Source organism: Ambystoma mexicanum, chromosome 4q (assembly GCF_040938575.1).
Source record: "Ambystoma mexicanum isolate Mex_15411 chromosome 4q, UKY_AmexF1_1, whole genome shotgun sequence".
NCBI lineage: Eukaryota > Metazoa > Chordata > Amphibia > Caudata > Ambystomatidae > Ambystoma > Ambystoma mexicanum.
Genome location: NC_090928.1, coordinates 185,828,868 through 185,900,956, shown reverse-complemented (window position 1 = coordinate 185,900,956; position 72,089 = coordinate 185,828,868). Strand labels below are relative to the sequence as shown.

Sequence of the window (72,089 nt, the reverse complement as noted above, 5' to 3'; positions counted from 1 at the left end):
GATGCAGCAGTTCTTGGACCTGTGCAATTACTTCCCGACTTCGATTTTTCATTATTCTACTTGCACCAAGCCCCTACTACAAAGCAAAGGTTGAGGGAAGCGCAGAAAGTGAAGGGGCCCCATAATTTGGACACCTATAATGATTGACTAATTCAAGTAATTAAATAATGCATTCAGGAATGCACCCGTTTTAGCAACCCGATATACAAAAAACGTTTTCCTTTTTTCACATGCCAATGGTGAGGTGATAACGGCTTTCCTCATACAGAAAACATCACATGTACACAAGCCTTTGGCTTAATACAGTGGGCATTTAAACCCAGTCATGCAGAGAAGATTTCCATGTAAACAAGCTCCTGCAGCAGCATTGGCCATTCATATATCGTCCAGTGACACCAAGTAGAACATGCAGCGTTTGCTGTCCTGACAAATAGAAGGTTACCCTTACCACCCAACAAGCTTTCGGGTATGAGGGCATATTGTCAAATCCCTCAATTAAAATTGTGAGGTGTTGTTAATCCAGCAACACTTCTCACAGACCCAGTTCAGTTATTGTGCATTTGTATAGCGCCTTATATACCACTGGTATGATCTCAAAGCGCTGTGGGTTGAACACCCTTGTCAGGTCAGTGGAGTAGTGCTTGGGTGTACTCAATATGTGTGCAGCCAGTGCAGTTTGCATGGAGAGAAGCTGCATTTTAATGCTAGGTGCAGTGCAGCGATTGTGAGAGATCAATGGAATGTGTGCAGCAAAATAGTAGGCCTCAGTCTGCATTTTGGTGGCGTTGGAGGCTGTGTATGGGATTATGCGTGCAGCTAGTCTGATTTTTTGTGGGGTATAACTGCATTCTAAAGACGGTTGGTGTTCATGGAGTAGTGTAGGTATGTGTGCAGCTAGGCCGAACTGATGAAGGGGTATAGATGTATTTGATTGTTGGTGTAAACGGGAGAATTAGCATATTGGTACGAGTGAGTGTCTATGTGTACACAATTGTACTACATATCAGGACACATTATATGGCCCAACACATGTTAAGGAAGACCCCTTAGAAGGAGAGCTATTTTGGGTCATCACAATCGATCAGACCACTGGCTGTAGAGACACAGGAGCAGCAATAGTACGCTATGAGTTTGGGGAGTTTGAGGTTATATGAAACGTGAGACTGTTCCAACATTATTCTGCACAAGCAGCAGAACCTGTGGCATGAATAACATTGATAGAAATAGCTAAAGCAAGTGCCACTATTATTTAGATTCGGCATATGTCACATCAACAGTGCACTAAGGGCAGTTCAGATGGAAGAGGAGAGGGCTTAAACATTTGGTTTAAAAAAAACAGATAGAACACAGGTGCAACATGCACACTTACTTTCCAGATTAATAGAAGTGCTGCCCCTTCCTCCAGCATTCGCAGTTGTGAAGTTTGCATTTCATACCAAAAGGTACAGTCTTAATAGCTCATGTCAGTGATGCAGCAGCAAAAGAAGCACCACTACATGCTGCAGAATTAGCTCCCACGTTGAAAACATTCCACAACGGCAAGTACAAATTACTTGCAAGTACAAATTACTTAACCCTATAATGCCCTAGCTGCGGCTCAAATAAGTTACAGGGACATGCCTCGCATGAACTACAGATAGAGAGGATGTTCTTTATCCCCCACAGATTTAATATGGAGACCGAATATTTCAGGGAAGCCTGTTATGCCCCACGACCTGCTTAAGATTGCCCTTGAACAATTGCATTACCCAGCACACACATCCAAGAGTTCATTGCAGCGGACGTACAGGAAGATTGGTTTGTTCCAAAATGTGCAGAGTTAATTACCAATTGTGTTACATGTCAACGTTATACCGCAGGCCACACGTTGAAAATGCTCAAGGCAACATTGCCCCGCACTTCAGGGCCTTTGACATCTCCATATAGATTATAGGTATGGTTAAAAGATGCAATACTTTTAGCAATTCGATTGTTGTTGGACAATTTTTCTGCTGGCTTGAAGTTGGTCCCTGTGCCTACCCAGACGCCAAATCCACATCTAAATTCCTTGCGCATGCGAGGTGTTCCTACAATAGGGTATTTGCGAGGTGTTCAAGTCAGATAATGGCCCACACTTTTACAAACAACCTCTTCAAATAAATCCCTTCCTTATTGGGCATAAAGAATAAATTGTGTTCAGCCTACCACCCCCAAGCCAGTAGGATTGCAGACGCCGCAACAGCTTACTAAAGGAATGCCCTGTGAAGATGTGCAAAACGCTTCACAAAAGCTGGTGGCATTTCTTGCCTTTAGCTTCATTTGCTTCACAGAACCAGCCTGGCTCCGATAATTTAACCACTCACAAGATTGCTAAGGGCAGAAGGCTGCAAGCACTGCTTACTCCTGTTCACACAGCTTCTGATGCTCACAGATCAACAAAGATTTTGGGAGATGAGTTTCAGAGATATTTTAGGGAGCTTACCAATTCTCTCAAGTTCATATCCTGACAGGTTGGGCCGCCAAAGTCGGCCAGCCACGCCAACAACAGACGCACCAATGCCACAAGAAGAAATATCACTGCTTCAGCAACCACAATTTTATCCAGACTAGGCTTTCGTCAAGAACTTTAGGCAAACCTAGGTTTCTTGGCCCATTGGAAGTGACATACGCCACGGCTGCTGTGAAAGGTTGTTGGTCGCAAGGCATAGCTCCATTTGTCAGACATCGGAAAGACTAAGGCAACACCCCACTTTTCCAGGAGAAGAAAAGGGAGGAGAAATAAGTATTGTATCTGCCAGTCAAGTCCTCCATTAGTCTTTTTGCACGATCAGACAGAGGAGACCAAAAGGAAATGAAATATGTTTGATTGTTTTCTCTACCTTTCCTTTTGTTTAAAGAAGAAAGGAAGAAAGGGTTTTTGCACAACATAGCACTAATGACATATGTATTGGAAAATATGAATAGGTCTGTGACCAGAAGCAAAACAGAAGTTTTAATTCAGAATTGGTCTTGAGCAGCGCTAGGTATGAGCATCACACCAACAATATGTGGTATAACAATATAAATGCAGTGGGAAGGGAGAGGGAAAATGACACTGGCTATGCCTGCTCCCCAATTCCACATGCGACAGGCACACCAAAACTCTACATCCCACAGTTAGTACCAGCACAGACAACAGTTTGGTTTACCGGGCCTTATGCAGGGTTAGGGGGCTGTTCGAGGGACACAAGGTCTAGGGAGAGCGGGTGGAAGAGAGCGATGTTTATGAAGATAATTACATCAAGCTAAAGATGTTTGCAGAAAAGGAAGAAATGAAAGATCTTGTATTGCATTATGTAACAGGAACCAACACACGCTTTCTGGTGAAAATTAAACAGGACGTGCGTTGCTTTGGTGTATGACGAGACCACAATTACATATAGAGGGTACCTTTTTTTAATTTTTTTTTTTAAATAAGGACAAGTTGGTGGATGGGCTCATTGGAGGTAGGGCAGAAGGACTGATGGTATTTTCAGAAGTGGTCATACACGTCAACAATACTTGTTTCAGTGTTTGGGAAAGGAATGTACAGACACTAACGTGGATAGATGAAAATAAGCAACACATTAAAATACTGGCATGTACACAATCTTCCTTGTGTTTCAGATCCAAAGGTAGTGTTAAAGTGGCAGTAAACAAAGGTGCGCCAGAACAATGGAGCTCTTAAACCTACGGGGATGAACATCAGCACTAATGGACCATTACTGGGTATGTGGCACCCTGGCATATACCAAACTCCCAACAAGTGGGGCTGATGTTGGTTCCCTTGTTAAGCTGCACTCACCAGCAGGGTAGAACCACAGTCTGATCTTTCGTCGTTTGCCGACGACCCTGTTAATTGGGATGTGTACCATAAGCAGACTAGGCAGTCACAGAACTTGCCAGGAATCCTCTGATAGAAATACCAATGGAATATCTAATTTCAGTAAATTGGCAACCTTTTACACATCACTTCTTGCGCCAAGTATCCAGACAACAGCCAATGCCAAATTGATTCGGATCACTCGCTGGGAGCTACTGCAGCTGGCAAACTGTACAGACAGGAACAATAGAGTCCACACTGCTGTAAAATTAATTCGAGAGTAATTTTGGTAATAGTTTAATTAATACGTGTATCAACCTGATATCACTAAACTAACAAATTCGTGGCTGTAGCAAATTCTGAAAGCAATCAAGATAATCTCATGGTAAAAAAGAAGAGGAAATGTACTGCCGTGAAGATTGTATTTCAAAAGGCATAATGATAAATGAATCAAACAGTTTTGTAAATAATTAAACAAGTCTGAAGTTACATAATAAAGCAAAAAAATGAAAAAGTCAGAATAATAAGTTTGAACAGTCATTTTTGTTCATCACAATGAAATAAACAGAAAAATGAGCAATAAATGAATAAATAAATATCAACTCCAGGTATTGGCTTGTAATCAGTCAATACTCTAATTATTGGGTTGATGAATTTTCAAATTTTTCAGTTAAAGTTTTTTCTTGTTCGTTTAATTGACAGGTCTGCCTACGTGTAAGTGTCATATCATAACTCAATTGAAAAACAAAAAACAAACTAAATAGACATCTATAACACGTTTTGGCAAAAAGAGCCACCTGTCTGGCAAATAATTCCAGAAAAATAGTTGCCTTCCTCAGGGCGAAAAGAACACACAACAACTGGACCCTGTGGGGAAGCAGACATGAACATAATGAATAATGCAAAGAAATAAAATGAAATAAAAACATATATAAGATAATCTTATTATTAAATTCTACCAGGATTGCTTGCAGAGTAGGTTTGAAGCCAAAAGTGAGCTTAAAATAGCCAATGAAATAATGACTAACTAATTAGGAGTGACCAGACTCGGTGCTTACCGGCGGCCAGGGCAGGCCATCTGGGCACTACGGCCAGGGATGGCCTCACCAGTGCGGCATCATCACAGGGGAGTGCGACGGAGAAACAGCCTGTGAAAAGAGTAGTTGAAGGCCATTTCATCCCATGTCTAGGGAACCGATTGTGCTGAAAGTACTTAGCACATTAAAGGTGCTACTTAATTATTCTTGCGTACCGGCCAAATGAAGGAAACTAAAATAAGAACCTAGAGCTACCTGGCAGTTTGTGTTGCTTTCAATGAGAAAATGGTCCTCTCAATGCAGCTGTAACTGGCTTTGCTCAAGAGTGCTGCAAAGTAGATCCAGAACTTATGATTACATCTTCTAAATCAAAGTAGGGCAAACCTATGGAAAAAATAAATACATGTGTGACTACCCACTAGCCGATAGATTGACTTTGCTAACAAATAAGTTGGAGTGTTGAAGCCTGAATTCATGTATGTTTGAGAAGATTATTCATGTGGGTTTGGAGAAGCGGCTGACAAATCAGAATGCCTAATTTAATGAACAGAAAAGGCAAGGTTGACTATGAAGTCAAAACATTTTAGTCCGCCTGCCTTGAATGTTGGATCATTTCTTTGAATATTAACTGTGCCTGGGATAATGGGCAGCAGGCCTCATGTCTCCGCAAAACAATGGTAGGCATGTCTGTAAGAAATGACAAACGACCGCCTGAAAAAAAACGCCTCGAATTGGAGACAATGTCAGGTAGCGTGATTAAAAAAAAAAAAAGGGGTGCAGGTGTTTAAAGAAAGAAAAAGGGAAAGAATCGTTCTTACCAGAAAGTTGCAAAAAATGTAGAAAAAGCAGCCGAGTCAAACCGGCTGCAGAAGAGCTCGGACACGTATGCGGCGTACTGAAGGAATGGAGCCTTAAAGACAGATGCAGAGTGCCGGTTGCAGGAACGCCTGTCATTGGACAGCATGAAGCGCTTACTGTGATTGGCCGGCAAACAGCTTGCCTCTCTGCACTAGTGTTGTAATTGGCTAGAAGTGCCAAGCCTCTCTTCCGACATGCGTACATGTTCGTCTGATGAGATGGTTTATTTCAATGAGAGAGGCTGTGGAAGGGGCTGGAAAACAGGGCGCCGATGTGCAGACCTTGCTACAGGTTTGGCGTCCTGAAGGCGGGGTAAGCTAATAGCGTGAAAAAAATTCCCGCACAGTACAGACAGATCAAATGCAGACTTGAAGAGGTTGATGAGTAACACTAATTTCCAAAGTGAGGAGAACGGACAAGTCGTTATAAAGAGCCTGCCGTGGGCCCATCGTGATAATTTTGGAAAAAAGAGCGAGAGGGGGCCAGAGAAAAATATGACGGGGATGGCAAAAATTGACAAGGTTTGTTAAAAAATGGCACAAAATTGCAACAACTGGCGAGAGACAAAAATGAATGCATGTGTCGACAAATGGAAAGCAGAGTGGTTCGTGGGCAGTAAGGTGAACGGTCAACCACAATAGGGTTGTTCAATTGAAAAGGTTGTGAGAGCAGTGCATGCATCAGTGCTGCAAAAACCAGCGACACAAAAGGCTGCAGGGAGCATAGTATCATCTGAATACAGGTTTAATAAATCAAAGGTCTGCATATGGAAGTAGTCACAACTGCCCAGGGATCTAAATTCAGAGAGCAAAAAGGAGGGGAATTGTGGATAAAGGAAGCTTCTAGAATATGGGGAAGAATTACTCATTCAACCCATTAGTATGGGTGGATAAACTTTAAATCCATCTTGCTTTCTTTTGTAAAAGACAATGAGACATTTGTAGAGTTTTTTTTACCACATTCAAGATCCACCAAAAAATATCATTGGCGGAATGATGTAGTTTAATGTAGTGGTTTACAAGCGGTGCAGATTCCATTCTGCACCTAATTCTCAAACGGTGTTCAGAGATCCTAATATGGACAGGGCGAGAAGTTTGTCCAACGTATCGAAGTCCACAAGGGCACTCGATACAGTAAACCACCTGTTTAGTTTTGCAATTTGTCAGGGAGGAAAGAGCCCAGTTTTTTGCCCCAATCTTGAACTCTGTTTTTTGGAAAATTGGCAAACTGAGCAGGATCCACGGTTGTTCTTGGGTCCCAGAGACCCATTCTAGGTGGGTCTTTCTTGCAGTTGGAATGTACTAGTTTGTCACAAATGTTCTTGGCCCTTTTTAAAGCAAACCTGGGCAATGGTGCATTAGGTAAACTAAGTTTCACAATTGGCCAGTATTTTGAGATCACTTTCTTAATCTGGAAGGTTTGTGGTCCATGGGTTATGACACACGTCATTTTGGCTCAGTCAGTGCCAGATGACGAATCAGCTACTGTCTCTGGGGAAAGTAAAGTGTCCCCATCAGTAAAGCGTGCCCCTTTTTTGGCTTTATGGATCAATCGCTTTGGGTATCCTCTTTCAATAAGTCGTGTGCTCAAATTATCCAATTGTTCATAAAAATAATTCAAGTTGGAACAGTTGCTCTGAATGCGGAGAAACTGTCCATATGGTAAGTTGTCACAAAGGTGACGAGGATGATTGCTGGAGTAATGCAACAGGGTGTTACGGGCACTCGTTTTTCAGTACAAGGAGCATTTCAATTTGCCTAATCCGTCTTTAATGACAAAATCTAGAAAGGCAATTTGTTTTGTGCTAGATTCCATTGTGAACTTGATATTGGTGTCAATGTTATTCACACAGTTTAGAAAAAGTGCCAGATCTGACTCTGACCCATTCCAGATGAAGATCACATCGTCTATATACCTCTTCCAGTTGGCTATGCAATCTCGATATGGGTTGGTAATAGATGAAGTTTTGTGATTCGAATTTAGACATGAAGAGTATGGCAAAACTGGGGCAAATGTTGCCCCCATCGCTGTGCCCTTTGTCTGCAGGTAGAATTGGCCATAAAATTCAAAATAGTTTTTATTCAATGCTATGGTCATGAAATTGTGTGGGACACGTTCCTGTGTGTCAAGCTCCATGAGTAATTCTCGCATACAGTCGATTGCCTGGTCTTGGGGTATATTAGTATAAGGGACTGAATGTCCATTGTTACTAGTCTGAGTCATTTGGTCAAAGTCATGGTTCTCAAAAATCGTGATTGTGCGAGTCATATCCCCAAGATATGTTTCTGTGCGAATGCTAATGGGTTTCAAAAACATGTCAATAAATTTGCACAAAGGCTAGAGTATGGACCCGCAGCCTAGGACTATTGGTCTCCCGGGCGGTTTTTCCATATTTTTGTGCATCTTCGGGAATGCATCCATTGTAGGTATGCGGCCTTGACTTTTAGTGAGAAATTTGGATTCTTTGTCTGTGATCCATTCATGATCATGGGCGTACTGTACTGCGCTCAATTTCCGATCTGATGTCACTTGTAGGATCTTTCCTGAGTTTTTTATAGCCAACTTGATCTTCTAATAGTTCATTCATCATATTCAACTATTGTGCTTTTGACATCACGACTATTCCCCGCCCTTATCAGCAGGTTTTATTATGATGGAGGAATTTTTTGATAATTCCATCAATACTTGATGTTCTGACAAGGAGAGGTTATGAGGTTATGTCTGAGAGGTTTCTCTTTGGTTTTCAGTTTTTCAAGATCTCGAAGAATGCATTTTTCGAAAGTCAAAACTTCTTTAGGCATTTAATTGTCTTTTGGTTTAAAAGTAGAAGGAGCACATAGGCCGGTATCAGTATCAGATTCCGTGTCTGGGAAATCATTCAAGAACACTCTTAAGACAGACAGTTCTAAGAAAATGACATTTCTAATTCAGTTTCGAACCAGTCCGTAGGTTGAGTGGGTACAAATGAAAGCCCTTTAGACAAAACGGTACAGAGCAGGGATTGCTAGCAGGGAAGTACTCAGGGCAGTTATGTTGACCACCCTGCAGAAAAGTTATAATTATAATTGGGTATGTATAACGTGCTTAATACCCAGGTGTTTCTAAGCACAGACCCAGGGATCGAACCCTAATGCTCTGCATTATCTTGCTTTGAAGGCAAGCACATTTCCCCCAAGCTCTCTGTTAGGGAGAATTCTCTGTTTAGGCTGAATTTCCTAACCTAGTGAGTCCCCCAGCAGCTTTGCTGGATTTGTGGAGTTTGTTTTTTTTCCATCCTGCCAAGAGTGAGACTTTTTTCTCCCACTCTTGGACATGAATGTGGTTAATGCCTTTGAGTGTCAATGTGTTCTATGGGCCATGGGGTCTTTTACTCCATAGGGTCTCATATGTTTTGCTATGTGTGTTACACCGCACCCTCCGTGCCGTAACACCGGGGCGTCCTAGAGGACCCCCCACCATAGACTCCATACCCGGGGACTGACTACTGTCCCCCGGGCATGTAAAGTCACCATTGGCTTTACTAGACCTAAATTTACTAACAGAACTAGTACAAACCATCCTATTGTGGATGTACTGGTAGGGGTAATTCGATTACCCCTGGGTCTGTTATTCGAGGGGGCACTGTCCCGTTCCCCCCTAGTTGAGTTTTGGCTGGTGGCAGTGGAAACTACTTGTTATATTTGACCCCGAATATAACCCTATGGGATTCTTCCCATTGTTGGAGGTTGATACTTTTTCTCGTTAATCTCCAACATACCACCGGTTTATTTGTCTTAAACAAATCTATCGGTTGATATTTTCTGCCAGAACTCGGTTTTTAAAATGGCGTCTGTGTTCGTCTGTGACTCCTAAACCAAAGGTTGAGCCCTTTGTTCCACTTTTGGCGGGCTTCTGCACAGAGGCCCTCCAAAGTGGTGCCATTCTGTCTGGGGGTGTGGGAGGGGGGTTTAGGCACCCTGGACTGAGTTGCCTTGCCAACTCAAGTCGCACTCTGGTGTGATTGGCCCAAGTGGTGAGCCACCCTGCTCACCACTTAGCATGTTTTGATTGACAGCTAGGCTGAATGAATGGGGGTTTTCTGCATAAAAGCAGGGCTTTTGGGACTGGATCTTGAGAAGTCGCCACAGGACCTAAGAATCCGACAAGGGTAAAGCTGAGCCGACCTGCAACGACGACACCTCCGGTGGAGCCCTGCTGAACCGACTCACCACTTCCCGACGACAGAGGAGATCTCCCCGCCGGAGAGTCTTCTTCCCCCGACTGGTGGGCACAACCAGTCCCCTTTGCTTTTCTTTGCTTCCAGGGCATAGTGGTCGAATTGCCTGTGCTGAGCACCCCGGCAACCGGATAGCCACTAGCCCATACCGCGACCAAAAGGTGGTGCCTTGTGACTGAGCACTCCGCGGCTGGTCTCTTCCCTGGTGGTGCAATGATCTTCAACTTTCCTTCGACGACGAGAGCATCTCTTCTCTTGGCAAAGCCCCGACTTGCATCCACCACCAGGAACAACTGCCGCCGCCGGAGCGGTCTCTCCACATACAAGGTACCGTGTCCGCCTGGCTTCCCTCGTGACGGGTAGCGTGAGGTGTCTTAATCCTCACCTCTCCACTGGGTCGCCTCCAAGCTTTAACTTTCTGCTCTAAACTGGTCCAATCTTTCTATAACAATTTGCGACAAAGACTCGAAGTGCATTTCCACTGTGATACCTTTTGGGACATATCGCCTTGCCTCTCTGCGAGTGGGCCTGGCCTCGGAGCTTTGCGATCGACAGTAGACCCTGCCTTACTTGCCTTGCATTTGTTGATAAAAGTGTTGGTACCGAGTTGATTTCATACCCTGCCTTTTCTCTCCCATCCTAACGAATATTAGAGTGCCATCTAGGTTAAAGCATTCACCTCTGTCTGCAAATAAGTGGTGCGTTGTCGAACTATTGTTAGGGGGATTGATTTACTCATAGTAATTGTAATTGAAGTTGTTTGCCGTATTAGTGCCAGTGTTTTCCATAGATGTGTTATAAATAAATACCTATATATCTTTACACCCAAGCTCTGTTCCGTGTTTGCTTGTTCTACTGTGTAAATTGCCCTATTTTGTATACTCCACATACTGCCTAACTTTTCTTGAGAGAGGTCTGACTGCTCAGCCACAGCTATCAGGTGAATCTGTGTGGTACAGACAGCTACCAAGTGGGTTTACTGCCAGCACCTGTAAGCCTAAATCTTTTGCAGTGGTCCCAGAGGGAACTGCACAGGTTTTCCGCTTAACACTCTCCTCCCCTCCTGGTATGTCCTCGACCTGATAACAGCTATGGAAGGAGTGTGAGAGAAGATCGGAAAGTTCCTGCTGCACATACATACCTTCAAATGATACTGATAAATGAAGCTTGACTGAAGCCATCAATGCTCTGCGCACACACCACACTACTATGTAGAGGGAAAGCAGCAGGGTGGTCAAAGAGGACTGGTATGCTACAATATATTCTTGGGTGACCACATGGTTGAGCAACATTGTAAAAGTGCTAGTTACTATCCTCTGTCTGCCAAATAATGTTGGGTTGCTGCATAGGTGTCGGGCCAAGGAGAACTCCATGATGTCACTCATAATGAAGAATTCCAATGACGCTGCCACACCCCTCTTGAGACATGTTCACCGTATGGCTCCGATAGGACATCTCATTGGTCCTCCAGGGATGCTCTAGTTCACCTTCAGATCCTGAAAATTATTCTGAACATTGGATAGATTGCAATGGGGACTGCTGTTTTATGATATGTACACCTTAGGGGTACGCAGCCAGGGAGAAAGCTTACGGGGTGTCTATAAGGCATGGGTTCCTAAAGATGATTGGGACAGGAAGGAGTTATTTGTAAAAACACTAACTAAAAGGGGGAGGGAGTGAAAGAGTATAAATACCCAAGTCCAACATCTTAAACGTGCGCACAAGTACAAGATAAGTTAAGGTATTAGGCCTGTGGCAGTGATACAGTTGTCACATGCTTACCATGGTGTGACATACTGAGCGTAGACAAAGTTTTGCCACACTTCCTGGAATTTGTAGGCTGTCTGCTGCATAGTAAATCAGCCATGGAGCAAAGTATTCCTCCCATTATATTGCATGCTTTTCACCACACCAATATTTCTAGATGAGGTATAGTTTGGATTAATTTGGATGCTGAAGATTACGTTTTATAAGCGCAATATTGTTGTAATGAGCAAGAAGGTCTGCCATGTTAGAATTCGCCATTGTGTTTAAGGTTGCAGAATTTGCCATTCCAGTGTTAGGCTGTATTGCTGAGCAATGGTTATTTAATAGAATGTTATTACTGCTGTTGGGTAGAGAGCTCCAAGTAGCCAAGGTCCAGATGGAAAGGTATGCTGAACAATGTTCAATTAACTGTTCCATGGGAGGAGTTCAAAGTGGCCTGAAATTAGACTTGTGGCAGCTGGTGCCTTCCCAGACAATAGGCCAATGAATACACAATGATTGGGAAGGACACAGTGAAATACACGGAGGCCCAGACAGCAGCATTCCCAGAATGAAGAACTAGGCTGTGAGCACAGCACCCCCACTGAAAGCAGAGCACTCGGTTCAGTGGAAAAGCTGCCTTGGTAAAACAAATAAATAGAAGAAATTAATTTCCTGAAGCAGGGCTACAGCTATTCATTGGGAGAAGATAACCAAGGTTGGATCCAGAGTTGGCAGCATGCATCGAGATGAGTCGCAGAGTGAGCAGGTGCATCGGGCGAGAGGCCAAGAAACCCAATTAAAGGGGGGGGGGGGGATTGTGGTGTTCCATGGTTTAAAATAAAGTTTTGACCTTGCAGATTTCCACTAACTACATTATTGTTCCATCTCGGGGGATGCTACAGCCCAAGCTGTCTCAGATCTCGCAGTCCAATGAGGGTTGTTTATTTTTTCATTTTTTTTTTTCCATCAATTGCACCTTGAAGCGAGCCAACCGATTAAAATGCCTTTTGTGAGGACTATGATATTAGGTCATGTTCGAGGAGTATTATTTTGATGCTCGTGCAAAAGGAAATCTCCAATTATATTGTTTAGAATGTTCTTTAGGAGCTCAATGACAAATAGTCAATGGAAATGTTAGAATGAATGTTGCATTTGTAGAGCATGTTAATTTTGTGGTTTCCTGCTTTAAATATTGTAGCCCAAAATTCATTTCTATGGAGCTGTCTCGTTCTCCCTGCCATATTTGCAAATAAAAACTGTTTTTCCTTGCAATTTTTGCACTTCATTGTTGATTAGTTGGGTACTTTACCTTTACACTCCAACCCTCCCAAACCCCCAAGAAATCGGTCAAGCACGTTGCCTGGTGAACCACCTGGTGGCAAGTAAACAGCACAAGCATTACTTTGTGCTACTGCCGACCAAGGAATTCTGGGGAATCAGTTAGTCAACCTTAGCAGGGGGAAATCAGCAGACAGATAATTCTGTGGTGGACTGACATAAATCTTATATGACAAGAGGTAGAGTTAAATCATTTTTGGGGCAGACTTTTTAAAGGATCTACCACATAAGACCACCTGAAATCGAAGTAATGAAAAATGTCTGACAGTTTTTCCTTTTTCTATCTTCCCTCCAAGTACCCTAAAGTCTACCCAAAAATACCTGCACGTCGATGTGAATTTACTAGACACATTGGAAATTATGGAACAGTTGCCGCTACATCCACACAATTATACAACTAGAAGACTACATCAGATACAAAGAGGTGAAAAAAAAAATGAAAAGAAAAAGCATCATCAAGCAAAACGTGGCCCGAGAAAAACTCAGTAGCAACCGATTCTTAAAATGTGCAGTTCTGGTGAGGATGACATTTGATCCTATGGGAGATATTTACAATGTGCCTCATATTAAGTTACAAGACGACATGTGGGATGCAATTGGCCATTGGTCTACTTATTTATTTGACGCGGGCCTAACAACCGAGTGGTAGAATACCGTCAAACAGTCCGGATGACAAAGGCATTGCTACAAGTAGCAGGATTGACGACTTTATCCTTCCAAATCAGTCATATGAAGACAGACTTGCATACCAAGGTTGACCACAATCCTCTAGTACATGTATTTAACTCAGAAGAAATTGTGTATGTGATCACACGTGTTGCTCATGAACAACTCTGAAGGCTAGCACATGCATTTCATTTAGAAGACATTGGGCCGCATTACGACCCCGGCGCTAATGGGTTAACGGCGCAAAGGCTGCTGCGCCGTTAATCCATTAGCACCTGATTACGAGGTCCCTTTGTGGGACCCGACGTTAACGGCTGGTCTACGCCAGCCGTTAAAGTAGGGACCCGCAAAGGGACCTTGGTGCTAAGTACGGTACCGCAATTTGCAGTACCGTACTGAGCGCCTTCCCCATTCCCATAGAGCCCTATGGGGCGAAAATGGTAATGGGGAAGGGCCATGGTTCAATGGGGAATTACCGCCCTGCCAACCTTGGAATGGTGCGGTAATTCACCCTTGAACGATGGCGGACCCGTTACACCGGCACCAACCATGGTGCTAATAGCGCCATGGTTTAGCGCCGGTGTTGTAATGAGGGCCATTGTGTACTACAGCGTTGAAATTCTACAGGTTAGCAGATGCATTGCACGTGGAACTGTGTAGGTTAGCACATGTATTGCACTTAGAACTGAGAAGGTTAAAACAGATTTGAGGGTGGGCAGTGAATTGGACTGAAATGGATCAGGGAATGGGCATTTTATGTTGCACCTTATAATGTTAGCCTGTCCATTATGCTAAAATGCATATGATGGTAGCCTATCTATTGCACTTAGAAGAGCTATAAACACAGAGGATGTATGCAGGTATCCCTGATGGTGCATTTAGAAGATGCCGGCTGTTAATCCATTATAAAACCTTGTAGATATACAGTAAGAATATAAGGGTAGCTGTCCTACTTCACTTAGAGAATCCCATGATCCCAAGATACTATAGTAGCCTGTCTGTCACGCCTAGAAGATGTACTGAGAGAGCCGGTCTATTGCTCTTAGAAGACTTTGCAGGTAACCTATAGTGCCTAGAAGAGTCTACAAGGGAAGCTATTTTTTCACTCAATCTGATCACATAGGGACATCAAAGATGAAGCTCCATCTGAGCTCAAGGTACATATAAATGCACCACTTCAGTGGACATCTGCCGCAAGCATGGCTATCCATCCAAACACATTAGAATGCAGCAAACAAATTCAGTCTAGCTTGACACAAGTCTATTGCATTTGTGCACTCTTGTGACCTCCCTCAGCACCCATCCACATGACTGACTCTTGGGTTGATTACTGGCGCCTAGCCGGTCTACATAATTCCTCATCTTGGCCAAATGCAGACATGCATTCTAAGCCTTCTGAGACTGTTCCCATACCTGGACTGCGTCCCCAAGGGCGTTCACACCGCAAGCGAGTTGAGACCAAGGCGCTATATAAATAACTGCTAGTACTCAAACATGAACCGTGCCCAATCACAGAAGGATCCTTCAATGGTCGGCCAACATTTTGGGGGAGAACTAGCTAGGGTTGAAACGTTCTCTGGCTGAGCCGTCCTCAAAACTATTGCAATAGTCCATAATAATGGGGTTATTTGAAAAACGTGGGTAATGTGGCCAAGTAAATCACCATCAACAAAAGGTCAGCTAAGAAAACTGCCAAGCAGGCCAAGTGATTTGATGCAAATTGTAATAAATAAGAGAAATGTTCTATCCGTACTGAAATCGCCCACGCTTACAGAAGTCTCAAGAACAAGAAGACTAAAGTAAGAGATCAAGAGACCCAACAATCTGACAAAAAGAAAAGGCTTGAGATAGCTAAACAGGGCAGCCCAACGGGACTAGCACACATTTTAGGGTTTATTTATTACATTTGATTATATGCCCAAACCCTGGGGTATCACGGTATAGGTTACAAGATTACAGTAATGCTTTCTTGTTACAGGGCAAAAGATGTCAAGTGATAACAGACAGAGGCATGATAGTTAGAAAAATGTCAGTTGACAACAGTGTAAACTTACAGTAAATCGGTAATGCATATGATTGTAGAAAAGCTCATGAGAACAAACAGGTTAGAATTTGTTGAATAACCAGGTTTAGAATTTTCTTAAAGAGTGGAGGGCGGGGGAGGCTTGTTGCTTATGTTCGAGGGTAGCGAGTTCCAGACTCTGGGAGCTGCTACCAGGAATGGGGGATGAGTAAGCGAGTGCTAGAATTGGATCTGGTTGACATTTTTCAAGTGAGACACTGATTCAGATAGGTAGGGGCATTTTGGGTGATGCATTAGTGTGTGGTGGTAAGCGTTTTGTGTAGTATTCTAGCTTGTATAGGTTACCAGTGTACCTCTCTCCTGGTCTGCGATATGTGATCCCTTTTCTCTTGCTAATGTGATTCAGTTCTGTGGAGTGAGAAATTGTCGACTGAGGGAAATGAGTTTAGCCGTGTAGGCTGTGGATGAGGCGAGTGGATATGTATGCTCATGGTGAGGCTTGAGTCCAAGTAAACCCCTAGGGTTTTGACTTGGTAGGAGATGGGAATGGGGTTTTTCAATCGGGCTGGGGAACCTTTGATGAGGATCTGTCTTTTTGCCATCCAGTTCTGGATTAGCGAGTAGATTGTTTATGAGAATAGAGTCCAGTTCTTTATTGCCAGTGGTTGGTATGAGTATCTGGGTATCATCTGCAAAATGTGTATAGATTACTCCCATGGCATCTAATGCTATGAAAGGAAGTTTCGTGGAGGCATTGTAGAGAGTGGGTGAAAGGCACAATCATTGCGCTAGGCCTATAGGGACTGTTATAGGATCTGCCAATCACTACTCTGGACATACGTTCTGATAAGAATGATTTGATCCATGTGGTTGCATCGTTTGAGAATTCAACGTTTTTTGATAATGCTAGGCATAATTTGTCTTGCTCCACTAGATCGAACGCAGCAGACAAGTCGAGTAATAGTAGGATACATAAGTTCCGAGTCTCAAATAGCATCCATCTAGTTTTTTAGGTCAAGTAGTGCCATCTCTGTACTGGGGCGAAAGCCATATTGTCTATCGCCTTATAGGTGGATGTTTTCTAGGCAAGTTTGTACTTGAGTGTATACAATTTTGTCTATTTTAAAGAGGAAGGGGACTGTGGTAACGGGTTGTAGTATTGCAAGCTACATCTAGTGATGATGTAGTAAAGAATCCAGAAGGAGAATGCAGGGAATAGAATGGAGAGGGCAGAGGAGCTGGCGGTTGGAGTAGCTGAAGGACTCGCCATATGCCGCTCCGTTCATATCCCCTTTATATATAAAACTATGTAATTACAATAATTAATAAATATGTACATATTCATTTATGAGTTGCCCCTGATGCGTCACATGTCGACGAGGCTACACGATTTGTGAACATGATCAGATCAAGAATCCAGAGACACTAAATGAAGAAAAGCATCAGTGCTAGGTATGGAAGTGTCGACTAAGGATGTAGAAACTAAGATCAGCCAGAGGCAGAGCAATAACAAGGCATGTCATGATAACAGGAGATTTAGAGTTAATAAGAAGCCTTATATAGGATGTTATGTGAGAATTAAGCTACCAGAGGCTTTGAGGATGAAAGTGAGTAAATGGTCTAACCCCATTAAAGTGAGTGAGGTTTTCAAACATGCTGTGAGAACAAGTGATGGGAGAGTATGGAACAATAGTCGAGTAATGGTGATGTTAAATGGTGGTCATGGTGAACAACATTTAGAAAGAGTTGACGAGGATAAGAATATTACGAGTCAGAATTTCTCCTTACCATCAAATTCAATACACATACCGATTGGGGCACAATCGTCAAGATCAAGGTTTGGAAGAAACTATCGGAGACCGAGTCATTTATTGGACTTTATGGAATGAGGAAGATCTTGTGGAAGAAGAGGTATGTGTAGTATTGCAAGCTACATCTAGTGATGATGTAGTAAAGAATCCAGGAGGAGAATGCGTGGAATAGAATGGAAATGGCAGAGGAGCTGGCGGTTGGAGTAGCTGAAGGACTCGCCTTATGCCACTCCGTTCATATCCCCTTTATATATAACCTATGTAATTACAATAAAGTTATATTATGTACATATTCATTTATAAGTTGCCCCTGATGCTTCATGGGTCTGTAGTTGGTGGGAATGGTGGGGTCCAGAGTGGGGTTTTTCAGTAGGGGAGTGACCCAGGCTTCTTTGATGTCCGATGGGATGGTGTTGGTGCTGAAGGATGAGTTTATGAATTTGCCAATGATGGGTGCTAGAGTAGGAGCACAGATCTTACTAATTTGGCAGGAAAGCCATCTCCTTTGTAATTTGATGGTTTGAGGGAGGTGATAGTCTCAAGTACTTGGTCTTGGGTGACTGGGTTGAAGCTTAACTAGGTTGCTGATGTTTTGTTTTCAGTCAAAGCAATCGGGGCAGTGTCGGCACTGTGGACCAGTACGTTTCTTTTCATGACGATTTTGTCTTGGAGGGACTTGATTTTAGTGGCTAGAGCATTCTGAATGGTGGTACACCATGCTTTGCTAGCAATGGTTGGGCTAGGATGAGGGGTGGGTGTTTCCAATTCTCTAATAACTGGAAACAGTTCTTTCTGTTGGAGGCCGCATTAGTGATGCATAAATTCAGGGCACTGGCTCTGTGGGTGATGAGAGTTAATATTATTGTGAGATTAACTGGAGCTCTTTTGTTTGACTCATTGAAGGGTTTTTTTCTGGTTAGATTTCTAGTGCTCTTTTGTTTCTTCCGAGTTGAACCAGTTGAACCATTGAACCAGGAGTTAACTTCGTTTAGGTCTGGGTGGTTTAGACTTGCGTGGAGCTACTTCGTCAATGGCGATTTTCAAGCAGGCGTGGTAGAAGAGGGATTTGCAGTCAAGATTCAAATTCATATTGGGCTGTGCATCAAGTAGTTTGAGGACTGGGGTCAGGGTTTCTCTTGTGAGCTTGTGTGAATTTCTCACCTATATTGGAATGGGTTGTGGTGAGGGAGATTCTTGGGCTTTTGTGGTTGATATGTTGAAGCAAACTAGAAAATGGTCTGACCAAGAGATGTTTAGGCTGTGCTCCGGGGATACTTCGTATTCAGGGTTAAAATCCAATCTAGGATTCTGCCTTTTGTATGGGTAGGTGCGTTGACAATTTGGGAGAAATGCATTTCTTGTAGTGCAGTGTAGAAGGCTGTGGCTTTGTCATCAAGAGCGTCATTGAAGCCCAAGTTAATGACTCCTAACATTATGAATTTAGTCTTCGGTTTAAGGAGAGGGGCAACCAGTAAGGGGATATCTAAATCCAGGTGATTAGGAGTTATAGGCTATGAGGAAGTTGAGTTTTTTTAGGGTCAGTGTGTTACAAGCTCTAAACTGTAAGGCGGTTTAGGCTACTCCTGCTCCCTTGGTATCTTGGCGGTCAGTTCTGAGAATGGTGTAGTCCAGTGGGATGGGTAGAGTCAGTAATGGATTGGAGGCTGGGTGGAGCCAGGTTTCAGTCATGAAGTCTAGCTGGTGTTCCAAGATGAGGTTGTGAATGTTAGCATGTGCACCTAGGGAACGCACATTCAGTAATGCCCCTTTCCGGTGTGTGTTGGGGGAAGAATTGCGTGGACAATCTTAAGAAAATAAGGCTCTCTTGCCGCCATCCTGCTTTATTTTTTCTTCAGCTGTTGAACAAGACTTGGACATGATTTGCTGTTGAAATGGGTCTATTGCACAAACGTACTTTTCAGTGATGGTCTTAATGAACTAGCTTTTATATTTCATCTTTCAAATGTGTTTTAGTACGACAAATTCATATTTCTATCATAACTTTACTTTTATGGAATTCTGGAAATTCGGAAATAAATATTGATTGTAATGAGTTCTAATTGGTCATTTACAATTAGAAACTGTACAGAAATTATTACCATCTGTACCTACTAACAATGCTTATAAGTAAGAAATTCTACATAGATTTGTTAAAAACGCATTTAAATGTTGCAACTGTGAAATTCGGAAATAAGCCTCAAGATGATATTGATGTAAGTAATTTAGATCTAAAAGTACACAGCTGAAGTGGGACAGAAAAGTGGGAGCACAGGAGCCAGAGATATAGAATTAAGACTCGTTTTGTATAGCTGCTTTCCACATCTCCAGTTGTTGGGCGTGTCCATGCCAGGATTGTCCATGCCAGGATTGGCAATTGCAAAGTTTTTCCTCTAATTGTTCGTTAGCCAGACTCCAAATTAGGAATCTGCTTGCCTCCCCCCTACCTCAGCCCAAGCGCCCGCACCACCCTCCACCCCGTAGCCCTTCAAAAGACTGACTGTTCTGTACTTTACAGTACCAGCTTCAAACATATCAGCTGTGCAGTACGGCTCATGTAGATGCAAACATGCACTTGCTCAACAAGCCACTTGCAAAAACTAACAAAAGCAAGACAATCTATAGCTGCTGCAGTGGGGGTGACTGGCAGCATCTGCAAAGGGAAATATTACTGCTTTTCTTAAGCCGCTCACGGTTACCAACATGGCTATAGCACCGGCCACAACCCCCATGAAAGATATGTTACAGGGACAACTGAGCTGGAACCCATCGACAACTCATTAAATAACCTGCACCTACATTTGCAAAATGATGCCCAGGTGGTTCCACAGGTGATCATAAGAGTTGCCAGCTCCAGCCCGAGAAATATTAGTAAGGCCCCTGGCACGTCCTTCAATCTGGCAAAATGACCAGACTTGGAACACATTGCTGCAGCCCTTTATGCTTCCTCCCAGCCCTCAGGCATCATTCTCCTCTTTGGACTCCTTGGAGGATGAGAAATCCTGAATACATTATTATACTTAAGCCACTTGTCACGCTATGTAGCAACATGGCGAAAGAACAACTGATAAAAATAAAAATGGCTTCACTAAACTCCTGGGTGCGGTATTAAACAATGCTGCTATGGACAAAAGGCAAATACATGAAAACTGGGATGGCAGACTCCCAGCTGTCACTATCAGAATAGGGGATACACCCCTGAATGCGGAAACAGAAAAGAGTGCCATAACAGACAGATTCCAGATCAGACCATACAGGCACAGGTACGCAGGGCACCTTCAAAAAAAGTTCTGGGGAAAAGAAGCTGCAGGCATGCAAGAATGAAACAACAAAAAAAAGGGAGTAATTTAAACAAGAAAATGCCCGATTAAGGGCTTCAGTAGCCACACAGCCCCTAGCGTCAACTTGCCCCAATTAACTTTCCTAGAAAATCAGAATGGCATTGAGCTTGCGCCGGTACGGCAACCCAGGGTCACTTGGAAGGATTCAAAGCACCACATGCAAGCAAGCCCCTTGTACCTATGGATAAACAAGCAACCCATCAACCCTCCCAGATCCCCGGTGACGAGACCTTTGTGGCAAGCAGAGACCCTATTTTTCAGTCGAGTGGAGTGCACTACAGCAGTCCATGGGTGCATGCCTAGGGGTCAGGGCAAAAGATACCATTTAAAAAACTGTGGACAACCTATTAGAGAAAGTATAATGTAATAATGCAGAAAATAGATTTCTCAGACATATACACGACTGAATACCCAGTTTCAAGCCAGTGTCTACGAATTAATCCACTGTCTTCAACTGAAAATGATCACGACTGATGGAAATTCCTATAACATTTCTAGAAACTAACTAGGAACTTCTGCATTTCGTTTCCCCTGTAATCACTGAATTGATCATGTCCTATGCCACTAGGTCTTTGGAACTTGGTTACGAGTTTACTATCAGGGGAACAAATACTAAGGCAGAACAGAAGCACCTTAATAAAGAAAAAAAAAGTTAACGGGCACACTAAAGATCAAGGTTTCTGTATTTAATGCTAAAAATCACAAGGTTGTGATGGTGGCCTTGATGACAATGCATGATTTTCTCCTGTTTATAATGACGTACTGGGCATTCTCTCCTGGAACACCAGAGGATTTAACTTTTTCAAGATGAATGAGGAGGGCATTGCCCATTTACTTTCGGTTGAACGTAGGAAAGCAGGAAACTTCGCTCATGCGGGAGATCTCCTTTAATGGCCATCACATCATATGCAGAACAGTACGGGGGGAGGAGGGGGGAGGGGGGGAGGGGGGAAGGGGGCGGAGGGGTGAGGGGGGGGAGGAGGGGGGAGGGGGGGCGGGGGGGCAGAGGGGGGGCAGCGGGGGGTGGGGTTGGGGTGGTGGTCGGGAGACCCGAGCGGGGATCATGTGACCGAGCGACTTCGCACATGCGCAGATCGCATTTTTATAGCGATTTCGGCGCCGGAGACGTTCGGAAGCCCTTCTGTCCACGGAGCCTCCAATTTGATGCATTTTTTGTGAGTTCTGGGGTTATGTGCAGTGAGCACTCGCCCTTACTGCCCTCTGCAAGGCATAGGCAATTGGCACAATTATTAAAAAAAATATATATTGATAAGGGACCATAAAAAAACAAAGAAACAAAGGAGATATTTATATATTATTAATTGAGAGTAGAAGAGGAAGTCTGTTAACATGGAAGAGACTAGCTCTACTCCAGACTACAGTGAGGAGTGGGAGGCAGATAAGGACCTGTCTTAGTTTCAAGAGAGTCCTGGGAGACTCGCCGGCAGTGGCGGTTTCTCAGGGGGTAAGACCCATTCAGGAACGCCTGCAAGTGCTAGAATTCCTTCTCACCACCTCGGTCCCTAAGAGAAAAGCTAAAGAGCTCAGCCCTGGAGAGGGCACATCAAGGTTTGCCGGAGAAGCGGACAGCTGCACAGAAGGGGGCGGATAAGACCCGGAAGATCCCCCCACTCTTCTACCCCCCGGGTCAGACATCTGGGGGTACGTTAAAGCCCCAGAGAGGGTGCCGACCCGTTTGACAAGTTGAAGGCAGCTTTTCTGGGTAAAACGGCAGTGCCAAACCTCGGACCCCCTGCTCCAGGGATGTTAAATACAGGGGAGGCCGGAGAATCCTCGCTAGAGGAGGAGGCCGTGGAGGGCCTCTGAGATGAGGACAAAGTGGACAGCGAGGGCAGAGTGTGTCAAGACACTGAGGAAGGGGAACAGTTGGATGACATGTTTGACCCGGATAGCATAAGACATCCGCAGACTGGGTACCTTCCCCTAGAGTGGCTCAGTATATGGCCGCGAGAATTTGCAAACTTCTAGAGATGTGCGGTTCCGGATGAGAACAGAGTGTCCGAGGCCTGAGCTTCCTCATAAAGTTATGGATACACCGCAGCTGGATGCTAAAATGGTTACCTTTTTGACTAAGGATGTAAGACGAGGGGTCGACCACGCCTGGAAGTCCTGCCAGGACAAAGTTTTGGATATTGCAGGTCCCCTCGCCAAGATTAGGACTTGGCAGAGAGCTAGGGACACAGGCGTTCCGGTGGATCCACGTACGCTCGCCAGTTGGGCGCAGAGGGCGGTCTGCTTCCTCGGAAACGCTAGTACCGCTCTCCAAAGGAGAGAAGGAGTTTGCTGATCAAGATTGACAACAAATTAGGAGACCTCACTAATTATGAGGCAGGCCAAGCTGCTAAAGGTCTTTTGTTTGCAGAGGCGTTCGTCAAGGAAATGTCCCGTTTTGTAGGGACGTACAGTGCGCTGGAGAAAGCGCAGTCCTCCATTCGAAAGATCTTCCCGGGACGAGTTTGACAGGACCGGCCGCAACAGGGGCCGCGCGGTCAGTCGTTTCTTTACAAGGCGGCCCCGAGGACCAAGGTCGCAGACAGCCCGATGCCTTTTTCCCCCGCCAGAGGGAGGTGTTTTCGTGGAAGAAGAGGCAGAGGAAATTTCCGACAACCCAGTTCAGCCGGTGGTAAGACCACAAAAGGCCTACCCCGCAGAGTTGGAGGGCGCACAGCTTTGTTTAGACAAGTGGCGCGCGATATCAGGCGATGCTTGGGTCTTGCAGGCCGTAGTGGGGCTAGGTCTGGAGTTTGTGAGTGTGCCTCGTCAGGACAAGTTACCGTGCAAGATGAGAATGTCGAGGGAGGAGTAATTACTCGAGAGTTGTGCGCGCTTGTAAAAAAAAGGGGCTATAGAGGAGTGTTCAGACGAGTTTGTCGGTTTTTACAGCAATATTTTCCCAGTGCACAGGAAAGGGAAGTCAAGGCCAGTAATAAACTTGAAAGAATTGAACTGGTGGCTGATCTACAGGCACTTCAAGATCGAAGGCATCGATCTTTTGAGAGATTTACTGCGCAAAGGGGACTGGTTAGCGAGGCTAGACTTGAAAGACGCCCATCTCACCATTCCCATACAACAGGAGTTCAGGGATTATCTCAATTATTTTGGAAGAATTTGCAGGTCTACCGTTCGGACTGGCCTCAGCACCCTGGGCTTTCACAAAGGTGATGAGGCCAGTGGCGGAAGCCATCAGGAGCAGGGGGAAATCAGAATTATTGTGTATTTAGACGATATCTTGCTCTTAGCCCAAAGCAAAGGGGTTCTGAAGGAACAGGTCAGCTGGGTCTGCAATCTACCGTCTTCCCTGGGATTCTTATCAATTGGGAGAAATCGGAGCTCGATCCGAGACAGAGGATGGAGTTTCTGGGGTTTGTAGTAGACACCAGGAAGGCCATGTTAGAACTGCCACAGCAAAAATTAAGTATAAAGAAGGAGTTGAGGTCAGCGTCGGAAAAAGAGGTTGTATCTTTGCGGAGCTTAGCGCGCTTAGTAGGGCGGTTGACAGCTTCTATTCAGGCAATATTTCCGGGGCCTCTACATTATCGAGCGCTCCAGAGGTTGAAGATCAGACACCTGCGAGAGGTTTTAAGATATCACCAGTTGGTTCCGCTAGACGAGGAAGGAAGAGTAGAATTACGATGGTGGCTTCAGAATATGGCAGCATGGAATGGCAGAGCAATCTTTGGGGACATGCCAGAGATAGTTAGAGTGGGATGCGAGCAGAACCGGATGGGGTGCCAGGTGTGGTCAGACACAGGCAGGGGTGTCGATGGTCGGAAGAGGAGTTGAGACTACATATAAATTGTCTAGAGTTACTGGTGGGTTCGTTCGCGGTGAGGACTCTAGCGAAGGACAAGGCAAATTGTTGCATTCTATTGAGAATGGACAATATATCAGCAGTGCGTTATAAACAAGTTGGGAGGTACGAAATCGAAAGTACTAGCGGAGATAGCGAAGGATTTTTGACATCATTGCCTACAAAGGAAATTAGTGGTAACTGCGGAGTATCTCCCATAAGTCCAGAATTCAATAGCGGACTGCAAATCCAGGTACCTGATGGACTCCAGCGACTGGAGGTTACGCATGAGTGTGTTCGAGCAGATGCAGGAACTATGGGGGCCCATGGAGATGGACCGGTTCGCCTCCAGACTAACACGCATCTTCAAACATTTTACAGCTGCAGGATGGACCCAGAAGCTTTAGGGACAGATGCGTTCTTGCACAGTTGCAAGGGTGCACTGCTTTATGCGTTTCCCCCCTTCATAATAATGAGGACCCTGGCGAAGGTACATCAGGAGCATGCAGAGGTAATAGTAACGCCGTGCTGGAGGTCTCAAGCCTGGTTTCCGACTCTGATGGAACTTTCTTTGGATTTTCTGAGGTTGATTCCGTGGGAAGCGGACCTACTTTGCGACCCGTTGGGTCGGAGGCATCCCTTGGTTCAGACGGGAGAGTTGCAGTTGTTAGCCTGCAGGATTTCAGGAAAAGATGGGATCTGCCAGGTCTTTCGAGAGAAGCTGCATAATGCATCAGAGACTCATGGGCCCCCTCTATTCTCAGGAGCCATGATTCCGCTTGGGAAAAATGGACAAGATGGTTTGAATTGCAATGTATTGATCCCATTTCGGCTTCTATAGTGCAGGTGCTTAATTTTCTGGCAGAAATGGCGGCAAGTGGTAAAGTGTTCAGGACGCCAGGTGTGTATAGATCTGCGATTTCGGCGGGTCATGATAGATACGAGGGTCGTCCTATCGGGGAGCATCCTGCAGTAGTGCGGTTATTGAAAGCAGTGAAGATGAGGAGACGCCGGTTCCCAAATACTCAGTCATGTGGGACATTGAGAGAGTTTTCCATATGTTTAAACAGTGGCTGGATAACGATTGTTTGACAGCTAAGCGTCTGTCAGGAAAGTTAGCGATGCTGTTGTGTTTAGTGTCATGTAGAAGGGTTTCTGATGTGAAGGCCTTGGAAGTGGACAGAAAGATTTTCTATCCAGAGGGAGTAGCGTTTCAGATAGCGCAGCTTCTTCGATTATATCATATCTTTACTTTCCAGAAGAACCCAAGTTGTGTGTGGCACGTTGTATTAAGGAGTATGAAAGAGTCAGAGAGTGTGAGACCTGCTGGAGTGCGACAGTTGCTTATTGCTCGTTGGAAGCCCTTTCAAGCTGTAGCGTCAGCCACCATTTCTAGGTGGGTGCGAGAAGTCATGTGCTGGGCCGGTATTGATTTAAACATGTTTGGAGCTCACTCTGAGAGGTGCGATGACTTCCAGAGCTTTTGCAGCTGGTGTGTCCTTGCATGATATTTTGAAGGCAGCATATTAGTCTTCAGAATCTAGGTTTAGGACCCATTTCAAACCAGTAGATTATTTGGCCAAGATGGTGTTAGCGAGCTTTAAACAAGCATAATGCTCGCCTCCGGTCTGGTCATAGAATGAAGATTACCAAGGCGACTAGCGCAGGTAGTCTTGATTCTATTAAAGACACAGAGCCGAGCATTATTCCCGCCCTTGTATGCGGGGAAGGTGAATGATGGACAGTGATCACCTTGATATTAATGTTGATCATGTAAAGCGATATGTTTATGAAGTTATCAATCTTGTGATTATGAAGTTATCAATCTTGTTATGTTCTTGTATTCTGGTGACTGGAAAACGCGTACTCCCGCCCTAATTGTGTATTCTCTGATTTGATTCTAGGAGATAAGAATAGTTGAGAAGAATAGTTGAGAAGAAGGTGCTTTGGGAGAGGGCAGTATACACGGAGTTAAGAAAGTTGATAACAGTTCGTTATATTGCAGGAGTTTACAGTTGGTTATTGAATCAAAGAAAGAGGAAGGAGTCCAGGACAGGAAGTGAGAGAGACCGAGGCAGAAGCGGATTGGTGTTCTGGAGGAGGTTTAAAACTACAAAGACTTTACAGAGTTGTTGGGACTTGTAGTTTTTCTGAGGATCTGATATTTGGGAGTTCACAGTTTTAAATATTGGCTGCTATGGAAGTGGCAATAAAGAGTTTAAGCATAATGCTCGCATCCGTGTCTTTAATAGAATCAAAACTACCCGCGCTAGTCGCCTTGGTAATCATCGGTACTAGCAATTGTAACATCATTGAAAACCCTTATGCAGTAAAGGCTATAGAGTATGAAGGTGGATATACACCTGTCAACTTGGATCCTTTCAGGAGTTTGATTGATACACATCTGCTTTACAAGACCAAAGAGAAAGGTTCCCCTACTCCTTACACCTAGACTAATGGCACCTGCAGCTTCCTGGATAGATTAATTTCTTGTTTTATTCCTACTTGAAGGGATTTTACTTTGATCCCCACCAACAGCAGTGACCATGCGATTACCAAATTAATCCTTCAGTATAACTAGAGGAAAAAGTGTGGATTAAAATTCCAATGTGAATAAGGTGGGCAACAGAATAAGATTGTCAGAGCAAAATATTACAAGCTTTAATCAGCAGCGGGTTACCTCTTATTGAAGGGGATCCAATTAAACATTTTGATATGAATGACTTATTGCGTTGGAAAGTGATCTGTACACGCAATGTCTGTGCAAAAGAAATATTTGAATATTTCATTTTTTTTTTAAAAACACGAATTATGTGATTGACAAAAATAAAAAGGAACTCTGAAAGGACAAAAATGGTAAAGGCCATGCATGTAGATCCAGGTCTGAAGGCAAAAAATATAATTATCAAAACGAGATAACTATTGGCTAAATAATATTTCTGCTATTGCGAAAGATAAGTAGAGCCCTATGTAGCACCTGGTGAGAAAGAGTTCATATGCCAGGCTGAGGACATCCATCTACTTCTAGCCAAGCTTAAAAGCATTCAAGGCACCTGGCCCTGCCAAATATTGTCATTAAAAGGACCCCATTTTATGGTGAAACATCTTGTCTCGCCTTTTTACAGTGATCATCTCCTCTAGGTTTGTCCCTGAAAGCTGGAAAGATCAATATTGATCCCCATGCATTTAAAGCCCATCAAACTATCGCCTGATTGATATGGTGACCACCAATCGAAGTGGTTTGCTCAGCTCTTGATGGATACAATGAAGGACTGGACACAAATCCCAGAAATTCCTTAAAACCAACAGGCATGTTTCAGAAACCGCATTGGAACTCAAATCTATAGACCCTGTCGTAGCGGATAATGGATGCCTTGGAACACAGGGATCACACTGGACTACAAGGCCACCTTCGATACAGTGAACAGAGCCAGTTTGAGGAGTAGCTAGACAGTTGGGGTCTCCATCCCGCTATACTCCACTTGATCAAAGAGCTTTATACGAATACCTCTGTAAAACGGCGTTATCAAGGCACTTTACTGCGTTGTTGACCAACAAGAAGAGCTATTTAAACTGCCAAAATGTCCTGCGAGCTGGTAAACCGCATGCAGCGTGGTTAACATATGATGATACCATCCTAATTGATCAGACTCCTCTGGGTCTGTAGCATAGTATGAACTCCATACATAAATACTTTGCAAAGGATTGCCTTGCATACAATTTAAAACCTAAAATAATGGTATCTCAAGCAAACAAAAGCTTGAGGAACAACTTTGTTTGGAAAATGGAGGATATAACCATTTAAGTTGTTGACACATACATACCTGGGTATCCCTTTCGTTAATACTATACAATGCGTGCGGTTGGGGAATAATAATCATCTCACAAAGAAAGTTTAACGCTATTAAAAACGTTGTTAGACATAAAGGGGGTTACTCTATTGAACGGTCTATTGAAGATGTAGATTGCTAGCATTATACCCAGTGTGCTGTATGGCTTGGAGCTCTACACCAACAAAGAAACAGTATGGATCAAGCTTATTGAGGCATAACTATGCTGCAGGCCCCCCGGCCTTCCTAATTGTAGTCCAGTACAAGAGATCATCAAGCTCGGCTTCACCTCAATTTCCACCCTAAAAAGAATAGCTCCATTAATTGGAATAAATAGCCCTGTTAATTTTATCTTAAAATACTGGGTGAAGGCAATTGTGAAATGTAGGGCAACTTTTTTGTGGATCTCCTTAAATAGATATGGTTACATACTAGCACTTCCCAGAAATATTATGGTGGCCATTAAAGGAGATCAAAGAAAGTCTGTATCTGGGACAGGAACAGTAATGTAACTTGGCGAACCAATAAGTCTTTTCACTTTTGTGTGCCAGCCCGACCGATAAACAAGGCATATATTTACATCACAAAAATGAATAACAGAAAGGTCAGACGATTTATTTTACTTCTCCGATTTGGCCAGTTACCCAATGTCCAGGTTAGGCGTGTGGACCAGTACACTGTACTCAGAAAGACTGTTTCCTATGTAAACTTGCGAGCAAGATCTGTAGGCATCGTTTGACATGTTGTATGACACTTCAGGGAATACATCAAAAGGTTACATCGGCTATCTTTTGGATAATTTCGCTAAGGACCAATCTTGGGCTCCCTTATTCTCAGGGAGCAGCATGGTCCTCAACTATACTTTGTATTATATATGGCAAGAGCTTATCAGATTGCTGAATGATTATGTGCGTATTGCATCATGTGTTTGATATCCTAGGTATCGGAGTGTGAATATTTTAATTTCATTTAATCAATTCTATCTTATTGACTGTATGCCATTTAGGTTTATTATTAAAATTTGTATGCAACCAAAACACTTTAGTAAACCCCTTCAGGGCTAGGGATGCTTAACGGGTAAACATTCTCTCACACGGGATGTGCCTCTCCCTTTGGGGACAAGGAATCCCAAATAAAGAGACAAGAGCAAAGACATCAGAGCTGCAGTTCTGCAACAAAAGGGGATTCCTCAGACTAGCAAAGCCACTGAGAACCAGGTATATGGCAGACACAGAGGAACAGTATACAGAAGGGCATCTCCCCCCCCCCCTCCCCACTCCATGAGAGTGGAGATCGCTTAGCCTGAGTTTGGCTATTAGTTAACCCCCATGAGGGGGGGGGGGAGCAAAACCGAACCCAGAAGGCCCAAGATCCCAGACTTGGCTGAACTACAAGATAACCCATGAGGAGGAATGGGGGCTTACGGAAGGCTACCCAAAAAAAGAAAAGATTTAAAAAAAAAAAAAAGAAATGACAATCTGAGACAGGGTGAAGAACCATGAGGGCCATGCTGTGCTAAAAGATACTATAATAAAACGGTTGAAAGAATGTCGGGTAAATAAAAGGTTGACACCAAGACAGGCTGACAGTTATGTCAAACAAAGAACACGTTTAAAAGACCAATTACTCAAATTGAACGTCAACTCTTTCAGCTATTTGGCATGGGGTCCGGAACCACCTTCTCTAGAAGTGACAGGGCCGCTTTTGAACTGTACTAGCAGGTCGGGACTTGAAAAGAGAACGTACATAATAGGGTGTCGCTCCGAAACCAGCCACCACAAGCCAAAAAGAGGCAGAACAATCTTGCCATGGGGAAGTTTGTCATTTATGATTAGTGGTAGGTACAGAAGTTATAGCTAGTTTGAAGGTTATAGCAGGTTTGAACAGGACACAATTTTGGTAAGACATCCTGGTGAGCTCTCTTTTCCCGCCTTATTTGGAGCTTAGGGAACGCCCATTGTAATAGTTAGTATTTTATTTTAATAATTGGTTGACAACACTGGCAACTAGGAATGAAAAAAGCATGGAGACTTTATGAAGCCATTATAATTTAACAAGTTGAAGGAAGCGCTTAGTCATTTTGAACATTGTTGGTTACATTGAAGAATGTTACCAACCAGAAACAAACAGGTATTTTCAGTTATACTAATATTACACTTTGTTGGAGTCAAATTTTGAAGAGATTTTTTTTTGCATAACAGACGATCCATCAAGTACCGAAAAGCGACCTTTGAGCCATTTTTTGTATTAAATGAATTATAAGACAAATACAAAATGTGAAAGACTTAACACTTGCGGCTTTATAAATTCAGAGAAAGGGCCTATGAGAAGCATTTTAAATTCAGCGAGGCAGATGGCTTTGACTGAATGCAAAGACTTACTACAATTGATACATCAACATTTCTTCCATATTGGATGGATTATCAGCAATAATGAGGGTTAGAATTTGATGCAATTACATCTCCATTTTTCATTAAAACTCCTAGCTTATAAACCATTAAGCCACTAGAAGTATTTTGGTAAGCGGTGAATGCTATAGACCATGTCTAGCAAGGTAGGCAGTGTCCCTTGTATGGCATGTGAGCACTAGAGAACTCACCCATATACTGATAGAGTGGTCTGATTGTATATAACAATCACATATTGAGAGACCTTACAGTCTCAAACATCATTGCGGAATTCTTTATATGGTTGACAACTAGGAAAGAAACTGGAGCAAACAAGTCCAATATACACAAGACATTTTAAAATCACTTGTGGCAAAGCATTTTTTGGGCAACATACAGTAGCACACTTCAAATGTGCATTTCTACAAAAAGGTTACGATTCCTAGAAGAAAAGGGATTATTAAACAAATACAATAAGAGATCTGTTGTATGGAAATGCCTTCTTTAAGCACAAAAGAAATGAATTTAGAATCGGATGTGAACGGTTTTACTCAACTACAGTGGGATGTAATTAAATGACTAATTGGATTCATGATGTGGGTACCTTTATGTTGCAGGTTCATCAACTATATTGTTACAACTATGATGTTTTATTCCTAAACATGGAGAATGTATATGTGCTTATTAATTAGTTGTTTCAGACAACAGAAAATTGCACCCATTGACTGAGAATATTTGCTATTGAATAGCTTGGATTAATATATGTAATTTTGGAGCAATGTATACTAAAGGTTTTTTGAAACATCACATTTTATATTGTACATTGTAAGCAACTGCACTGAGGGAAATATGTTGGTTTAAGGACAATCGAACAGCAACAATGATCAAATGGGTTATGTGAAAAGGAATATGCTAGTCATTAGAATAATGTTATACCAATAGCACAAGCCTACTTAAATTGTTTCCCCCGTTTGGAATTACTGATAGAAACAAAGTATAGTCATTCCGATTTCCAACATTTCATGGAGTTCATTCAAGATGGCACTTGATAACCACCAGAGTTATATACCATACCGGTCGTTAAACCATAAGTAGCATCATAGAAGTACCTCCTCTTAGCATCAACTCCTTGTTAGGAGAGGACTGACGTTTGGGCAGTTTAGCTTTTTTGTAACAATCGATCGTGACAGAGAAGTAGTAACAAGTACCATTTTTTTATTCTAGTGAAACATTACAACTTGCTTGTAAACAGATTAAATGTAACACTTACTGAAAAATTTGAATTTTTTGGACTAGAATGCCTGCATTTACAATTCTGTAAAGCAAAAAGGGATACAACTACTTTGTACACTATCAACAACAAACAAAATATATAGTCATAGGTGCCCGTCCCTCTAAAAGAACACACAGCTAAATTACTGTCATTTAGTTATTCTCGCAGAAGGGCGCACATGACTATTTTTACATTGTTTAAATGGGACTTTAGTCACTCTAGTTTTCCTAGGATCATCCTGATGTGGACCCCCATGCTCACTGTGCTCAGAGAGGCACAGCTCCACCTAACTGGCCCAACAAGGCTGAAACACGTGTCTGGAGTTGCTGTTTGTACTCTTGTTCAGAAGAGAATTGCCATAGCATTTCAGTGCTGGGCTGCCCATGTGGGCGGAACAAAGACTGATATGCAAATGGATATTTCCCTTCTGTGAAAGGTACAGTGAGCTAAAGTGTAGCTCCAGACTCTGGGTTCCTTCCCAAAAACAGGTCATTTAGCTGTGTTCTTTGTTGCAGAGGGGCGCCTATCACCATGTTGATACTTTGTAACGTAGGAAGGAAATTACTGACAGCACGGGGCAGCTCATCTTTAAGTGGAGCATTTGTATTTGTGAACTTACATTTATATATTGTATTTTTACATTTCTGTAGTGTGAAATATATTTCTAACGTTTGTGATGGGTTTCAATAAAAACCATGACACCTAAATTCAAAATATATATTTATGAACACTATTATATATTGTTGTTATATATTAACATTTAATTCTAGAACATCTTTGTTGAAATACACTGGTTTTAAATCCAAAATAAAATTGTACTATTTTCAATACATTTTGGAATGCTTTTCAAATATTTGTTGAAATACACGTTTTGTAGAGTATTTCTGTTGAAGTATTATATAGAAAACATTTCACTTAATTGGATTTTTTCAGACGACCTTCGGGTAAGTGCAAATTGCTGCATTGCCCTTCGGTGTTATTACTAGTGGCAGATATTTAATTACTCAGATAATTAGACATACAACCACTGCATCAATCTGTTGTAGGTGAACCAAAACACACTGTATTTTTCAATTTGCCATGAAAAGGCATTCAACCACTGAGATTACTCCTCAACGCACAGGTGCTGTACATAAGACATATTTCAAACAGCTATCAGGACTAAGATGGCGAGAACGTGGAAAAGAACTAAGTGTTTGAAGTCATTTTAGATTATATTAAAGCAATGGTTACTGCAGGTACTGATGTCAGTGGGGCAATTCTACACTACAAACTACAACACATCAAATATGGGCCGAGGTCAAAAATGGAAACATGGGCAACCCTGTTAAGATTAAATGTTTATTTTATTGCTAAAAATCACCATTAACAACAAACACTATCCAACACTTGACCTCAGTTGACAGAATGACCTATACAGACCTCTGTGCAGATACCCTCAACATCCTGTATATGGCACCAATGTTGAAAAAATTAGATATAATTATACAAGACTGCTAAACAAACATTTTACCCGATAAAATAGTGTGTACACAATGTTTATAGTCAACCCCTAATCAATAAAATGTGTGCGTATGTATTTTGCTAAGGCATTATTGCATGGACTTCAAGTTTGAGATATGTCGTATGTTAAAATGCAAATATCCCCCATAAAATGTGTGCATGGATGAGGCTATGATGTTGTCAGTCATAATTCTAGCTTTAATGAGAAGGAACTCTGCATTGGGAAGTAAGGAGTTCATAGAAGGAAAGGGGTGGTTCTCAATCCAGCTCCACGAAAAGATCCATCTTTTCCCAGTCTCTTATTAAGCCGGTTTATCCTTTTGTGACATCCTGGAAAGAGAAAATGTGCATTAAGTGTGAGAAATTAAATGAGGAAATGTGCATTTAATATAAATGTGGGCCCTACCGCTAAATCAAATCAACTACTTGCAGGACATTTTATATTTGTTTAACTTGCAATGAGACATTTCAGGAGAAGCAGTGTACATGTGTGGGTTCAGGCAACAAACTGAATACATTTAAGACAGTAATACTTGAATTTCATATAAAATATATTTACTGTAAACATAATTACTACCCAAAAGTCATAGCACGCACTATCAACCCCAGATATGTGAAAAGCGCACTCTTACAATGCCATTCAAAAGGTTTTGGCTCAAAATTGAGCAAAAACCTCAAAGCAAGCGCTTAACTCACAGAAGAACTTTTTTTAAACACTTCAATGTGTTGAAATGACACCTGTAAAAGTGAGGCAAGGCAACATGGGGGGGTGGTACTTCCTGAAAAGGTGCCCCTACTGGGGGAGGATGCGCATCACAAATTGATGTCTGTCCTGCAGAGGTAGGAGTACATTGGCGAGTAGAGGCTAAACTGTACTCTGCCCTCACTTCTACAAACCAGGAGATCAAAATCAAAGGGGGGGAATAAAAAAATAAATAAAAAAGGGCAGGGTTGAGATATACCTCCTTTGCCATTTGTGGTAACGTGGGCCGAGGGAAGGAAGTGCATTTTTGCTCAGAATACCCTCACCTGGGGCAAACCATAAAGCAGCAGATGTAGGAAAAGAACCTTCGAGCCGTATGTGCGCTCACAGCTATTAAATGAAGATCTCGACTCTGGCCGAGACCTGGTAGGAGACAGACTTTCTAGTGTTCCGAGAACTCCTATATGGATTAATGCATACACATGCAAGTGCCTCATTGCTTGCTGTCCTATTCAGCTTGTAGCGCCTAGATGCCATTTAACATGCCTTGGAGAAGGGCACTAGATGTGTGGAAACATACAGCATCTCTTTAGAGATCAAGAATGCTTTTTGAAGGTATGTGCTTACTGATCTAGCATGTATCCATTCATTATATAGCCGATAGAATAAGATGGTGGAGTAAGGCGCCATATAGCCTGAAAGATATGCAACATATAGCAAAAGATGGAAGCTATTGCCATGCCCAAAGAGCAGCTTGAGCATGCTGTGAACATTTGCAGTCGTTCCAGACAGTGGCACAGAAGAGGTTTTGGTAAAGCACACTTGAATTTGGTTGAATTTGAGCTGCCTGCAGCATTTGTTGACAAAGTTGTGTGCCCTGTGCATTTAGATCGCACCGAGGTGTGTGTGAAGGGAGCAGATGCTACGAGCGTAAGTAGAAAGCGATTGCTCATTTAACCCCGAGCCTTCGGTTTACATTATGAAGATGCTTAAAGCATATGCAGTTGCCATTTTACTTATTCGTAGCTCTACATTGTGGTCTATCTTGGAACTCTCCCATAGAAGTCCAAAATGTCCCAGCTTACACAGACCGATGCTGGCGCCGACTGCAGGGGAACAAAATCTTCCAGAGTAGCAGGCGTTCTGGATATGCTTTGTGGTCCCTCGCGCAGAATGTGTGCGCAATGATCATTCGGGTCGGATGCCTTTTATGAATGACTGTATGCTTTTCTATTCTGAATACTATGCTTCAGCAACTAGACCAGCATGCGTTAAATGCCACTGCAAGAGGTTTTATATTTTTCTCATTCATGCCATACATCCGATTTATGAATCGCCTTCGCGAATGGCAAATGTGATTCATGATTTTGCCACAGCCACCTAGGAGTAGGTAGGGATTTAGTTCTACGCAGGTGTGTGCGCCTTGACCTGCAGATGATCAGGTCTCATGATGTATTGAAATGCTAAGCTGTGAAATGCCTTTAGACTGAGCCTGCACCATTTCAGGTGTTTAGGAGAGAAATATTGAGTTGAATTGGAGTATTGTAACCAGCAAGTGTTTGTTTTGAGGATCAGGGGAGCACACAAGTGGGCGTTTTATTGGTGAACTGTGAAATGACCGAGTAAAATCATAGTCCGAATGCAAAAGGAGATAATGTAATATTTTTATACACATTGGCTCATTCTGCTCTTCCTGCCCTGAGGGAGCAGCACTGGGTGTGCTCATTGACGAATATTGTATACATATAGGGTATTCTAGATGCATGTTCTGTTCTCATTTATCCCTGTGTCATTAGGAAACGACCAGACACCTGGTTGGCTGAGAGGAGGGGGGTAGTATTAAACAGAGATGTTATACTGCATTTAAAATGGCTACGTGTGTGTGGAGAAGCCTCTTACAGAGTGGTTATAAATAATGTGTTGCAGGACGTGTAGATGTTATCAGCTTGGCACATAATGTGTATCCCCTTGCACTCAAGACATTACATGTGCAGGAAATCCTAGCTCCCATTTTGAGCCGGATGTTAATGAGGGGTGAGGCCTTGTCCCCATTCAGCCCCTAGGGAAGCAGGGTGGCCTCAACCTGAAGGTACAGGTTCACCCCACAACAAAATAGGGGTGCTCATTTAATTCAGTAGTAATCCAAACAGCAAAGTTTACAGTCAAAAATACAGGGCAATCAAGATTCTAAAACAAAATATGCTTTAATCAAACATCACATGCAATAAATCGAAAACGCTATGCAAAAACCACCCCTGAGGAAAGAATACAGAATAAACAAAAACAAGATGTAGCACAGAGTGAAACCAGAATGTTCTTTAAAAGGATAGTTTGTGTGCAAACAACTGGACCATGGGGCAGGCAAGAATAGCTTTTTGCAGTTATTGGCGGTTCAACAATGTCGAACAAGGCTTCAAGCTGTTGTGCAAGTGGTTCAAGCCAAGTTCGGGGGCAGCAAGTAGCTGATCCAAGAAGCTATCTGGGGGGGCTCATGGTGGTTTTGAAGGTGGCGTTTGAGCAATGCAGGTTGAGTAATCACCAGGATCGGTTCGGGTTAAGCAAGTTCGAGTCCGGGTTCTAACCTCTGGGCAGGGCTGGCGAGTAATACTCCTAAAGTTCCAGTTAAGGGTCAGCAACAGTTCGATGCAATGATACCAATACTCCAGTGTGCGGGTTAACGAAGCAGCAGTTCAATATCGAGCTGTTTCTCTAACAGCTGGTTTGAGTCGGCAAGTGACCCTCCAGAGGTTCGGGTCTGGCGATTACAAATTGATTTGAGGTGTGTGTGTGACAGGCTCTGTGATGCAGCGTCTAGCTGGTTAGTTAAAATTGGGTTAGTGTCAAAAATGGTCCTGCGGTTTGAGATGCAGTGAACCCGGTTCAAAGGCAGTTTGACCAGTCCAATGAGATGAAAACAGGGATCCTTGCTGTCTTGGCTGTCGGGATACCGTGAGCCCCAATCCAGAGGCTCAATGGTAAATCATTGTTCTTGGACTCCCAAACACAAGGGAGGCTGGCTGGGAAAACTGCAGGGATCCTTAACAGAGGTCCTTGGTACTGTTTTAGCTTGTAGTGAGGCAGGTCTTGTCCCAACAGCAATTCTTCCCCACTGGTTCCCCCTCCAGCCGCCTCCCCTCACCCCCAAGATGGTTAGGGGACAGTTTCCCTCTGACTTCGCCAATCAGTGTTCAACTCACTGGCAATGGGGACTAGGAAAGATCAAATCTCCCAACATAGTTTGTCCAAAAGTGAATCAAATGAGTTGGGAGACCGCCTCTTAAAAAGGTACAAATCCATGTGAGAAGGGCCTGAAGCTAGCCTGCTTTAGGGTGGTCCAATCCCGGTTCTTGAAACAGGTGGGCTTTTTCTGAAATCCCACCCAAACTGCTTTGTTCTGCAGGAAGGGGAGTGGACAGGAAGAAAGGAAAAAGGCAGAGTAAAAATAAAATTTAAAAAGTGGACCTTCCTCCAGCTGTAAAGAACTCCCTCCTTTTACACAACCCCCCCTCACCCACCATCCTTGTCCATAGAAGGAAAGGCCTTTAGATATGCAGCACCCTGATCTTATATGGTTATGCAATCTATTCTGCCTACAGTGGGGATAGAGAGGGGCAACGAGTTTCTCTTGGAAGCAAGACAACACAGCGCAACACCGGTTCGAATCCCGATCCCACGCTTCAAAACCAATCTCTGGTATTAAGCGGGGGATTGAGGCGATGCTCAGGAAAGGCAGGAGAAGGTGGTGGAGCTATGTGTACAATTAGAGCACATTTACCATGGAACTCTACTGTATTCTATGGGACACAGCGAGATAACTAGAGAAGGTGCTGCCCCTGGGATTATGTCTGGAAGTTAACTCACTGATGTTGTGCCTGTGCATGGTGAAGTCATTCCCATGAAAACAGACGGCAAAGCCCTTCTAACTTACAACCCTCCCAAAAGATGTTGGCCTAGGGATGCATGTCAGGAATCCCAATTTGCCAAGTTTGCAAAGTTGCCCTGAAAAGCAAGCAAAACATTGGTTTCCTCATTTAGGTCATGTTACCAAAACCCAAAAGCATTGGGTGCAAAGTGCTTAAGGACAAACAGCCTGTCTATGGCTTAGCTATGAGCAGACTTCTGAGCCTTCCACAGTGTCATGGTGAGGCAAGGCATGAAGAAACCATGCCCTACAAAACAGCGTGCAAAGTGCACCTATTCATGGCCCGAATAGCTACGGATTGCCAGGTTCTATACCTGGGAAAGCTGGAAGGAAATATGGGCACATGAAACGGAGGAAGGATATACCATGGCTTCCTTGGGACAAAAGCTCCAGTCCGGCCTTCATGGAGGGTCCAGAGTCCTGTTAGGGTCTTTAAGGTAATTTTTCTCTTTGCGAGTCTACTCTTCTAGATCTCTTGTTTTTTGCAATTTTAGGGGGGTCACCATCTGCTGTCTTATTGCTTCAAAGACACTTTAAAAGTAATAAAACGTCAACATAATATCACATGACCTAACCAGCTAGTTCAAAAAGGAAAACAAACCATCACATTCTGCCACCACCCGCACTCCCCCGTCCCTGAAATGAAGGAGTACTTCCAGTAGCACCCGGGTACATTTCTTAAAGTGCATTTAGCTTTGGGGAACACATTGATCCTAGCAGAACGAAAAACACAAAAGGTTTCTACAGCTTACAACATGACATGGAGTAGCAGAGAACAGTGTAGCACACCAAAAGTAACTAGTGTAACACTTCAAAAACAGGGCAGGCACAGATCATACAGCTCAGCGCATGCCATTGTTAGGAAACCCCAAGATGCAACTCAGCAGAAACAGCACTTCGAAGGTATCATGTAACCGAAACATGCCCCCATCCCACCCCCACTCACGCTGTGAATTAGTGTGCCCTTTGAGGCATCTGGGGGGAGGGTGTGACCTGCCCTCAGAAGGCACAAAGAGGCAATGTTTCTAACGCCCCCCCAATCCCTTCCAAGTCCCAGAGAGTACCAGTCAGGGAACAGCATTTTTATGATGCTGGAAATGTCTTTTGGAGCGACATGGCTTCCTAGTCCTTGTCCTACCACTTCTGTGTGTTTTCTTTATATGTTTTCTGCCACAGAGGTCCAGCCTGGACCTCTGGCAGTGCAGCTCTTCCCGTTTTCCTTTTGGTGACCACCCACAGGATACCCTTAGAGCAGCCATGTGTGGGGCGGGGGGGGGGGGGGGGGGGGGGTTAACCTTTGTACGCCTTGTGCGTTTTTTAGCACCTGTGTTGAGTTCCCTCCATTTTTGGGACACAGACCCTGCAAAATGATCAATGGATTCCTGAAGAAAGTCAAGATGGCCACAGTGGCCTCTTGGTTTTTATTGGCTTTTACCTTTTTTCCTAAGTCCTGGGAAGCCTGGATTCTCTACCTTCCCCCTGCGACTGGCTGTTGGGTGAAAAACCCCACATATGGCTCTGGGGGCTGCCTCCGGTCAAACTGACAGACCCTTCCCAGAGACTGTTGTGGGAACACCCTTGGGGTGGGACCTGCATGAATGGAGTTGGGAAGCAGCTCACAATCTGTGTTATGGGTGTCTGTGCGTGTGACAAAGCCAGAAACAGCCCTGAATGAAAGATATATGAATACAATGCAGTATGCTGAAAGGCCGGGTGCTTATCCCTATCCACCTTCGTTATGGCTGTCTGGGTGGAGTGAATGGCTTGAATGCCTGTGAGCCCGATTGGCTGCATGAATGCCCTTCTGCGTGACTGTTTGACTGAGCCTGGCTCAGCCTGAGTGCATAGGGAACAAACGTGTATAACTAGGAACCCTGCACTCACCAATATGTTCAGAAGCTGAAGTCGAAACTGATCCTTGGAGGAGGAAGATAGCAGCTGCTACTTCACCGAAATCCAAAGGTTGCTGTGCCGCTCCAAGGACAGATCCAAGAGAGGACCTGGCTAGAAGACCTCTCCCCGAGCTACGAGGGACCATCATGCAACCTGCTGCTCTTCCTCAGAAGTACCCTGGAAGCCAGTCTGTGTGCCTGCTGTCTGGAGAAGGGGTCTTCGTAAATCCAGAAGAGGAGTGCCTGGACATTGAGTCGAACACGTCCATTCATATCAACTAGTGTCCAGAGGAGCATACGTGACCGCTGGAACCCTGTTGCAGTGTAGCGCCCAGAAAGGGGTTATCCTGGCATAGTGCTGCTTGACACACGGAACTATGAAGGCTCCAAAATGAGAATACTTTGATATCCTTGCCATCATCACAGACCACCTTTTTCCACCAGAGAAGGTCCAGGGTCGCCAAGTGCAGAGGAAGGTCTGTGCAGAGGAAGGTCCAACGGTGGGTTTCCCTGCTACCAGAATCCATCAAAGACATCTCGAGGGTCCAGACTTGAGGGTCCGTGGTGCACTCCAGTAGTTGAGTCCAGGTCGCCAGAAGTCATCTAGAGGTCTGTGCTGCAGCACCAAAAGGCGGAAAACCGAGAATTCCGGACATCAAAAGTGATATTTGTACGGTTGCCGCCAGAAGTCATCGAAGGCCCCCAGGGGTCTAACTCTCATCCACCAAGCCTTTGAGGAGCCCACAGCAAGTTTAATCATCCCAGGATTCCTACAGTCTGAGAAATTCCTTCGGCCGACGGAGAGCACCGGGAAGAGCAAAACTGCTGCACCTCAGAAAGACTGGTTCCATTTTTCGTATTTCACTCCGCATCCCAGTGGCTCCTTCTTCCTAGAGATGGTCCATTCTCAATGGGAATCGTCAAGTGAAACCGAGAAATTCTGCCACTGCCTGCCAAGGTACCAAAAGGTACTATGACAGGCAAGAGCATCTTCTAGAATCAGAGGTCATCCAGGGGTCCCAGAATGGTCATGGATCTTGTTCTCCTGTGGTGTCTCAGGTAACTTGGGGTGGCAGAACATTTAAAAAGAGCGTTTGAACATTTTTGGACTGGGCTGTAAAAAACAAGTTACATCACTCCCTAACTTTTCCATTACAGGTTGCCCTGGTAGGGGGGGTTAAGTGGGGAGGGGGGGTATTGTCATACAGAGTATGGTCTAAAGAACGCATTCTGCCACTGTTCACAACTAACCAGCCTTTCTTCCCCCAATCTATGCTGTTAAACCTCATTAACAAATTCACATGCCTATTTGAAACAGTCTCAGTTGGTTCATTTATTAATTTAAGTATTGTGTGGTACCACCCAGAATGTATATATTTGCCATTCTTTGAATAGACCTGCCCAAGTACAATGTGTTATGTATATGTAGATAGATTATTGAACCTTATTTTCTATGAAGAAACTTGGTTATTCCTTCCATTTATTTAGCATTTATATAGCACTATGAACCCTCAGGCATCTGAGTGCTGTTTAGTGCCCATGGTGTGTGGTGCTCATTTATCGACCTCGGAAGGATGAAAGGCAGAGTTTGGCCCTGCTGGGATTCTAACCCGTGTCAGCAGGCTCTGCACAGATGTCAAAGCGAGAACTCTACTCGCTGTGCTATCTGACCGGCATGTGGGGGGTGCGGGGGTTCCTTTACCCAACAGTGTGGACCTTCCGTTGTGGGGGCTTGGGGACTTGCTGTACTTAAGAACCAGCCTGCATCACCTCCCAAGTGCTTAAGCCTTGTTTGCTCGTCCAATCTACCCATATAGAGAACCTTGGCTGTGGTGCTCTGTGACTTTATCCCAACCGTATAGCGGATGGGAGTACAGACACCCCACTCCAGTCTTTACAGTTTTGAGTAACCACAACAATGTTCTGAGGGGTGTGGGTGGTGGGTGTGTATGTGGTGAGAGGGAGGGCAATGCGAAGATGTCAAAATTGAAAGGGTGGTGGTAGAACGGATTAGTGGCACATGCATTCATCTCCAATGTTTACCAGTTAAAACAATAGACCACCACTAGATGTCATCTCCTTCAAGGGTGTCTTATGCGAAGAAGCAAGAGTTAGAAGATCGTAATCAATCTGTAAGCATACGTATGGCTTCAGTGTTTAAAGCAGTGGTTGGCAACCTGCGGCTCACCAAATATTTTTACCAACTCCCACGAGCCGTGAGTTTTAGTGTAAAACATCTGGATCCACAGAGGCTGCAGACCCCTGGATTATAGAAATTGATGTAGCCAGCCCAAAATATAATCTTTAAAAAAAGAAAATGTTACTTGCCATCACAATAGTAGTCCTCGAGGTAGAGCACTTATGGTTTTTGGAATTTAAAAGTTTTTATTTTGCACCAGTTAAACTGAACCAACAGCTAGTGTTTTCATTAAAGGTGGCCATGGACTAGACATAAGTTAATGCTTCAGAAAAGATGAAAAGTACGGTTATTCAGGTCTACTGGGCAGAGTAACTCAGTTGGATCAAAGATATTCTGGGAACTTGTCCTGCCCTTCACCCCATGGAGATTTTATTGGGTGCCCCTAGGCCTGAGTGTGAGGAAGGCCCCTTCCCCAGGGTAATGGGTGCGATGCTGAGGGCAGGCAGAATGGCTCTGGCCCAGAAGTGGAAAGGATCTCAGAGCCCAACGAAGACAGATTGGTTTCATAAACTTTTGTCAATCTTTACTTATGAGAAGCTTACAGCTATTGTACATGACGACATGCCTTCTTTATTGCAGGATTGGACTATAGTGCTTTTGAATACGGACTGTGCTGCATTGAGACTCTAAGGTCTGGGGCCCTGTACGGAGCTTGATGATGGGGGGGCGGGGGGAGGGTGGGAGCAGATCTGCTAATGAACGAAGACGCACGGTGTTTGAGATTTGTTGGGGACCTTGCAGCTAGAGCTAAGCGGTTGGACAGCCATTAATTGTACCTAGTCTTGCTCCCAACCATGAGGTGCCTTTTGTTCTTTCTTTGAAGCCTGTGTAGCTCACTGTTTGGAGGGTGGGGGAGGGGGGGTGTTCTATATGGTCCATTGAATGTATGTCGTTGTTGTTAATGGATAAATCCAATAAATACAAAGTGGAAAAAAAAAATAAAGAATTTAAAAAAAGTACATTCTATCCACAATCTACACTTAAGGGGTTCAAATCCATACATCGTCTAAAAATGCAGCGTGCCAATTAATGAGACCACCACATTAAATCACTCACTTGTATTTGATCAGTCTGGTTCCTTGAATTAGTTGGGCTCCTTCATTGGTCAAATGGCACGCAAACAAAAGCCAGTTCCTGGGTTGTACCTTGTAGGCAAACCTCATAAAAAGCAACGAGTAGAGCGTAAGTGCTGCAGAGACAAATAGAAAACAATTAAGTCACTAAACCCGCAACACAGGCTAAACGGTCTGCACAAATTCAAGTTTGACATCGACATACCCACAACAGCATGGGATAATGGTTCGAAACTCAAAATGGTAATCACCAGTAGAAAGGCTGAGCAAGCCTATGGTTAGTGCCAACTAGTAAATCCAGTTAGGAGCTGGTTAAGTGACAGCAGCGACCCTTAAACCTCACCTGTCAAGCTGTCATTAGCTAATGAGATGCAAACATTTTCCTCTGAATGTTTCCTGTCCCCCAAAGCAATATTTTCTAAACCTATTTACAACAAAGCAGGACATAACAGAGCAGCAGATTTAGCGGCGGCCGCTATTCAAGCACACCCTGTTGGCCAAGGGCGCAGGGACATTACGGTTGGCTTAAATATATCGTTTCCAACAGTGCTTTGGGCAACAGTATATTTAACTCAAACACTATGCACTCTGTACATGAAGCCCTTTAAAAAAGGGTCCAGGTACGGAGCGTGTGGCGTTTGGCTTAAATATACTGTCACCCAAAGCACTACATTTAATAGTGCTTTGGCAACAATATATAAGCAAATAGTAATATTGCGATGCAGCAAGGTCATTGTGCCCTGGGATATTACCATTAGAAGCGCTATCTGAGGGTGGACAGCTCCCTCCGCCCAGGGAGCACCTAAATGGGAGCTGCGCCAAAAACAGCTGGGGCAAAAACACAGCATACCACATTTACCAACAGTTAAAATGTTATGTTACGTCTTCGAAACCACTTCAAATCACGACCATGGTAGTCTAAAGCACCAATGCTTGTGTATCACACTCCCAACCAAGGTATCCAGAGAATAATCTGCAGATGGATGGGATGACAGAGATAAAACTAAGGAGAGCAGAGCTCGAGCAGTGGCAAGCAGAACCTACCCGATGTCAGCTAATAGAACTGCACGCAATTCACGCCCAATTCTCTTCGCTCCGACCACCAAACAAGCAAGTTGCAATGTAACATGCATGTATTCATAATTTACAGCAGTGAGTGGTCGATGGCTACGATATGCCTCCTTGTATAAAGAAGAGTTAACAGACCCTGGTGAGACAGGCGGCCAGGTTTTGAGTCCATTGGCAGCTCTGCTCATTGTTGGTTCTATGAGCCAACAGAGCCAGAAGCTCAACCCAAACACCTTCCCAACCCCTCCTGCTACACCCATGGCCTGGGTCCAACTCACGCTGAATTTTCTGCTAATCCCGACGCTTCAAACAGGTGTGGTCGAATGGAGGCGGGACAGGTTCAAGGAACGAGGAGCCTAGCAACATGTCGAGTGAGCCAAAGTAGATCACAGATAAGGATTGCAGATGTGAGGGTCAATGCCAAGTTGTCAAAAGAAGGGCACGCTTGTGGGGGAGCAGGTTCAAAGAGAAATATGTATACAAATTATACGTAGTGTATGGCTGCACAATCATAACATCCAATAAACAGCAAGTTACTCTCAAGCACGACTTGCAGGCAGGACAGAAAGGCTTGGGTTCCATTGCTGCATCCCCAGTAGATTCTAGATTACATCACTGATAAAATACGTTGCCCGGGTTGTCTCATTTCTCCCACTAGTCAGCCTTCAACCTATTCTATGTCCAATATAATTAAAATCAACTTCACAAACTAAATCCGACTATATAGGGAAAAATGCAGAATTTTAATAGATTTGTAATAGGCAATTTAAATCTAAGATCCAAAGGCTGCAGTGCCTGCTTAGTACAAAACAAATTAAGCAGAGTAAATCATGGCTAGGCTTCCGATGAAGTCAATGCTGGTAAATATAATCTTGGAGAAGGGGTCACTGGACATTGTGTCTTGCAAAGAGGCTTGAGCATTACAGAGAACGGAACACAAAGCAGTGCACTAGTCGTATGGAGATTGACTAGTGACACCAGTGTGTCCAAAAAGGTACCACACAGCCGTCTAGATGTTCTGAGCTTTAACTGTACATGGATTTAGACAACCATCCTGGGAAGGGTATACAAGGCCGAAAAAAAGACTGGAATGTTATACAATTTGTTAAAGTGATAAGACAGGAATAATACATACTATTAGTTCAGAGAACATTCTTGCCTTCATAGAAGGAGTCTTTGGAGGTCATAGGCCATTGTGGCAGATGCAAAAGCCACCAATGGAGCTAAATTGAAGACACATTGCCATCACGTTTACAAGGGGGTTGAAATGGCATCCTCTGTGGAAGAGTGGTTTATAAGCAGCCATAACCACTGCAGTGAGTAGAAAGCGTATTGTGTAGTGAAATGGAAGAAATGCTCTCAAACCATATGGTTCGCGCCAAACTGAATGCCCAGACTTACCAAGTGAAACAATAATTCAGGACTACGTTTGCCATGCTGGTACATGGGCATTAATAGAAAAGGTCTTCTACAACAGGATTTCTGGAGAAAGGCATTTCATTTTAACGGTTTATAGTGATTTGGTCGAAAAAAAAAATTTTGAATTTCTTTTCGAAATGGGGGGGGGGGGGGTCCTCCCCAACCCCCCTTTTTTCTATTTTTTTTTACTTACCGAACCCAAAAAAACCAAATAAAAAAGACTTTTTTCCGACATTTTTGTCATTCGACTTTTTCTACATTTTGACTGACCACCCATTTTAACTACTTGTAGATGCAGACTTCCTGCCGCAGTGCTACATGGCCTACCATGTGTTCATAGAAGGTGGAGGTCTTTAGGTTGCCATAGGGATTGTGGAGAAGGTGGACATTACGTCCTTAGCATGTAATGGGACTCTTTAGGCAGTCATCTAAAATGGGTTCATTCAAAATGGTATTCTTCAGGGTTTAGTCAAACGGCAGACATTTTTGAGACAGGTCCAAAGCAAGCGCCTGCCCTTGGACTAGGAATACCACTAAAACTAGCTGCTCATTTAATCAACGACGGCATAGTCTCAAGACACTTTCCTTTAAACAGTTCACAGCATTGCAATAAAGCTAAACATTGCAGCCAAAATGTGAAATGACTGACGCCACATTGAGAAGTCATCAATATGCAGGCATTTTCTCAATATGGCTGCAGCCACCCCCATCAAGTCATCTCTTCTAACGGTCAAACTACACAATCTACAACCTAGAAATGGATACATTACAAATCTAGAAGGTTGTCGGATTACAAACTCCCGACAGCATAAATGAATAAGCCAGGGAAGGGGAACAAGGAGAAAGAAGGAGACACAGCAAAGAAGTACATCACAACAAAATGCATGTTCCCCTCTTTAACCCCTGCCCTACCACCTACTCGCCACATTGTTAATTGACCATGTAGATCCAAAACAATAGACTGGGAGGACAATATTCCAACTGGGCTGGAGGTCAGCTACCACTGTGGCCAATCTCATCTTCTAGGACTCCCTGAAATGACTGCGCCAAAGCTCTTACTTTATTTTTATTGCCCAGCCGAAGTACATTGCAGGCTGGTGTTATATTCAATGCAATCTTCCAGCGCTGGGCAGCCACACGATTGCTCGAGGCCAAGTGCACAGCCAGTCATGCATCATAGATTTCATAAGACAAGTGGGTACGTTAACCAATCATGAATCATTTGAGTGGGGGGAAACCAAGGGGAATAGTCTTTCACAGGCATCTCTTTGCAGACTGCCTGCTACACCAAGGTTAGATGGCTGTGGCAGGTGAGGCTTGGTAATGGAGTGTGGCACCATCGTGCTATGTAAGTAGGGGATTCTCATGGTTCCTAGATTGTGATGTACAATGGACCAATTGAAACTGTTTGTGAAGGAGTAAAGACGGGCATTAAATTCAACAGGTTACACTAGTAAATCAACCTCAATGTTACAGAAAACCATCACCGTATGGAGGAATCATAGGCTCTGAATGGGATGTACTAACAAGCCCTGATCGATATCAAATGGACAGAGTCTATTGTAATGCTAGAACAGGCTAAATATCAGGCATTTTATGGCCTTATATCGCCGAATAGCAAGCAGAGCAAGTTACTAGCCAGTGTGCGGGCTTAATTCACATTCTCAGTTGATGAGCCACCAGGGGTCGGTTCGTCAAACGCAATAGTGTCCAATGACTGTTGATGGCAATTGGAGCATTAGGAGAAGACTTGCTCCTAATCAGCAAAGGTAATTTGCAGACGAGATCTGCAAACAGAGGCTAAGCCATCAGAGTCATTACTCGGCCAACGGCCCTTTGCAACACTGTATCTACCCATGCAAGGAACCTGGATGAACAAGCAAAGCAAGGGCTGGCCAGAGGTCCCCCCCACCAAGTAATCCAGATGACTCTTGCTAAAAAAGAACCCCATGGATGCCGAGAGGCAGCTCGGCTTGACAGATCAGGGAAACAAAGAGGTAGATGGAGGACAGCATGTGCAAACATGTTGCTCCTGGATTTAAATAATAGGAAATGGAAAGAGCTGCGTTGAAGTAATGGCCCAACAGGAGTTACGCATTGACATACTTTTGCCTGCAGCACCGAATAACCTTGGTCCCGAATTACTCACTGGGTCACAGAAAAATGCATAAGAGAATATTCAACCATGGGATACCAACATTTTAAAATATATTTTACATAGACGGCTGCAATTGTTCTGGACGCTGCCAAGGAAGAGGCAGCTGATCTATGCACAATTGCAATCCAGAAAAAGATGCTTGTTTTTAAGCGCAAGAACTAGGTCCAGGTCAGCCTTCATTGGAGGACATTTTCTTTCTCCTCTGCCCCACCTCAGTTCTGTGCGCATGGTACAGAATTACCTATACGACAGCCATGAAGGATATGAAGGCAAAGGGACTCGTGCTAAAACGACCAAATAAATCAGTGAATTATCCATGCAGAGCAATGCTTAATTTCCAAATCACTTTCTGCATATGAACCCTCGAGAAAAAAAAAAGAAATCAGTGAAGCACCAGGGCCAGATAGTCTGGGACCGGAATTTTACAAAACGTATAGCACACCCTGTTGGCCCCACATTTATTGGAAGTCTGGGATGAAACATGAGCAAGGCAATGATCAAACTAAATCGACAGAGGAGTGCAGCTCCTATAGACCGTTGTCACTCAATATTGACACAATTTTGACATGTTTTGGCGAACAGGCAGTATCTTATGTGCGTCATAATTCACCCAGATCAGGGTGGGGTTATCCTATATCTACCGTATTAAATATACGTAGACTGCTTAATGTTATGGCACAAATCAGTCCTGAAGTGAGTGCTATAGCAATGCCAATTGATGCCCAGAAGGCTTTCAAACATGGTTTCCTGGGAATTTCTGTTTGCTGTGTTGGTGAATTGCGAGTTTGGCCCGCAGTTTGTGATGTATGTGAAACTTTTATATAGGGAACTCACAGCCAGGTTGAGAGTAAACGGGTTACTGTTTGAACCAATAGCACGCTTGAAAGGTGTACAAGACAGGGTTGTCCTCACTGTTTGCTATTTCGATTGAACCTCTGGCAGATTTAATTAGGTCACAGTACGCAGGGAGAGGGATACGGCTCGTGGGTAGATCTGAGATATGTGGATGATATGCTCATATACATTAGAGACCCGGAAAAGAATCTGGAGCTTATAATGGGGGGATGTCGCTAGATGGGGTCAGCTGTCAGGGTTCAGAGTCAATTATACAAAGACTGAGATGTTTCCTCTTACTGCATCAACGAGTGAGCTGTTCAACAGCTAGCACTTGAAATGGTCTCCAGACGGAATTTGATACTTCGGCATTGACATAGCTAGATCAAAAGGAGGCCTGATATGCTCACAACCATAATGCGTATGAGCAAGAGGTCACACATCCTGTTATCACTAGCTGGCTGGTTAGCACTGATCAAGATGCTGGTGTTACACGGGGCCCCAAAAAAATATATATATGTAAGTAGTTCATGGTTTATAGGCAAAACATACAACTGTCCGCATGACCCGGTCTGGGCAACCCGGTTAGCATGGCGGATGCTATTCACCAAGTCCGGGGTAACTGCGGGGATCCTGGATATACCCACTTTAATGCATGAAGATGTACAAAATCGCTGGGGTGAGCAGCAGTTTAATGTCTCAGGGGATTTGGTTCCAAAAGTGGGATTTTTCTTGTTGCAAAACCTAGCCGTCGAAACCATGGCTACGGTCAGTGAGATTCTGCAAGATCACAGATTAAGAGCGGCTTTCGAAGCTAAATAGCCTACACTTCCATGGGAGCGCTCAGAGAACGTATGCATTACATACATTGATAACTTACAGGGTTGTTGTGGACTCACAGCTGCAATAAACAGAAGGGTGCAAGAGCAGATTCATGTGGCAAACAGCAAAATCAGACACAAATGGGGATCTGGGGACAGCTATACCCGAGCTAGAACGAGAAAAGATGTGCGAGCTAACAAAGCAGGTGTAATTTAATGCCAAGCTTAAATTAATCCAGTTCAAGATATTATCCCGTGTGCACTATACTTCGAGAAATTCAAACTGTTTTAGTAGGATTGCAATGGTCAGTCTCCCAGGTGTGAGGCAGAGGAGGCGGACAATATGCATGTTTTGTCACAGTCCCGTTTCATTATCTTCTGGACAGAGACGGAGAACAGAAGTACACATAAGCCGGAACCCAAACGCTCAGAGTTTGGTCTGTACAAAGGTATAGCCACATGCAAGCCAAGATTTACCGGCGAAAAGGTGTACAGTGAGAAACTGGAAGAAACCATCCACCCCATATAGCAAATGGTTGAGTGGTGTTACATGGGAAAATGATAATCAAGAAAATACATATAATTTATCTATACACCGATGAGACCCGCGAGACTTAACGATTTAAAGGACACTACAGGAAATACCCTTCAGTGAGGGAGGCTGTAATACATAGTACTGAAGCCTAACGGTATAACACCACTGGAGTGTAATGTGATAATTTGGCGAGTGTTACTCTTGCAGTATGTTTGGATTTATATATTTGGAAATGGTGCGAGATGTGATAATTGTAGCAAATAAGTATTAAAAAAATTTTAAAAAAAATTAAACTTACCAAACGTCATTCGACCACTAATTATCTCTGGAGATTTCTTCATGTCATTAATAGCAGCGATAGGGAGGCCCCAATTGGCCACAGGTCCCCAAAAGTGCTGGAATAGAAAAGCAGACAAGAATAAAACGGGACGGCTAGAATGAATCTGCAGAAACATACGTTTGCTCAGTGTAAAACATAACTGAAGAGCTCCTTTGGACATTTTGGATGTATTATTCATGGGATGACAAATATCCCTTCATATTAACCCACTAAATACCAACCAATTTATGTGATATTTGGCGAAGCCATAACATTCCAATTCTTACAAAACGAAACAGTCTTAAAAATATGACAATAAATATTTAACAATGCTTCTAATACAGCATGTTGGCTTGATCAATATCGCACCTGGGTTTAAAAAAATAAGTCAGTGCAAGACCTTCCTTCTCTTGGGTCCAAAAATAAACACATGCTGGTCTACATTCCCAATGACTTTTGGATTCTTGTGTCTTTTAAGGTCCATCGTGGCTTCAGTCTCTTAAATACCCCTTTCCTATGCTTTTAAGGCAAACTGTATCCCTGCTTAAGGCACCTAGACTTATTCCATATCTTATGCCAGTGTATGTCTTTAAAGCGCCTTTTATGCCCCTTAGCTTCTAAAGCATCCTTCTTGCATCTTTATGCCACTTCTCTTTCGCATTGCCCTTCGATGCCTCGTATGGACCATTCTGCTTTAGTATGCACCTTGTGTGCCTTTCCTCTCAATGCCATAATCTGCAATGTCTGTATACAGTGCGCTTACAAGTTGGCATACCCAGACTGACTGAAGCACTTCGAGGCACTACCAATGAGATTAGAACTTTTAAAAAAAAAGGACACATGACAGTAACAAACGTGGCTTATTTAGGAAATCTATTTTGATGCAGGTTTTCATTTAGTCTCCACTCTGGGCATATTTGTTCCAAATCTACCTTGACTATGTAATTCTTAATTAGTTCATAGACAGACAAACCACAATTGCATGTCACGGTAAGTAGCATTTCACATACTGAAGTGACTGGTTGGAAACATATCCCCAGACCATGCCAGAACACTGTGTGGCAATATTGCAGTCTGGCAGGCGGCCACAAAATCTAACTTAACAGTTAGAGATAACCTTCTGACACACTTGAAAAGAACTTAATGAAAAAAGGTAAAATTCTTACCGTGCTGTTTTCAAAAGTTATTTTTGCGTCGCCATAGAGTTCCAACGATGCAGAAAAAAGGACAAAAAGAAAGAAAACGTCAGCTCTTTCAAAATCATTCATGTTCAGTCCTTTATAGCTTCCAATTTAGCTTCAGTCAATTAGCACATTTTTTGAAGAAAAAAACAAACAGTCTTTGTTATACACTCCTTGTCTTGCGGTTCGGTGGGGTTGGGGGGGGGTGGGAACACTGCATATCACGCCACAAGGAAACCACACAGTGGGGAGCAGGGAGGACAATACTACATTCAAATGTGAAGAAAGGAGCTTAAAGTGACATTTCCAGAATCTCAGCCAAGCAGATACTGGCCCTCTTACCCAGTGTAAAAGGAAGTCGTCCACCAACCTGGGCCCTGGTGTTGGTACAAGGGAGTTGAACATTAAACGACCATGATATGGCATTTATAACGCGCCTATACACAAGTGTTTCAAATTAAGTGCAACAATAAATCCGATTAACATGTTGCAAACCACACGCATAGTCGTACCGCAGAAGAGTAATGGAGAACTAAACAGGATGCCACAACAGGGCTAGAACCGGGGAACTGACTAAGCGGGCTTCCCCGATCATTGCTTAATTTGTGGGGGGTGTTTGTCAGGGCTCAATCCTGGCACTTTAGTCTGACAAATTTTGATTAGGATGTGCTGTTTTAACTGTCAAGTCACATAAAAACACCTATAGACTCAGAGCAAAATGTAAATGATTGTGTTTAAATACATACTTCAACGTGTTGTGTACGTTGATTATTTTTAAATCACACATCTGCCATAGTGGGTACATCCGTCAACCACAATAAGCGGTGGAAGTTGCAGCTTTAACCCCATCATGAGGAGAAGCCATGGGTGGTGGCAGCAATGGGCGGGGAGCTGCCCATCCTGACAGTTCATATAGACGTGTTGGAAAATATTTGAGCCCCGGCACTTCTATTTTTACAAATTAAGCACTGCTAGGTTAATGCGCATCCCAATTTAGGAACAGGGTTAGACAGCACTGTAGGACCATCAAGACACAGGTGAGTGACTAGGGAGAACCAAGCAAATTACAGCATCTACCCAATGAAAAGGTCTTCTAGTAGGTCAATAAGAAATAATTGTGCTGGGGCGACTAGATTCATTTGCCGTGCTCCATTCCTCATGTTTTAAGTCTATTGAGAAAAAGAGCTTCAGTTCACTTTTATTCCCTACTTGTTTTTAGGTTTTTGAAAGGGCATCACAAAACTATGCAGTCAATGTGTGAAAAAACAGATCGCATTTAAAACACACAAGCGGCAGTGAGTGTATGGGGGGTGCTCACTTTTTTCTGTGTACAGTTACAACCAAAAAGCACAGACGAGCATAGCAATGCCATGATTTCAATGATCTGAAAGCTAAATAGCATCCTCATGACGGAAAAGGTAAGCCCTTAAATTAGGGAAATTGCTTCATTTTGTTTTTAATGTAGCTAAAATGCGCTTTATAATTGTTCAACACGCTTAATACCAGAGATTTGTTCCTAAGCGGGATCGGGATTCGAACCTGTGTTGCGCTGACTTGCTTCCAAGACAAACGCACTGCGCCCGAGCTATCCTATCCACCCCCGGACCTTTGGATGTGTACTTACAGTCTCTCGTATGGTCATTTAAGACTGCAAAGTAGTAAATGCAATACGTTTTATTGCCCGTTTTCAGGGGAGAACCGTAAGTTTACTTAATACTAAATTTGTGTTTTGGTGGAGTTTATATACCAGTTTTTTGCCGGCTCTCATTTCAAGTCTTTACACTACATAACCTCTTCCCTAATTTAGCACAACTGTATATGTACAAGTATATGGAAAGCAAAAAATAGATGTGCAATATTTGTGGGGCGGGGGAAGAAATGGGATTGACACCTTGGAAGACTTGGAATCTAAAGTGATAGAAAGAAAGTGGCTATAATCAGTCAAGGGGGCAGAGCGGTATGAACATGTGGCTACGAGAAACTAACCCTCAAAGAACTTGCACCATGATAACCAGTCTTCTCGTCAGTCATAAATGACCAGCTCTGTGCTCTAAAGGAACTGAGATTTGGCTGCTACAGCCATGAATGAACAGGAGAGGTCATTTCATATTGTGATTTATCCTATGAAATGTCAATAAAACATTTTTTTTTAAAAAAGCACTGGTTAAAAATGACAGACGTTTTGTAAGCGACTTGATGGGAAGGCTGTAGAAAGATAATACACGCAGAAAAATTATTAGCTGAACGTAAAAGATTTTTTTATGTGTTTATACAAATTAGACAAACAAGGATATGTTTGTGCAGAAACCACACGCATTAGTGATTGATATACCCTACTGTCCGTGCCAGATACAGCGTTTTTCTGAGATGGAAAAATCTTTTAAAAGTATCAAATGTTAAAAATATAAACCACAGTGAATAGATGAGAATCAACTGACTGGATTCACACGAGTGAGTGAGATTCACCCGAGAGAGCAATCCGATTAGATTAGCAACATGGTCATATGTGAGGAACATTAGGTTTCAGAAAATTACAATTGTATAATCTAGAAATCTCCAAGTTGACATCACATCAAGTGGAAGGGAAACTGGGTTTGGAAGTTACTCCCATTAGACTGTCCTCTTCGTTAATATGGGTGAGGGGAGGATTACGGATAGGATGGTTTAGTGATGTCACTTTTGGAACATCAATCACATTAGAGAAACACTCCAGGGATGTCCAATCAACTTCAAAATACATTCTTGGACATTCACAGCCGCTATAATTCTCAGACTGCCATGGAATGGAAGAGTAGCTCCCAATGGAGTCCCATCTTCCATTTCCATGGTGGTCATCCGAGTATTGCTGTTAGCACTGCGGATTGAAAACCCAAAGTGCTAATAGCAATAACACCCTCACCAGCTGGCTGGGTTTGGTTGCAAAGATAACAGGGCCAATCATTAATGCCCTTGCTTCGATGTGGCCAGTAACTTGGGGCCTCAGAGCTACCACCTAATACGGCCCACCAGCTCATGTGTCATCACTCAAATAAATGCCAGGCTTTTCCAGTTTACCATTATTTTCTGTAATCAACAAAACTCTACTTCATAAACAGTCTATTCCTGACAATGCCACTCTTGGAAGTCACAGAATTAACATTCTGGAGTTTGACCTGGAGTACAAGAGATGCCTGGGCAAAGAAAAGCCACAAAAACTTCTATAACAGCACAAGTCTACTTTCATTACATTCATGCAACCAACTCTACACTCTGCGCCAAATTACAATTTTCCAAATCGTCCGTGGATACACAAACGCACTGCACAATTTTCTGGAGTGGTTGATAAGTTTAGCGGGGTAAGCGGCAGAGGCAACATCTTTTATGTGTTTGAACATGGTTCGGAATCTAGGTGGACTCCCAGGGGTTTCAGAGCTGGACACGTGGCCGATGTGTCCATCAATCGATAAGGAGGCAAAGGCAGGGTCTAAGTGTTTGAGATGGTGTGGGGAGCCTATGAGGAGCTCTGTCTGGTCATCATTCAGGCATAGCTGGTGGGTAGACATCCAGGAATTAATGATATGCTGTAAATTCGGTTGATGTTTGCTGAGTCGAGGCCGTGATTACTGGCCAGTTTGAGAATTTGCATGTTGTCGGCTAAGATGGTGTAGGGGATTTCAAGGCTGTCCAAGTGGTCAAAGAGCTGCTTAGTATACAGGGTGGGAGATAGGGATGATACTTGAAAGACTCGGAGGGAACGGGGATAGGGTCAGGAGCTTCCGATCCGCCGAAGATCCTTTACTCAGAAAAGAGTTCATATAGTTGATTGCTTCATTGGAAAGGTTGAAGGTGGAAGAGAGATGGTGGCACAGGATATCATGGTCAACAAGGCAGAGCGGTCTAGGAGGAGAGATCAAGGTCACCTGCATCACAAATGGCGTCAAACTGAATCAGGTCCAGGAGAGCAGACTCTGTGCCAGGACTTGGTCTAAAGCCAAATTGGCGTGTGCCCAGAAGGTTATGGGTTTCAAGGTAGGGTTGAGGTTGTGCGTAGGTTGTGTGGTCCAGTTTTAAGTAGGTAGGTCCCCATCGTGATTGCCTGGTAGTTCGTGGGGAGGGTGTGGTTGAGCTGTGTTTTTTTGGAGGAGGATGTTGAACCACACTTGGATTTTGGCAGGGTATTGGAGTTGAAAGAGGAGTTGATACATTTTGCAATGATAGAGGCGAGGGGTTCTGCACACATTTTGATGATATGGACTGGGTAAAGGCATCCTTTGCAATTGGAGGTTTTTAGTTGATCGATGGTAGGGATTACTTCAGTTGGAGGTACAGGGGAGAAGGGGAAGGGAGGCGGTTTGACGATTGATCTCTATGGGTCTTTGGTGAGTGCAAACTGGACCAAGGAGCAGCAGGCTTTGTCTTGGAGAAAGCTTTCTATGGGCGGCGCTGGGGATTCAAGCTCTTTGAAGATTTGAGTAATGGAGCTGGCCTCAATGATTCTTATCTTGTAAATGCTGGCTTCGGTGGAAACAATGGCAGTTTTATATGATTCGGCAGATGTAAGAAGGACCTCCTCATGGGAGTGGATGCGTTTCGTTTTTTCTCCATAGAGGTTATTCTCTGTAAACCAGTTGTAGTTTTGAAGGGCGCATTCAGGTCCAGCGCGGTGAGGGAGGAGTTGTAAGCAGCGAGGATAGTGTCTAGGTTTGTGCTTTCAGGTATTCGAGCTAGGGAAGCACTGATGGTGAGTTCCATTATTTCTTTGGTAAGTTTGTGGATGTCTCGCAGTGATAGGGGGATGGATGTTGGTTATGCGTGGTGTGTTGGGGTTGGTTGGTGTGGTAAAGAAGATCAGAGAATGGTCCATCAAGGGGATGCGGTCAAATGCTGAGATCATGATGGGCAGGTTGCAGTTAAAGATCCAGTCGAGGATCTTCTCTTTAGAATGCGTGGTGACCGACGGCTTCAGTAAGGTTGATCTCAAGGAAAGCGTTACTGAGGGCAGCAGCCTTTTGGTCAGAGGGGGCATTAAACCCCAAGTTGAAGTCTCCCAGGTGTAACATCTTAGTATTGGGCTTGAGGTTATGGTTTCCTTTTCAACACATGCCCTGGCTGTCAGTGTGGGTGAGGGGCATAATTTGCCTCTACATATATAAGGTTCATCACTTTAGTAATAATGAAGTGCGTAACAATAATAAATAAATTAATCTGTCTCAGTCTTACTGTGAATAGATACCTTCTGAGTCTTCCTAAAATCTAAACCTTATCGATTCAGCGTGTCCAAAAAGCACCAGATGCCTCACCTGTAGACTAACACACTGGCAAATGTCCTAGTTTTACCCCCAACAAATTCAAAGAGAAACACATCTAATAGAACTCAAACATCAGCAAATAAAACTACCAGTTCCACCTTCAGACCGCTTCAATTTAGGTGCACCTTCCCAGTCCAATCTTCTGAACTCCAACATTTGAAAATTCTTCCATTCCCATCCACTATTTTTGAAAGTTGGGAGTAAATGATTTATTTTTTGGGGAGTAAAAACATACTCGATGGCCTATGGGAGTATTTTTTTTTTTATAAGCGTGTAAACATTTTTTACCTGCAAAACAGAAATGTTTTTGTAATCATTTCTTTGCACCTAGTTATTCATGCACATTAAAAGACCTATGTTTACTTCTTTCAATCAGGCAGTTATAGTTTCTTCCTGTGGTAGTACGTGCAAACATATCCACAGAGTTGTGCAAGTGAAAACAGGGACACTAGGTTCTGTGTGTCCGTTTACTATATTTTCTTGCCATAGCAAAAGTGTCCGATACAGCCCTTATCTGTAGGGCTGACCATAACCATCAGAGCTCCACACTTCTGTAGCAACACTTGACGCTCCCTTCTGAATACACACGACCTCAAGTGCCCACACCACAAACCCCTTGGAAACCGAGCTCAATGACTTCTGAGATGCACAAATTAACAAAAAGGCAGAGCAACCATCGACAGTTTCCTATATCCCTACTAACCAGTCAACCCACCTTTCTTAAATATGCCAACGCACCAAAAGACCACACACATGCCAACAAGTGTGCTATCTAAAAACCAGTAACGAACACACAACATTTTTTTTTAAAACAATTTGTGAACACATTTAAAAAGAAATATGAAGTGATCTTCTACAGTAAATGTGCCATGTAGCAAGAAAGCGTCTGAAATGGGTAGTTGTAGACTGCCCCATAAGAAGCGGCCACCTCATTCAGACTAGACCTTCGTATAGCAAAAGTCCAATGTCTCATTTAATCAATAAACCAACTGCATTACTCCACAGCCATAGACTTCTGCTCCACAGATGGTGTGTAGGGGCAGCAACAAGCCAAATTGCAGCAGACCAACTCAGTGATACACGCCTATTGGTAGCAAAACTCTGAATATAAACTTATCCTGTCCCCATTACAAACTACACAGTGGCAGGTACTACTTTTGACAATGGATTGCGGGTAACGTAGACTGACACCAAGGTATGCAGAACGTTTTGAAAACAGTAACGGTTTAGCATCTGCACATCAAGCCTACATCAAAGGTTTCGCACATTATGAAGTCTTACTTCCAGTAAATGGTTTAAGATAATAGGTGCCCTAATGATTTCATATTGCCTGCCTGGCAAGAATCTAATCCGTTGTACATCATCCAACACTAAGCGGTCTACAATTCGAACCCTGCAATAGCAATTTAGCTCCTACTTGTAGCCTGAAGAGACTGGTTAGCTTGACACCAACAGCTACCAGGAGCTACTTTTGGCTCCTGAGGTCAAACTCTGCCATACAAATGCAACACCAAATTTCTGTATTTGGGAACGTGTATAAAGCAGCATTAAAAACCATCTAGAAGACATTTAAAAGCATAATGAATTGTATATAATTGACGAAGTTAACGTTTGCAACTCACATTAAAGTTACATTTGCGGTACACTTTGTACTAGATCCTGGTTATCTACAGGTACCTCCCGACTACCAGGTGAAACTCAATAAACCAAGAGCAGGTTTTAGCCCCCGAAATCTTAATTTCAACCCGTGCATGGCCTTCAGAGAAGGACTGGGAAGAAAAATAGAAGACATGGGTGAAATGATAAATATTGCTGTCAAGTACGTGTCAAAGGCAAGATTTAAAATACAGGACAGGCCAAGAACAGGTAAATGAAAACCCAAACTGGTGGGAGGAGGCAAAGAGCAGATTCAAATGTGTGCGCAAGTGGTGGCGCAGGTGAAGAACTAGCTTTCCTGTTTTCAGTGATATCCGATAAACACTGGAAAAACACCCCCAGAAGAAAAAGTGCCTCCTAGGTTTAAACTGAAAAACACTGTTTCCATTCAATGTTGCATCGTTTTCTTTGTAAAAAGAAAATTTATTCATATGTGGTCAGAGCTATTTTGAGGAATTGTAGACAAATGCAGCCATTTTTATGGTTTTCGATTCAAGTCTTAAAATTGGCTAAAATTACTGAAAATAGTCCTTGACCACTCACAAATACTTGCATTTACAAAAAATTGTTTAACATTGATGTTTGCGGTCAGAGACCTTGTGTGTATGTGTATCTGTCTGGAGGAGATCTGAAAAGTGTCAAGCTGGCAGCTTTAAAAGTAGAGCTGTGTGAGGCTTCCATGCATGAGGCTTGCGTGAGACCACAGTGTCAGTCACCTCCCAACCTCATGGGGATCTCTAGAGCACCTGCACCCAGCAGCACTTCAGCAGGCCCCTTAATTGCTGCTTAGCACTAGGAGCAAATTTTAAATGGTTCATTTAAGGGATACATGTTAGTGTACAGCGTAACTTGAGGGCAGATGTAACCACTCTTTTTTTAGGTAAGCAAGCTTGTTCAAATATTTGGCTACAAGGATTGTTCCCAGTGCAGACGCTTACCCATAAGAAAACAAACACTTGTCTTGTGTTGGGATTTTGTTTTCCAGGGAATAGTTCACTACAGATTCTTGGTTTAAAAATGTGAGCACATTTTATACTTTTCCAACATTTTTATTTGAACACTTCTTCTCAGGTTATTTTTCTGGTAGTCATTACTTTTTTTTAAGTCCAATGCTCTTTCGTCTTGCACATTTTCGTCTAAGGGGAAGGTCAATTGAACTACAAATGTATATTTCACTTTAAGATATGTTCACTTACTGTGCGTATATTCAGGGGTGCCAGCTTTTGATTTTCGATATGGGGACACAGTTCCCATACAGAGTGAAGCGAGAGAGCCGTGCTCATACCCAGTCAAAACAACACTTTTTACAACACATGTTGCAGCAGGAATAGGAAAAAAGCTGTATGATTTACAGGAAGGTATAAACATAACATCTCAACAACAATAACCTAACCTGCTGAGTTGCCTTTGAAAAATGCTGCTATAGGATCCCCCGATATTCCCAAACCAGGCAAAAAGTTTTGGCCTGCTCACCCCCTCCAAACAAGCCTCGGGGGGTACATTAATGAGACTCCCATCTCATTTTGTAGTGAGCAGCACTTGATAAACCGTCTGCTTGGAGTACATTTTGACACTCAAAATAATATCTCCACCAAAGTGAGTGCTTCCAGGCAAATCCTTTTATCGTGCTATGCTGTTTCTGCTAAAATTAGAAGTCTGTACAATGTGGAAAGATCTTTTTCACAAATCAAAGTCTTCATGGGAAGAAAAGAAAGGGCATGGATGGGCAAAGAGTCCCTGAAAAAAGTATTGCATAATGTTCCACAATAATTTTGACTTGTAGAAATGTTAGATATTACTGGATTAACACATTCATCTTTATTGCCCGGAAAGTGTTCATAACATCTTGCTCTATGAGACATTATCCTACTCATGAGCGCCATGAAACAAAAGAATATTTGTGTGTTTACACTGGAAAAAACAGTTATCGGCGATTTTTTGAAGTGGGCAAACAGGTAAACACTGATAAACACAGATCCTGAAACTTTTTGAAAAAACAAAACACCCCCGGAAATAAAAAAAGAAACCCCTAAAACAGGATACTCTAGCTATAACGTAGCTTCTATGGCAAATTTACTAGGAGTTTTCTTCTAGAATCCAAAAGTAAATCTAAAAAGGACACTTGTACACAGCATCACTGAGTTGATGTTCAGCAAAAAACTAACAAAGTTGACAATGTCAATACTTGTGTGACCTTGAATCAGTCCATTTTTGCTTTGTCCATTTACTTGCTTTTTTAATAAACTTTGTACCGAGTGCAGCTACAAAAAATTATTTTGGGAAGTCACTGTGAAAACCCCATGTGAATCACATCTATGCCAGAGCAGAGCTAAAACCAGATCCAGAGTACCTGGCTTCACATTAGGCAGGAGCTACCGCTGAAAAATCGAAAGCGAGTATCCAGCTCACCACAAACTTAACTTGCGCATGAGATGCACACCCATTATGAATGAGCCATTTTCTTTAAATGTGTACTAGTAATGTCCCAACTTTTCTTTATTTATATTCTTAAGTACTGAAAAGCTAATGCCACGTGTGCATGTAAGGCATCATTTGGAATGGGGAACAAAAGGTAGGTAGCTCCTGGTAGCTGTTGCTTGCACGTTAACCACGCTCTCCTAGGGTTGAAGTAGCTCCCAGCAATTTCGAACCTAGCCAATACCATCAGAGGGAGTGTACAATTTACAAGTTCAATTACCAAAGCTATAAGTTTAAGTAGGCAGCTGAGAGGAACTTAACCATTCTTAGCAGACAGCAGGTGTGACTAATTGGATTCTGCCTCGCAGGAGTACAAGGATGAGTCAGGGTAAAATGACCCACTCGGCCCTCAGACTTTCTACAAACTAAAACATAGCATTTATAAAAAAAGGTAATAACAACGGTCGTGTAGATATATACCTCCTTGCCTTTTGTGGTAACGTGGGAAAGCTATTCTGTTGTCCAAAATAAAGGGAATGGCCAATCAATGTTCTATAAAAATAACCACACCATCTGCACATAGAACGATTAGAAACACCAAAAACCCACCAGTGCTTGAGGGGCTTACGCAGTTAGACCAAGGGTTGAAGATCGATGCAAACTCATCAGGCTCAGTTCGACATGAAGGAACGTAGAGGCCGGGCAGAAAGCAGGCATTGAGTATGGGTGAATGTGGGTGCTCTGAGAGTTAGAACAGCGGCTCTTCAGAGATGCAGGTCATGGTGGTTCCAGGAATACTTCGTAGTTGGCTTTAGTTGCTGGGAGGGTTTGATGTGACGCTCCAGCAGTTAAAAGTCGGCAATCGAAGAGGTGATCTTGGGTGCGTCGATGTGTGATCGATGAGGCAGCAGTTCAATGGCTAGTTGGGTCGAGTCGTAGTTGTAAACCCGGATAGAGTTAGCGAGTGACTCCAGTGATTCCGTTCAGTTCCTGGCATTGAGCAGTCGCTTCGGCCCTACGAGGTGACTAGCTTTGGCTGGGACACGATTCTGGGTCTGCTCTCCCAGCCAAGGATATTTCTACGCGAAGTGGTAGGTCCTGATCCACAGATGTTAGCCCCCTCACCTCCTGTGCCAGGGAGTGATAAGGGGCAAATCTTACTTCTGTTTTGATGATTCCTTCTTCACCTCAGGTTGAGGACTTGGCGAGTACAACTCGACCAAAGGAAGTCCATTTAGATCTTCAAAACGAATCTGTGGCCTCAAAGGATCTAAGAGGAACTGAGCAAATTTACAAGGGGTGAAAGACACCTTCTTTTAAGGGCAAAACGGCCTCAGATGATTAGACTAAAGCTAGTCTGCCTTAGTGATCCAATCCCTGCTGCAGGATGGAGTGGACTTTGCCCTGTTGACGTCATACCCAAAGTGCTTTGCTCCAGAGGAAGTGGAGGGGACAGGAAAGAGTAAGCGAGACTCAAAATGGTAGAAACATTCTCCCATTATCCAGCAGCCCCCTGCCACTTTCCATAGCTGCAGCACCCTGCTGTGAGGCTACTCCTTTTAAATGATTTGTTGCTTGATGCCCTGGACAGCTGCCTGCTGTGTGGTTGTCTCGGGAAGTGTGTGTGTGTTACTGGCCCTCAAAAAAAGAACAAGGGGGTCCGACCTTCCAGGTTCTCATCCTGCCATTTGGCGAGCTACAGACGGCTGACCAGAATACACATTACCTTCCATAGTGAAGCTGACTCACAGGAGCAGACACGTGCAATATCAATTGGAACGTGGCAGTTATCAGTAGCACCATGCACTATGCCTCAACACAGGCATAGCTTTTATTTTGATTTTACCCTACCACCAGCATGGGCAACTCATGATCATAATAGTTTTGGGTACGGAAGGGCATACCTTAAATGCCGCCTCTGAACTGCAGGAACTTGGCTGTCTCTGCTGCAGTCAAGCTGGCATCTTGTGACCTTCCAACCTGCTGTGTACCACGAGTAGAGCGGGTGCTGCAGATCAAGCTACTGATGTAGCAGGGCACAGGTGTGCTATGCTAAAGGGAAATCTGGTTGAAAGATGAATCCTTTTTATTTTAGATGGAATTCGCCTCATCATTCTATTTGTTAATCAAATCAAAAAAGCCAGGGCTTTGCAACCTTGCCAAAGGGCAATTCCGAACAGCCGGTCAACATACATAAGTGGTCTTGTATAAAGCCATGTTTGTGCCCTTCATATGCGTGTCATCGTAAGAAAGAGGGATGGATTGCATTAGGGGAACCATGGAAGAGGCTGATGTGAAATCCTGTTTGTCAATCTGAGTTATTTGGATTGGACTGAGAAAATCGGTATGTCATCTAGAGGGAAGAGCCCAAGATCTGAAAGACTACTCTGCCTTAGGCCCGAACTTGGGGGCAAGAACTTTTTGTTCAGGGAGTGCCGCTTCAAATCTGAAAACCACTGGCACCCATTTCACCTCATTTAGTATGTTGGTTGGCAGGCTCGCTCAGATGCCTCAAATCTCACTAACATGCTCGAGTGCTGTACCAAGTAGCCTGCTGGCACTTTTGTCCATCGGGAGAAGTGCAATGATTGATAGGGGCAGGGGCCAGATATCTAACCTGCCTCCCACAAGCCCCAATGTGAAAGAGTCAAGGACATCAGTAAATCAAAACATGCCGAAGCGGGAAAAAGTGAATATATTGAGAGATTCAGGGCTTGAGAACCCATGCCCTTTATTAAAAAGGGCCCAAGGAATATTGCACTACTGGTAAATATGCTGCTATTCCACAAAGGGAGACAGGTTGTACATTAGATAGTAACAGACAAATTATCTCTATTAAGTAACAGACCAAAGAATCTCTTAACTAGTTAATTTAAAAAGAAAAATGGTGCCAATTTTAGATGGTCAATTGAATTATTCAGCTTCAAGTTATTTTACTGAAAACGTAAACCAAACGCTGTGCTTTAGCTCTGGTAACACAAGCTATTTGTCCCAAATGCATCATATGGTATATACTAGGAGATCTAGTTAGTTGAATAGCTTGAGGGAAATTCACAAAGTGGTTTGCTATCTAGGCACAAAAACTGAAGAGAGAAGCCTCAAAACCAAAGAGCAGGAGAAAAGGAGTTCCCATGTCTCAGATTAAACCCCCATCGGTAAGACTCAAATCAAGCAGCAGGTGTGTCTAAGGAATTAGACAATTTGAATAAAAGTAACAAATGTATAGGGGAGTTCAGAATTCAGGGGAGTTATTTAGCTACTGGATGTAGCCTAGAACAGCCCGGTTAGGTTGATAGCAAATATTGAGCTACTTTTGCCTCAAGAGGCAAACTGATGCTATGTGAATTTAACTGTGTGTTTTGGGACAATCTCTTAATAAACATCAGGATATATCTATATGACATTTAAAGCATAGGGGGTTCATATATAGATCAGATGCAAACTATCATTTTGATGTGGAAGTTAGATTTGTGGAACAATATGTACCATCTCCTTGTTCCCCAATAGTTGCTCCTGGTCACTGGTTAAGGCTTGATACCCAGGAGCTGCTTTTAGCTCCCACTTTTCCAATTCAAATTTCAATACTTGAAATTGGTCAGTTACACTGCCACGGAAAATCCAAAATCCAAAAGCGTCAGCTAGGAAACAGACGACTTGAAAGTGGATCAGACAACAACTTTGACTAAACTCCAACCCCGCCCACTAAATGATTTCACTGTATCTTGGAGGAGGATATCAGCTGTCAAAGCAAGCAGCAAACTGCAACCTTGAGCTAAGTACACCACCCATATGCGTGCTCTATCCTGTGTAACGAAGCTTAGGGTAATATCATGGGGTCATAAACTGGAAAAGAATATAAGGAAAAGAATATAAGGGACTGAGGATGAATCAAGCAAAGTTTCTTGGATAAGCTCCAGAACATAGGGGGGAGGGATAGTGAACTCAACCTTGCAGCCATAAAATTATAGTTCAGCCTTGTTTTTTAAACAAACAAAAAAATATATTGTATGCGATCAGCCTTGTAAATTGACATTTTTTGCTCCAGGCGTTGCACTTCCAGGGTTGTATTTGATTTGGAGAAAATGGACGGTGGGCCCAGAGCACAATGTTGATGTACAGCTACAGAAGAGGAATGGCCAGGGGCAATCAGAAAAACTAGATCAGGGTTTATCCTACCCCCAGACAACCTAATTTCTCTCTGCACAGCCACTGAGTTTTAGATGCATCAGATGAGCACTACTGAGCTATGACTGGCATTAGGAAAGAGGTCCTCGTCTACACGGTAAAGCTCTTCGCCATCCCTCTTCTGGGCAGCATCGAGCAGCTTGTTGAAGTCACATGACTAAAGTTACGGGTGTATAGGGGCTGTTTGCACTAAAAAGATAAGCAATCCACCTCATAATAAATTAAATGGTGTTCTCATTACAAAGTGCCAGCATGCAATTCGACTGAAACCAAGATTTGGCGAGTAGAGCACATAAGCAGCGCCTTAGTATCAGGCTGTAATCAAAGTACGGGCTGCCTCTGGTAAACTACAAGCTACAAAAAAAGGTTTGTTGCAAATCTAATTTCCACCCGAGATGCAAACGGTAACTGCGTCCCGTAATATGACCCAGTATGCCTCAAATAACTTCTAGATGTACCCTAATGCAGACGCTATATAGCGCTCAGCAACCATGAACCAAAGAATACGAGCAGGGCGATAAACTTCCCGCAATTGAAATGAAGAGCTATATGGCACCCATCAACTATTAACCCATTTCCAACCAACGAAACGTTCCTGACGAACTGCCAGCAGGAGGATCGTCCCCTGCACTGACCACTCTGACCTTCAAAGCGAAGCTTCTGCATAGCCGCCCTCTCGGCGCTGAACCAAACACTAACAGGACGACCAGTGAGGACACAGACTCCAAAACGTCACCTCATGAGATAATCCCTGAAGTCCTTGCTCTTCGCATAATCTATGGCCCTTCGGGCAAGCACTCCGGCCATGGCGATGGTCAAGGGGAAGCCGGTCGAGCAGCACAGGCGGAGCTGAGCGTGTTAACAGGGACAAGTAAGCTCCGCTGCCTGATCGACCCCACCGTGTGTGCGTCTCCGGCTCCACCCCCTTTCGTCACCGCGTCCCTTTTGCAGGCTCTCGTTCGGCTCTGCGTCCGTTTTATGACAACCAACTATGTTGAAGGACGTGCATCGAGAACGTGTCTGGTGACTACAACGGCAAGTTCTCAGCAGCGAAATCAACATCAGAATTAACACGAGTTTTCATTTCTAAATTGTAAATACTGAGCAGTGAATGGAAAAAACATTTTTAAATTACACCTTTGAATTTTCTTTTAGACTATTAGTCCTTCTCTAAAAATATACATTCTACCATTTGTCCTTATCAGTTAATTATAAAGTAAATGTTTATAAGTAAACAAGACGATCTGTTTTTATAATAAAAGCACCCCTCTAACATGGCCGCTATATGACAAACGAATGACTGAATTGTTGCCCAACGACCGACATTCATCTGATTGGCTCTTGCATACACGCCTCTCCCTCGCTCTCTGCAGCCAAGTCTGACGCCTGCAATAGAAATCACAGAGGTTACGCCACATAGAGGGCATTCGGTGGGGTAGGGCTCTTGCTTTTTCGTTCTTTTCTCTTCAGCCAAGGACAGAGGACAAGCATGCTGAACTGGCCTGTGCTCAATGTCGGTGGCCCAAGATCTGGCGCAGGCATTCGAACTAACACTGGTACTTGTCAAGATCCCCTGCACTAGACGGCTCCATGTGTTCGAAAATAATTATTTACATTAGATATATTCATGAGCCCCGATAATATAGAGAATTCCATACCACCGCCTTACCACCCTCTGTAAACTCTTGTGGAGCCCAGGGGGGACTACCCGTGCACTGGGCCCATCCGCAACATTCACGCTCTCACACTGGAGTCACAGAAGGCACGGACCACAGAGCTGCATAACATGTCCATTTTTATTCAATTACAATACAGAACTGAAACTAGAACTTCCCTTCTTCTTCTTCTTAATTATCGGATGCATGGGCGGACCCACGCAGGCGCTTCCCCCATCCTGAAGGATGACATAGCTCTCAACCATTTGTCTCGCAAAGGCGGGTGAAATCACCCGATTTTGTTTTTGGCGGGTGAGACGCCCATTGGAATGAATGGGCGTGCAGGAGGCTTGGCGGGTGAGTCAGCCCTTTGCAAGGCGGGTGACACCCGCCAAAAGCGGGTGAGTTGAGAGCTATGAGGATGATGTGCACCAGACCCACCAATCAATACTTAGCTTACATAAACTCACAACTCCTCCCACCGCCCCGTTTGCCTCACAAAATCCAAAATCACACTATTCCTCCTCCTGCCTCTCTCCCCTTCACCTCCCAGCAAAGTCTTCCCACTCAGCTCAGCCACACCCAGCGCAGACAATCGAACCCTCATCAATTCTCTCTCCTCAACATGTCTCTCACACCTAAGCAGAAAATGTCCCACAGTCTCAGGCACACCACACACCGCACAATCTCTCGACTCACGTTTCCCCACTTGAAACAGACAATCATTCAGTCCCGCATGTCCTATCCTCAACCGATTCAGCATCACCTCCTCCCCCTCCTCCATTCCAGACTCCCCGCATCCACCTTCACTGACACTTTCCCACAAACACCAAACATCCACCTGCCCTTCACCCCACTCACCCACCTCTCCTGCCACTCATTTATGACCGGTCTCACCACCACCGCCTTCACCTCATCCACACTCAAAGGTAATCTCACGTCAACCGCTCCCCTTCTCATACCCTCACCCGCCGCCAGATCCACTAACTCATTACCCAAAGTACCACTGTGACTGGGGACTCACGCCCTCAACGCCCGCCTCCATAACCCCAGCGTCACTTCCCCAGAAGTGATCTTAAGAGCGGCCAGCCCACACAACGATGTGGGGAGCCGGATTCATGTTCCCAGCACACCATGACAACCCCATCCCCTTTTAAGACAATGGGTCACTCACCGTTTACTAACCCATTTCCTTAATCAGTCTGTGGGGCTTCATACGACGCCTGTGGCCTCACTGGAATGCGAGGCGGTGGCGAGCGCTCTCCCTCACGGCTGTGATGTGACCACGGTCACGTGCACATCGAAGGAAAATAAAGAATACGGGAGCCGGATAAACGGCAGTTCCCGCTCTAGCCTCACACACAGCGTCTGTGTCGTTTTTCCTCCAGTGAAGTTATGTGCGTCATGAAAATAGGCCGGGCCTATTTTCAATACAACAACGGCCACCCTCTTCGTCAAACGATTACCCATCTCTGAGGTAAGGTTCATCAGAGTATCTCTCAGGACTGTCATCGGGGTGATCGCACCCAGGCTCTAGCGGGGTCACAATCCTCTTGAAATGTGACACATTTCACGTCACCGACGCATATCTATCCCCGCTGGCTGTGATCATGGTGCCTGTCCGGTGCGTCACTATAAAAGGTTCTGGTGCGAATGTGGCATCCTCCTTCTGTCCCTTTGGTTGACGTATTAGTATCTCCTGGTTCCAAGGCAGATTCCTGGGCCCGCCTCCGGGAGTTGGCCCGGTTCTTCATTTTGCTCTTTTCCTCCATACCCTTGTCTCTCAATTGCTGTTCTAGCGGAGTTGGGGGTGCCGAGTTCGGACCTTCCGGCAACCTTGTCTTGACTGGTCTCCTGAAGACCAGATCGGCGGATCAAGCCCTTTTGGTGCTGTGTGGGGTGTGATGGTATTCCCTCAGCAGTTGATAGAGGACCTGCTCGAAGGGTTTATTGAGGATGGTGGCCATCTGTAAGGTCTTCTTGATGCTTGCCATGAACCTTTCAACAATGCCATTGGCTTGAGGCCATCGTGGGGTAAATTTCCTGTGCTGAAACCCTAAGTACTTAGCGAAATTCTGAAAGTCCTGGCTGGTGAAAGGCGGGCCATTGTCTGACTTTATGACTCTCGGGACTCCATATGTGGACAACATGCGGTCTAGCACCGGTATCACGCACGTGGCAGCCGTGCTTTCGACCAGCTGAGCTTCAGGAAATCGGGACTGTTCATCTATCAGTACCAGTGCGTAGGCAACACTGAAAAGAGGTCCAAAAAAGTACACTGCCGGTTTGTCCCACATGTTTTCAGGGAGTGGTGACATCTGCAACAGATTAGGGTGTGGGGGCGGGGCCACGTGTGCAGACGTCGGACATCCTCCTACCATTTCTTCCACCATGGCGTCCAACTTGGGGAACCACACCTTTTGACATAGCAGGCGCTTCATTGATACCACCCCCCGGTGACCCTCGTGCGACAGCCGGACTATCTTCTCTCATAGGGCCTCCGGAATAACTACTTTTAAGCCCTTTAAGACGACATGGTCGTCGACAAAGGACAATTCATCCATGACCAGCTCTAAGCACCGAATGTCGTCCTCGACAGACTCGGTTTCAAGTTTGGCTTGCTATTTCAGCTGAGCCTGTCATTCCGACTTAATGCAGTGGATCACGATGCAAAGAGCTCGATCTTGCTCCAACGCAGCAATGAGATCAGGGCCTCCTACTGGCAGTGGCTGTAGGTGATGTACCACGTAGTTGATATACGCATCTGTGATGGATGCCCTACGCAGGCCGGGCCAGTGGGGTGGCTGGACAGATAGTCTGCCGGGTTGTCTTCCTTGCCCGGCTGATGTTTCATGTCGAACTTGTAGTCTTGCAGGCGCAACCCCCATCTAGCGATCCTGGGGGGCCTCCTGGCCTTTGGATCTCCATAGATCGTCAAGAGGGCTTGGTGGTCCGTCGCAACCGTAAATACCTTCCCCCTATAGAAATAAGTGGAAATATTCAATGGCCCATACTACCGCTAGTCTCTCTTTCTCCGCCTGGAAGTATGCTTGTTCCATGACTGTGAGGCTCCTGCTGGCGTATGCCATGATTAATAAATTGGCTGGGTCAGAATGGCACCCAGCCCCACGGGACTTGTGTCCACTATCACCTCGGTCTTCCTCTGTGCGTCAAAGTATGCCATGTCCTCTGCTCAGGTGATGGTGTAGCAAATGGTCTCAAACGCTCTTTGACAGTCGTGGGACCACTGAAACAGTTGGTCTTTTCGGGTGAGCAGTCGGAGGGTTGCTGACGGTGGCATAGCCCTTGAGGTATCTCGAGAAGAAGCTTGCCAAACCCAGGAAGGATTGTAGCTCTGACTTATTTTGGGGCGGTCGTGCTGTGTTGAGGGTTGCCACTTTGTCCGGATTGGGCCTCATCCGCTTTTCAGAGAATACATGCCTACATGCCCGAAAAAGCGCAGCGACCCATTTCCAAATTCTCATTTTGCCTTGTTGAGTGTGAGGCCCGCCGCCTCCAGCGCAGCACACACCGTATGCAAAGCTATGTTGTGTTCCTCTTTATACTTTCCGAATACCAGGACGGCGTCCGAGTAATTTGGGCAGTTTGGCACATACCGTATGACCGTGTGTATCTCTTCTTGGAATATCTCAGCTGCCGACAAGATGCCAAAACTGAGTCTTTTGTACTGAAACAGCCCTTTGTGTGTTAGGAATGTTGTAATGTATCGCGACTCAGGTGCAACCCCAATCTGGTGGTATCCTTTCGTGAGATCGAGCTTGGAAAATACCTTAGCTCCATGGAGTAGATGGATGATGTCGGTGATCCTCAGCGTCTGGTGTTGTTCCCATTTGATTGCTTCATTTGCCCTCAGCATGTCCACGCACAGTCGTATGGATCCCTCCGGGGACTTCTTGAGCACTGGGACAATGGGTGACACCCAGGGCGCTGGACCAGTGACTGGTTCGATCACCTGTTGCTGGATGAGTTTATCTAGCTCTTCCTCGACTTGGCTCTGTATATTGACAGGTATGCCTCAATAGTGTTGGGCCAACTGGGTGAACCGCCGGTTTAATGTGTAGGTGGATCTTCTGTGCTTCAGCTTCCCCAGTCCTTTGAATAGCTTCGGTAATGCTGCTTCCACCGCTTCCAGCCTCGCAAAGTACTTGTGGGCCTGACAGAAGATGTGTACTAGGCCCATGTCGACTGCCTTCCTGAAGCTGAGTATGCAGCCACTCTTGGCCTCTGTGTTTAGTACATGCAACAGGATCTTTGCTGCGTGCATCTTGTGAGTGCACCAGGCTGTAATGGTGCCCTTGCAGGGTAGTGGCATGGTCGACCCGTAGAGATATGTCACCAGTCGCCTTTTTCAGCTTTCCAAGCCGAGGAAAGATGTTGTATGCCTCCTCACTGATGATATCGACTGTAGCCCCTGTGTCGAAGAGGAACTCCAGCGAGTGTCGTTGACTTGTAGCATGAGGACAGGGCTAGGTTGGACGTCAGTGTCGTTGTTGTGCGCCCATGCATAGCCCTTCTTTCGTTGATCATCGCCTGACAATGGGGACTCGCTGCTTGAGGGAGATCTTATCTCTATGTATCGGACAAATCTCCTCCTGCCGCTGCGTCTGGACCCCTCTGAGGGTCGCCGATGCTGTCGGGTATAAGTGCTTCGGTGATCACGATCCTCCCGCCTTTGACTCCTAGGTTCTCCTTCTGGCCTGTTGTCTGTCGGGCTCGCCTGAGTGCTCCTCTGTCTTTCTTGGAGTCTTTGTCTGCTGGGCGCAGGGGCGGTGCATTTTTGCAGACGGCTCTAAAGTGCTCCATTCCCCCGCAAGCGGCACATTGCTGCCCCAGGACGGGGCATTCACCCAAGTGTGGATATTTTTACCTGCACCTGAGGCATGTAGCCTCGAATCGCCTGCTGGACTGATTTGGTGTAGTGGACAGTTTATTTATGCCGTCTGTATCTGCCGCCTTGTGCTGGATAGTGATTTTGCGCAGGCTATCGAACTGGGACTCCACAGCTGCCTCCATCTGGGCTAGTGTGAGAATGTCTTCCAGCGACCTTTGTTTCAGAAGCAGTTTTTCCCTGAAGAATTGCA

The 72,089-nt window shown here is 44.1% G+C and overlaps 1 protein-coding gene across 1 annotated transcript; it reads right to left on the bottom strand.

Moving 5' to 3' along the window:
- Positions 1-33,484: 33,484 nt before the first annotated feature.
- MPC1 (mitochondrial pyruvate carrier 1) lies at positions 33,485-66,256 on the bottom strand. Its single transcript, XM_069607707.1, has 5 exons — positions 66,069-66,256; positions 51,771-51,774; positions 50,584-50,680; positions 43,434-43,566; positions 33,485-33,990 (listed from the first exon to the last, which is right to left on the bottom strand). Exons 1-5 carry the CDS (start codon positions 66,137-66,139, stop codon positions 33,963-33,965), a joined length of 333 nt encoding a protein of 110 aa, XP_069463808.1. The 5' UTR covers positions 66,140-66,256; the 3' UTR covers positions 33,485-33,962.
- Positions 66,257-72,089: the final 5,833 nt, after the last annotated feature.

Bases quoted from the DNA above. Each gene is read 5' to 3' on its own strand.
- MPC1 (XM_069607707.1), bottom strand. From the start codon at position 66,139: ATGGCCGGAGTGCTTGCCCGAAGGGCCATAGATTATGCGAAGAGCAAG. The intron at 43,567-50,583 runs GTAAGTTTAATT...TTGTCTCTGCAG, and splicing joins TAGTGGTCGAATGACGTTTG to CACTTACGCTCTACTCGTTG. The intron at 33,991-43,433 runs GTGAGTGATTTA...TTCTCTTTCCAG, and splicing joins ACCAGACTGATCAAATACAA to GATGTCACAAAAGGATAAAC.